The sequence below is a fragment of the Peromyscus eremicus genome, chromosome 1 (genome assembly GCF_949786415.1).
Source record: "Peromyscus eremicus chromosome 1, PerEre_H2_v1, whole genome shotgun sequence".
Lineage (NCBI taxonomy): Eukaryota > Metazoa > Chordata > Mammalia > Rodentia > Cricetidae > Peromyscus > Peromyscus eremicus.
This window is the reverse complement of record NC_081416.1, coordinates 187,503,760-187,575,848: the sequence shown is the minus strand read 5'-3', so window position 1 is coordinate 187,575,848 and position 72,089 is coordinate 187,503,760. Positions and strand designations below refer to the sequence as shown.

The following is a 72,089-nucleotide window of genomic DNA, read 5'->3' as shown; positions in this document are numbered from 1 at the left end:
AGAAACACATAGACAACTAGGAAACGTAGAAAGGATCCTTCAGGATATTGGGATAGGCAAGGCCTATTGATTAGAAAGAACACCAACAACACAGGAAGTGAAACAATGGGAGTACATGAATAGAAAAAATTTCTGTTTGGAAACCATCAGCCCAGCACACAGACACCCAAGTGATGGAAGAGAATCTGTGCCAGTGACATTGTTGATAGGTGCTCATACCTTGAATTTACCAAGATTTATAGAAATTAAATACCAAGGAAATTATACTGCCATCTATAGATGCACAAAGGAGTTAAAGACATTTTTTAAAGACAAATACACAAATGGCCAATAAATATTGCAAAAGAGTTCAGGATCCCTGAAAAAATGCCATCATGGAATCCCAAATTAAAAGTGCTTTGAAATATTACCTCTCCCCAGGCTGAGAATGGCTGTCATCAACTAACCAGAAAACAAATGTTAGGCAAGATGAGAAGAGAAAGGAAGCCTTATTCACTGTGGTTGGGGGTGTGTGAAAATTATACACTCAGTGTGGTAATGAGTTTCAAGATTATTAAAAAAATTGAAGATAGAACTAATGTATGACCCAGCAATGTCACTCCTGGAAACATAATTTGAAAACTCTACACCTCACTACAGAGATGTTTACACTCCACATTCACTGCTAGTGCCTTCAACATAGCAAAATATTAGAATTACCCTAATTATATGAAGACTGTACACATACCTAATGGAATACCATTCAGCTGAAGAGAAAATTGTAGTAAAATGGTTAGACATAGAATGTGTAATACATAGAACTAAACAGAGAATTCTCAACAGAGGAAACTCAAATGGCTGAAAGACATTTAAGGAATTGCTCAACATCCCTAATCATCAGGGAAATGCAAATCAAAACAACTCTGAGATACCACCTTACGCCTGTCAGAATGGCTAAGATCAAAAACACTGAAGACACCTTATGCTGGAGAGGATGTGGAGCTAGGGGATCTCTCCTCCACTGCTGGTGGGAATGCAAGCTTGTACAACCACTTTGGAAATCAATATGGCGCTTTCTTAGAAAATTGGGAATCCATCTCCCCCAAGATCCAGCTATACCACTCTTGGGCATATACCCAAGGAATGCTCAACCACACCACAAGAGCACTTGTTCAGCTATGTTCATATCAGCATTGTTTGTAATAGCCAGAACATGGAAACAACCTAGATGCCCTTCAACTGAAGAATGGATAAACAAAATGTGGTACATATACACAATGGAATACTACTCAGCAGAGAAAAACAATGACATCATGAGGTTTGCAGACAAATGGATAGACCAAAAAAAAATCATCCTGAGTGAGGTAACCCAGACTCAGAAAGACAAACATGGTATGTACTCACTCATAACAGGATACTAGATGTGGAACAAGGATGACTGGACTGCTACTCACATCACCAGGTAGGCTACCTGGAAAACAGGACCCCAAGAAAGACACAGGGATCGCCCAATGACAGAGAAATGGAATGAGATCTACATGAACAGCCTGGACATGAGTGGGGGTAGTGAAGGGCGAGGGTGGAGGGAAAGAGAGCTTGGGTGAGTGGGAGATCCCAGCTGGATCAACAACAGAGAGGGAGAACAAGGAATAGGAGACCATGGTAAATGAAGACCACATGAGAATAGGAAGAAGCAAAGTGCTAGAGAGGCCCACAGAAATCCACAAAGATACCCCCACAACAGACTGCTGGCAATGGTCGAGAGACAGTCCGAATTGACCTACTCTGGTGATGGGATGGCCAAACACCCTAATTGTCGTGCTAGAAACCTCATCCCACTACTGAGGGATCTGGATGCAGAGATCCATGACTAGGCCCCAGGTGGATCTCTGGGAGTCCAATTAGCGAGAATGAGGAGGGTTTATATGAGAGAGAATTGTTGAAACCAAGGTCGGATAAAGCACAGAGACAAATAGCCAAACAAACGGAAACACATGAAATATGAACCAATGGCTGAGGGGTCACCAACTGGATCAGGCCCTCTGAGTGGGTGAGACAGTTGATTGGCCTGATCTGTTTGGGAGGCATCCAGGCAGTGGCACTGGGTCCTGTGCTCATTGCATGAGTCGGCTGTTTGAAACCTGGGGCCTATGCAGGGTCGCTTGGCTAGGCCTGGGAGGAGGGGACTGGACCTACCTGGACTGAGTCCACAAGGTTGATCTCAGTCTGTGGGGAAGGCTTTGCCCTGGAGGAGATTGGAATGGGGGGCGGGCTGGGGGGAAGGTGAGGGGGGCAGGAGGGGGGAGAACAAGGGAATCTGTGCCTGTATGTAGAACTTAATTGTATTGCAAAATAAAAATTAAAAAAAAAGAATGTGTAATACTAAGTTAGGTCACACAGTGCCAGAAAGAAGAAATCACGTTTTTTCTCATATGCAGAAACTGGCCAATAATATGTATCTATGAGAAACAAAATGCATGGGGGCTTAGCAGAACAGGAAAAAAGAGATCAAGAAAGGTTAAATAACAAGGTTGAGGTAGGACTGAATACAGGTAATGAACAACAGTTGTGAAAAAGGATATAACCTAAGTAATTTTCTAGCTGTGATGCTTCCACAGTAATTATTCTTTTTTTCTGATGGATAAGTTGATAAAAAATATATTCAATAACAAAAATATAAACCCCACTTGAAAGACTCCAGAGCTTAAGTTCCCAATGACTACTCAAATATAATTGCAATATTTGTACAGTACTTGTACAGTAATTGAGTCCAGTTATATTACAGTGTGTGTGTGTGTTGTTTATTTGCAACAATTGTCATAATAAAATTTAAAATATTGTCAGTAGCAGAAAATTAAAGGTTTGCAATATCTGAACATATAACATTTCATGAAAAGTAGGCATGACCACTGACCTGGAACATGCTTACTGGAGAAACAGCCATTTCTTTCTATTTCTTTTCTCTGAGTTTCTCTTTCAGGAACAAGGAATAGATGACTTGCTGACCTTTCATATAAGGGGTCAAAAAGAAAAGGAAAAAATTAATACTAAAAGCTGTAGCACAAATTCTAATTAATAAAAACCCGAAGTCTGATATCAGGGAGAAAGCTGAAAGATCAGAGAAGCAACACAGCCAGCTGCGTGTTCTTAAACCTGTGAGATTCTCCAACTGAAAGAGTGCTGAGCTCCTGTCTCCTTCCACCTTATATTCCTTGCTCTGCCCAGCCTTATGACAACATCCTATCCCAAACTCCTTAGCACAAGGTTTAAAGGTGTATGTGCCTCCACAACACTGGGAACAAAGACACAAGATCCCAAGTGCTGGGATTAAAGGAGTGTGCCACCACTGCCTGGCTCTGTTTCTCTTTTAAACTGGATCAGTCTTTTGTAGCCTAGGGTGACCTTGACTTTTCAGAGATCTGTTTGCCTCTGCCTCTGGAGCACTGGGATTAAAGGTGTGTGCCACCACTGCCTGGACTCTGACTAACTAGTGGCTGGCTTTGTTTGCCCTCTGATCTTCAGGCAAGCTTTATTTGTAAGAGCATACACAAACTACCACCACAGTAACCTGTTAGAAAACAATGTCAAACCACAGGAAAAAAACCCAAGAAACAATCTATGACCAGGTATCCAGACAATGATCCCAAATTCAGAAGAGAGTGAAATAATCTTTCAAGCTTGAAGAGAAAATCAATGTCAACCCTATTTTTGCATCAAGAAAAAATATTATCTTAAAATTGATAGAGACATAAGAGCATTTGAAGATAGCCTTGAGATAACATAATTGTTTTCACTAAAGCAGCTTTGCTGACAGTAACTAGAGGCAAAATTTATACAAGGCTATCAGAAGAATTATCCATGTAAATACAGGAAATAATAATTTTATATGGTGACTACATAAATACAGGAGAACTTGGAAGTAATCATTCATGGGCAAGACAGCAAATCACCAATTCTCACACAGAAGGAAGAAAAATATGTTGTAAGATTCTTAAAATGGTCTTGTAGCATGAATCTTAAAAGTTCTTATTAATAAAACAAACCCGGGCCACGTATTGGGGTGAAATGCTGGATGGTCAGAGAGACAGAACAAGCCACAGCTATCTCACCTCGCTGGATCCTCAGCTGGTCTTGCTTCCTCAGACTGGAAGCCTCTGAGTCCTCATCCAGAATGAATCTCAGCTGAACTGTGTTGCTCCGAAGCCTGAAAGCTTAACCAGCCAAATGCTTCTAGTTTCTGGTCCTCATGCCTTATATACCTTTCTGCTTTCTACCACCACTCCCTGGGGTTAAAGGATGGCTTTCTGGGATCAAAGGCATGAGTCACCATGCTTGGCTGTTTCCAATGTGGCCTTGAACTCACAGAGATGCAGAGGGATTTCTATCTCTGGAATGCTAGGATTAAAGGTGCGAGTGCCACCATTTTCTAGTCTCTGTATCTAGTGGTTGTCTGTTCTCTGACCCCAGATAAATTTATTAGGGTACACAATATTTTGGGGAACACAATACCACCACATGGTCTTATAAAAAAAACCTGAAACAAAATATTGGGGTAAAGGCTGAAAGATCAGAGAAGCAGAGCAAGCCACAGCCATGACCTCTTACCTCACCAACTCCTCAGCCTGAAAGAACTCAGCCAAGAGACCTCAAGCTGAATGAACTTCCTCAGCTGAAAAGGTCTCAGCCCAAATGCCTTTAGTTCCTGTCTCCTCAAGCCTTATATACCTTTCTCTGCCCAGCCTTTACTTCCTGGGATTAAAGGCTTGTATGCTTCCCAGTACTGGGATTAAAGGTGTGTGCCACCACTGCCTGGCTTAGTTTTCTCTCCTACGCTGAGTCAATCTAATGTAGTCCAGGGTGGCTTTGAACTCACAGAGATCCAGATGGGTCTCTGCCCCCCGACTCCTAGGAGTAAGGTGTATGCCACCACTATGTGACCTCTATGTCTAACCTAGTAGCTTGTTCTGTCCTCTGATCTTCACGCAAATTTTGTTAGGGTACACAACACATCACCACATAAATGCTACAAATAATTTAACCCACCAACAATATAAAAGAAATCTAAGTGAATGATAATGCCATGATCAAAAATCTAGCCATTCTGGAAGTCGATATGGAGACTACTCAAATAAATCCAGAAGTTAAATAAATCTAGCACCGTACTGCTCTCACCACTAGATGATGGTCTTGTCATTTTACTAACTCAGGAACAAGTTTGTCTTCTGTGACTCATAAAAAGCTGATTAGACTCAGACTCACCCCAACACACAGACACAGACACAGACACACACACACACACACACACACACACACACACACACACACACACACACAAACACTAACCCCACCCATCCCTAGTGGTTGCAGAGACTCTTGCTGTGCCAGAAGTAGAAAGTAAGTAAGGTATGTGGTTCCTGAGACAATGAGGAAGTGGAGGAGGAAAGGGAGTAAGGAATGAGGAGCAAGGGCTAAGACATGCCATTCTCTAGACTCCACACAGCTATTGTAATCAGTAACCAACAGCAGCTGTACTGACCTGCATTGACCTCACACTACACCACAATCAGACTAGGAAAGGGAAAGGCTCACAGAGCCCACCCTTTACATTTCAAATGTTGGCTATAGATAGAGTGTAGGAGAAGAATCTCTGCCTTTAGTGTAGTTCTCTCCTGAGCCAACCAGACTCCGACACATAGCTCCAAACCCACAGTCTCACAGACGGCCCTGGATAATCTCAGGGGATCCCAAGCAAAATTAATAGAGATGAACACTCTAGAGAAATTGGTTGGAATTGTGGGCCAGGATAGCAGACAGATTGGTGTAGCAGGAATCTTAAAAGAGTCTTACTAATAAAATCAAACCCGAGGCCAGTTATTGGGGTCCATGCTGGTAGATCAGAGAGACAGAACAAGCCACAGCTATCTGACCTTTCCAATTCCTCAGCTGGTCCTGTTTCCTCAGACTGGAAGGCTCTGAGTCCTCATCCAGAATGAATCTCAGCTGAACTGTGTTGCTCCAAAGCCTGAAAGCTTAACCAACCAAATGCTTAACCAGCCAAATGCCTCTAGTTTCTGGTCCTCAGGCCTTATATACCTTTCTGCTTTCTACCACCACTCCCTGGGATTAAAGGTTTGCTTTCTGGAATTAAAGGCATGATGAGTCACCATGCCTGTCTGTATCCTTGAACACATGGATTTCTGCCTCTGGAATGCTAGGTTTAAAGGTGTGTGCTACCACTGCCTGTCCTCTATGTTTAATAATGTGGCTGTTCTGTCTCTGACCCCAGATAAGTTTATTAGCGAGCACAATATTTGGGGGAACACAACACCACAGGTAGGAGTTGAGAGTGGACAGTGTTTGATGTGTGCATGCTCAGACACACACAGAGAGTGTATATGTACACATATGTATGTCAGTATGAAACAGTTATTATTAAAAAATATTCCTGGTTTTTGAATCAGGGTCTCGCTATGTAACACTGGAAGTTCTGGAATTTGCTTTGTATCAGGCCGGAATAAATTCCCAGAGATCTGCCTACTTCTGTCTTGGATGTTTTGGGATTAATGGTGTGCATCACCCTACCCTTCTCAGAAATTTATTTTAAATGACCATATCAATCTATACATTCTTTTTCATTGTATAATTATCTGGTTTTTTGTTTTGTTTTGGTTTTGGTTTTTTGAGACTGAGTTTGCCTGAGTAACAACCCTGGCTGTTCTGGAACTCTTTTATAGAAAAGAATGATTTGGAAGTCACTGAGATTGACCTACCTCTGCTCTGGCATGCTGGCATTAGAGGAGTGTGCCACCACACCCTGCACATTATCTGGTTTAATATCAGGTAAAACTAAGAGTCAAGGGGAATCTCCTTTTTTGTGTGTCAAGAAGATTTTGTTTGTTTGTTTTTTGTTGATATATTTTGTTTTGTTAAAAAAAGGGTTTTATGTTATAGTCCTGACTGTCATAGAATTATGAACACCAGGCTATCTTTGAACTCGTAGAGATATGCCTGCCTCTGCTTCCAGTGTGCTGGTATTAAAGGTGTGTACCACTGTTAAGAAGTATTTCAAGTAACTTTGATGTTAGTTTTTCTCTGGAGTTCTGATGGAATCCTGTCAGTCTTTTCAAGGGGTAGTTTAGGGGCAGCATTTTATACCTGCCTCAGTCACATTGCTACTGATGTTCTGTTTACATAGTTATTTACATATTATTTCATGTTGTTTAAATTAGATGTGTTTTATTCATCTATTTCAATTAGAGTTTCCAATTTAGTGTAACAAAAGTCTTTAATGTCAGGTAACAAGAGATCCAGTTGATCTCTCATTTCTATCATGGAGGCTGTACAGTTACCTTGTATAATTGTCAAGACATGATAACAGAACAGGTGGTAGTGGCAAACAGCTTTAATCTCAGCACTCAGGAGGCAGAGACAGACACACCTCTGTGATTTCAAGACCAGCCTGGTCTACAGTGTGAGTTCCAGGTCAGCAAAGACTACAGAGCAAGTAACAACATATAATGATAACAAAAAGTTATGTCTAGTTCAGAAGGTCATGCAAGCCTTTTAACCCAGCACTCAGGAAGCTTGGGCTAGTGAATTGAGTTCAAGGTCAGTGACATTTACACAGTGAGATTAGGAAAGTGGAAAGACACAGAGACATTGTCTCAAAATAATGTAAATTGCTCCATGAGGAATAACTTTCATGGTTTCAGAAGGACCATGCAAGCTTCCAAAGCAGTGAGCCAAACAAAAGTCCTATAATGCCTATGAACCACATCAACTGTCATCCTGGAACAATAGCCCTAAGAATGTCACAGTGGCCAAAATACCTTGGTGGTAACCTGAATTTACATCCTAATTAGCATTATTTAAAAAACCTATATTAAGATATTGAGGGAGAAAACTGAAATATCAGAAAAGGAGAGCAGCCAGCCACCAGAGAATTCTTACCTCTATGAAATCTCGAACGTAATGGTGGAGGGAACCTGTCTCTATATAGTCTAAGACTGAATGGGCAAAAATCCTTTCTCCACCTGCTTTATATTCCTGTGTCTACCTCCCTAATGCTGGGATTAAAGATGTGAACCACCACCACCCAGCTCTATTTCTATTTTAGACTGATTCAATCTCTTGTAGCCGAAGGTGTCCTTGAACTCCAGATCTTCCTGCTTCTTCCTCTCAAACCAAGATTAAAAGTGTATGCCACCACTGCCAGGCCTCTGTAGTTAACTTCAGGCTAGCTCTACACTTTGATCTGCAGGAAAGATATATTTGTCTGAACACAAACAAAATATCATACAACAACCCAGACCTCCTCTCATTGAACTTAAGACGGCTTCACAAAAGAGAACAATGATAGGTAATGAAAATCTGGATACACTACTGGTGCAGGAGAAGACAAGAATCTTGGAGGACAACAAACAATTACCATTTTAGTAAACCATCATAATCCTTAACAAATAACTAAACATTTTTGTTTGTAACCACAGGCAATCTTAGCTTTCACCCCTCATAAGGCAAACTTCTCTTTTCAACAGATATCATTTCAAAAATCGACAATGGATTAATATGCATAATTGTGGAGCCCAAGACCACTGGATGCATCTGTAAAACACTCCTGAAAAGGAGCTATAATGAATAAAAGAGGCTGAGTACCTGGAAGTTTGTTGTGAGATTGTGTCTACTAGTGTATTAGTCAGGGTTCTCTAGTGTAACTGAAGTTATGGATGAATATTTCTTTATTTATTTATTTATATTTATTTATTTATTTATATATAATGATAATTTATTGTCTTGACTTACAAGCTGCTATCCAGCTAATCCACCAAAGGCTGGTTATAACAGAAGTCCAAAAATCTATCAGTTGCTTTGTCCACATGGCTGGATGTCTTGGCTCTTTTTCAGTATATGATGGAATCCCAAACAAGTAAGCTCCAATGCCAGTGAAACAATGGATGTGCTAGCACAAAAAAATGAGCCAAAAAATGGGCAGTGAGCAAAATGATGCCTCTTTCCATGCCTACCAGTAGAAGTCGTGGCCTTCCATTTCTGTCCTATTCAACGGTGTTGGTCCTTCAGCCTCAAGATGTGGATTAATGGCATTTGTCTTTCTGTCTGACATTCCAGACTAAAAGTGGATTCATTCATGTTCAAATAAGCAAAAATAATGTCTCTCAGGTATGCCTTCCATTTATGGATTCTAGTTCATTTCAGATGTAGTAAATTTGATAACCAAGAATTACCATCACGAGCTCCCATCTTGCCCAGGACTTCCCTTCTGAAGCACAGGTGAGTGCCCTAGCTTGCCCCCGACCCCATCCCTGGCCACCAGCCACTCCGGGGAAGACCTGCCCAACTTGGGCCCAGGTTCTGGACCCCGGGCAGGTGCCCTTCTACCCCAACCGGGAAGGATCCCCTTCTCCAAGACCCCTGGCAGACCCTGCAGTCTCCACGCCCTGCCCCCACGCCCATCTGCCTGAGCCCCAAGCCTCTTCCTGAGACTTAGAGGCCGGCCCCCAGCTCCCATCTTGCCCAGGACTTCCCTTCTGAAGCACAGGTGAGTGCCCTAGCTTGCCCCCGACCCCATCCCTGGGCACCAGCCACTCCGGGGAAGACCTGCCCAACTTGGGCCCAGGTTCTGGACCCCGGGCAGGTGCCCTTCTACCCCAACCGGGAAGGATCCCCTTCTCCAAGACCCCTGGCAGACCCTGCAGTCTCCACGCCCTGCCCCCACGCCCATCTGCCTGAGCCCCAAGCCTCTTCCTGAGACTTAGAGGCCGGCCCCCAGCTCCCATCTTGCCCAGGACTTCCCTTCTGAAGCACAGGTGAGTGCCCTAGCTTGCCCCCGACCCCATCCCTGGGCACCAGCCACTCCGGGGAAGACCTGCCCAACTTGGGCCCAGGTTCTGGACCCCGGGCAGGTGCCCTTCTACCCCAACCGGGAAGGATCCCCTTCTCCAAGACCCCTGGCAGACCCTGCAGTCTCCACGCCCTGCCCCCACGCCCATCTGCCTGAGCCCCAAGCCTCTTCCTGAGACTTAGAGGCCGGCCCCCAGCTCCCATCTTGCCCAGGACTTCCCTTCTGAAGCACAGGTGAGTGCCCTAGATTGCCCCCGACCCCATCCCTGGGCACCAGCCACTCCGGGGAAGACCTGCCCAACTTGGGCCCAGGTTCTGGACCCCGGGCAGGTGCCCTTCTACCCCAACCGGGAAGGATCCCCTTCTCCAAGACCCCTGGCAGACCCTGCAGTCTCCACGCCCTGCCCCCACGCCCATCTGCCTGAGCCCCAAGCCTCTTCCTGAGACTTAGAGGCCGGCCCCCAGCTCCCATCTTGCCCAGGACTTCCCTTCTGAAGCACAGGTGAGTGCCCTAGCTTGCCCCCGACCCCATCCCTGGGCACCAGCCACTCCGGGGAAGACCTGCCCAACTTGGGCCCAGGTTCTGCTCCCCGGGCAGGTGCCCTTCTAGCCCCACTGGGAAGGATCCCCCTCTCCAAGACCCCTGGCAGACCCTGCAGTCTCCACGCCCTGCCCCCACGCCCATCCGCCTGAGCCCCAAGCCTCTGCCTGAGACTTAGAGGCCAGGCCCCCCAGCTCCCATCTTGCCCAGGACTTCCCTTCTGAAGCACAGGTGAGTGCCCTAGCTTGCCCCCGACCCCATCCCTGGGCACCAGCCACTCCGGGGAAGACCTGCCCAACTTGGGCCCAGGTTCTGGTCCCCGGACAGGTGCCCTTCTAGCCCCACCGGGAAGGATCTCCTTCTCCAAGACCCCTGGCAGACCCTGCAGCCTCCACGCCCTGCCCCCACGCCCATCTGCCTGAGCCCCAAGCCTCTTCTTGAGACTTAGAGGCCGGCCCCCAGCTCCCATCTTGCCGTGGATTTCCCATCTGGAGGAGAGAGAGAGAGAGAGAGAGAGAGAGAGAGAGAGAGAGAGAGAGAGAGGAGAGCACCCATCCTCCCCCGGACTTCCCTTCTGAACAAGAGCTTCCATCCTGCCCCGGACTTCCAATTTGGACAAGAGAGCTCCCATCTGGACAAGAGAGAGAGACTTCCTGAATCTGTCAGCTCTGAACCAAGTGTGCGGATAAGGCCAGGAACGAACCACAAGGAGATGGGCAGACGTCAAGGCAGAAACACATACAACAAAATGAATAGTAATACACCATCACCAGGCCCTAGCCCTCCTCCAACACCTAGACCTGAACATCAGAAATTGGAAGAAGCAGAAGAAAATAGCCTTATGAATGTCATCATGAAGAAGCTAGAGGCTCGTGTAGAGGAAAAGACAAAAAAATGTGAAGAACGCTGTAAACAACTAGAGGAAAGGGCAAACAAATTAGAAGAAATCAATAAAGTCCTGGAAGAGAACAATAAAATACTGAAAGAAAATCAAGAAAAATCAATGAAACAAATGAAGGAAACAGTCCAAGACCTGAAAAAGGAAATAGAAAAAATGAAGAAGACACAAACAGAGGGAATGCTGGAAATAGAAAACCTGAGAAAACGATTGGGAACTTCAGATGCAAGTATAATCAACAGAATGCAAGAGATGGAAGAGAGGATCTCTAGCGTTGAAGATACAATAGAAGAAATAGATTCATCAGTCAAAGAAAACACTAAAGTCAACAAAGTCATGAACCAAAATGTCCAAGAAATTTGGGACACCATGAAAAGACCAAACCTACGAATAATAGGGGTAGAAGAAGGAGAAGAATACCAACTCAAGGGCACAGAAAATATATTCAACAAGATCATAGAAGAAAACTTTCCCAACTTAAAGAAGGAAATGCCTATGAAGATACAGGAAGCCTATAGAACACCAAACAGACTAGACCCCCAAAAAAAGTCCCCTCGCCACATAATAATTAAACAATTAAACGTACAGAATAAAGAAAGAATATTAAGAGCAGCAAAGGAAAAAGGCCAAGTGACATATAAAGGCAAACCTATCAGAATAACACCCGATTTCTCAATGGAGACTTTGAAAGCCAGAAGGTCCTGGACAGATGTAATGCAGACATTAAGAGACCATGGATGTCAGCCTAGACTAATATACCCAGCAAAACTTTCAATCGTCATAGATGGAGTGAACAAGACATTCCATGACAAAGCCAGATTTAAACAATATTTATCCACAAACCCAGCCCTACAGAAAGCACTAGAAGGAAAATTCCAACCTAAGGAAGTCAGATACAACCTCGAAAACACAGGCAATAGATAAAGCCACAGCAGTAGACCCCAACGAAGAAAAGTACACACACATCACCACCAAAAAATAACAGGAATGAACAATCACTGGACATTAATATCCCTCAATATCAATGGACTTAATTCACCTATAAAAAGACATAGGCTTACAGAATGGATACGAAAGCAGGACCCATCTTTCTGCTGCATACAAGAAACACATCTCAAATTCAAAGATAGACACTACCTAAAAATAAAAGGCTGGGAAAAGACTTTCCAATCAAACGGTCTTAAGAAACAAGCGGGTGTAGCCATCCTGATATCCAGCAAAATAGACTTCAAACTAAAATCAATCAAAAGAGATCAAGAAGGGCATTACATACTCATCACAGGAAAGATCCACCAAGATGAAGTCTCAATTCTGAACATTTATGCCCCAAACACAAGGGCACCCACATATGTAAAAGAAACATTATTAAAGCTTAAATCACTTATAAAACCCCACACATTAATAGTGGGAGACCTCAACACCCCACTTTCACCACTGGACAGATCCCCCAAATCGAAACTTAACAGAGAAATAAAGGACTTAATTGATGTCATGACTCAAATGGACTTAATCGACATCTACAGAACATTCCATCCTAACAAAAAAGAATATACCTTCTTCTCAGCACCCCATGGAACCTTCTCTAAAATTGACCACATACTTGGTCACAAAGCAAATCTAAACAGATACAAAACAATTAGAATAACCTCCTGTGTTCTATCAGACCACCATGGTCTAAAGTTGGATTTCAACAACAACAAAAACTACAGAAAACCTACAATCTCATGGAAACTGAACAATACCCACCTGAATCACCAATGGGTTAAGGAAGAAATAAAGAAAGAAATTAAAGACTTCCTAGAGATCAACGAAAATGAAGACACCACATATCCAAACCTATGGGACACTATGAAAGCAGTACTAAGAGGGAAATTCATAGCACTAAACGCCCACATAAATAAGCTGGAGAAATCTCACACTAGTGACTTAACAGCACACCTGAAAGTTCTAGAACAGGAAGAAGCAAAGTCTCCCAGGAAAAATAGATGCCAGGAAATTATCAAAGTGAGAGCTGAAATCAATAAAATAGAAACAAAGAGAACAATACAAAAAATTAATGAAACAAAGAGTTGGTTCTTTGAGAAAATCAACAAGATAGACAAGCCCTTATCCAAACTAACCAAAAGACAGAGAGAGAGCATCCAAATCAACAAAATCAGAAATGAAAAGGGGGACATAACAACAGACATTGAGGAAATCCAGAGAATCATCAGGTCATACTTCAAAAACCTCTATTCCACAAAACTGGAAAACCTAAAAGAAATGGATAATTTTCTGGATAGGTACCACATACCTAAATTAAATCAAGACCAGATAAACTATTTAAATAGTCCAATAACCCCTAACGAAATAGAAACAGTCATTAAAAGTCTCCCAACCAAAAAAAGCCCAGGACCAGATGGTTTCAGTGCAGAATTCTACCAGATCTTCAAAGAAGAGTTAATACCAATACTCTCTAAATTGTTCCATACAATAGAAACAGAAGGAACATTACCAAACTCCTTCTATGAGGCTACAATTACCCTGATTCCCAAACCAAACAAGGATACAACAAAGAAAGAGAACTACAGACCGATCTCCCTCATGAACATTGATGCAAAAATACTCAATAAAATACTGGCAAACAGACTCCAAGACCACATCAAAACAATTATCCACCATGATCAAGTAGGATTCATTCCAGGGATGCAAGGATGGTTCAACATACGAAAGTCTGTCAATGTGATACACCATATAAACAAACTCAAAGAAAAAAACCACATGATCATCTCACTAGATGCTGAAAAGGCATTTGACAAAATCCAATACCCCTTCATGATAAAGGCCTTGGAGCGATCAGGAATACAGGGAACATACCTAAACATAATAAAGGCAATTTACAGCAAGCCAACAGCCAACATCAAATTAAATGGAGAGAAACTCAAAGCAATTCCACTAAAATCAGGAACGAGGCAAGGCTGTCCGCTCTCCCCATACTTATTCAATATAGTACTTGAAGTTCTAGCCAGAGCAATAAGACAACATAAGGAGATTAAGGGGATACAAATTGGAAAGGAAGAAGTCAAGCTTTCCCTATTTGCAGATGACATGATAGTATACTTGAGCAACCCCAAAGATTCCACCAAGGAACTGATACAGCTTATAAACACCTTCAGCAACATAGCAGGATACAAGATCAACTCCAAAAAATCAGTAGCCCTCCTATATACAATGGACAAAAAAGCGGAGAAGGAAATCAGAGATACATCACCCTTTACTATAGCCACAAATGACATAAAATACCTTGGGGTAATACTAACCAAGCAAGTGAAGGACCTATATGACAAGAACTTTAAGTCCCTGAAAAAAGAAATTGAAGAAGATGTCAGAAAATGGAAAGATCTCCCATGCTCATGGATAGGCAGAACTAACATAGTAAAAATGGCAATCTTACCAAAAGCAATCTACAGATTCAATGCAATCCCCATCAAAATACCAACACAATTCTTCACAGACCTGGAAAGAATAATACTCAACTTCATATGGAAAAACAAAAAACCCAGGATAGCCAAAAGAATCCTGTACAATAAAACAACCTCTGGAGGCATCACGATCCCTGACTTCAAGCTGTACTATAGAGCTACAGTAATAAAAACAGCTTGGTACTGGCATAAAAACCGACATGTGGACCAATGGAATCGAATTGAAGACCCTGATATTAATCCGCACACCTATGAACAAATAATTTTTGACAAAGAAGCCAAAAGTGCACAATGGAAAAAAGAAAGCATCTTCAACAAATGGTGCTGGCAAAACTGGATATCAACATGTATAAGGCTGCAAATAGATCCATATCTATCACCGTGCACAAAACTTAAGTCCAAGTGGATCAAGGACCTCAACATAAATCCAGCTACTCTGAACCTGCTAGAAGAGAAAGTAGGAAGTAGTCTTGAACACATTGGCATAGGAGACCACTTTCTAAATAGAACACCAGTAGCACAGACACTGAGAGAAACAATCAATCAATGGGACCTCTTGAAACTGAGAAGCTTTTGTAGGGCAAAGGATACGGTCAACAAAGCAAAGCGACAGCCTACAGAATGGGAAAAGATCTTCACCAATCCCACATCTGACAGAGGACTGATATCCAGAATATATAAGGAACTCAAGAAATTAGATATCAAAATGCCCAACAGTCCAATTAAGAAATGGGCTATAGAACTAAACAGAGAATTCTCAACAGAGGAAACTCAAATGGCTGAAAGACATATAAGGAATTGCTCAACATCCCTAATCATCAGGGAAATGCAAATCAAAACAACTCTGAGATACCACCTTACGCCTGTCAGAATGGCTAAGATCAAAAACACTGAAGACACCTTATGCTGGAGAGGATGTGGAGCTAGGGGAACTCTCCTCCACTGCTGGTGGGAATGCAAGCTTGTACAACCACTTTGGAAATCAATATGGCGATTTCTTAGAAAATTGGGAATCCATCTCCCCCAAGATCCAGCTATACCACTCTTGGGCATATACCCAAGGAATGCTCAACCACACCACAAGAGCACTTGTTCAGCTATGTTCATATCAGCGTTGTTTGTAATAGCCAGAACATGGAAACAACCTAGATGCCCTTCAACTGAAGAATGGATAAACAAAATGTGGTACATATACACAATGGAATACTACTCAGCAGAGAAAAACAATGACATCATGAGGTTTGCAGACAAATGGATGGATCTAGAAAAAATCATCCTGAGTGAGGTATCCCAGACTCAGAAAGACAAACATGGTATGTACTCACTCATAACAGGATACTAGATGTGGAACAAGGATGACTGGACTGCTACTCACATCACCAGGCAGGCTACCTGGAAAACAGGACCCCAAGAAAGACACAGGGATCGCCCAACGACAGAGAAATGGAATGAGATCTACATGAACAGCCTGGACAGGAGTGGGGGTAGTGAAGGGCGAGGGTCGAGGGAAAGAGAGCTTGGGTGAGTGGGAGATCCCAGCTGGATCAAAAACAGAGAGGGAGAACAAGGAATAGGAGACCATGGTAAATGAAGACCACATGAGAATAGGAAGAAACAAAGTGCTAGAGAGGCCCACAGAAATCCACAAAGATACCCCCACAACAGACTGCTGGCAATGATCGAGCGACAATCCGAACTGACCTACTCTGGTGATGGGATGGCCAAACACCCTAATTGTCGTGCTAGAAACCTCATCCAACTACTGATGGACCTGGAGGCAGAGATCCATGACTAGGCCCCAGGTGGATCTCTGGGAGTCCAATTAGCGAGAATGAGGAGGGTTTATATGAGAGAGAATTGTTGAGACCAAGGTCGGATAAAGCACAGAGACAAATAGCCAAACAAACGGAAACACATGAAATATGAACCAATGGCTGAGGGGTCACCAACTGGATCAGGCCCTCTGAGTGGGTGAGACAGTTGATTGGCCTGATCTGTTTGGGAGGCATCCAGGCAGTGACACAGGGCCCTGTGCTCACTGCATGAGTCGGCTGTTTGAAACCTGGGGCCTATGCAAGGTCCCTTGGCTCGGCCTGGGAGGAGGGGACTGGACCTACCTGGACTGAGTCCACCAGGTTGATCTCAGTCTGTGGGGAAGGCTTTGCCCTGAAGGAGATTGGAATGGGGGGCGGGCTGGGGGGAAGGTGAGGGGGGCGGGAGGGGGGAGAACAAGGGAATCTGTGGCTGATATGTAGAACTGAATTGTATTGCAAAATAAAAATTAAAAAAAAAAAAAAAAAAAAGAATTACCATCACACCTACCAATATCAGAAGCTATATTTATGAAATCTCACCAACATGACTGCCCAAATGTGGGCTGGACAAAACCAAGAACAATGGACATGCCAAAGTAGTTAGGGCAATAACCACAGGATGAATCTGGGGACCGACTGGACCTACTGTGAGTGAGACATCAGCCAAAACTCCATTAATCACCTGGCCTCCATAAGCCCCTACTTTAACAGGAGGGCCACCATGTTTCCTGATTCCCCTGGTGTAGCACGAATTGTTAGAAGGTTTTATTAATAAAAACAATCCTGGAGCCTGGTACTGGGGTCAATGCTGAAAGATCAGAGAAGCAGAACAAACCACAGCCACTTCACCTTGCCAATTCCTCAGCTGATCCTGTTTCCTCAGACTGGAAGCCTTCGAGTCCTCATCCATAAGGATTTCAGCTGAACTGTTGCTAAAAGCCTAAAAGCTTAACCACCTAATTTTTCATGCCTTATATACCTTCTGTTCTCTGCCATCCCTTCCTGGGATTAAAGGCGTGAGTCCCCATGCCTGGCTATTTCCAGTGTGGCTTTGAACTCACAGAGAGAGACCCATGTCTCCAGAAGGCTAGGATTAAAGGTGGGGTGCCACCATTTTCTGGCCTCTATGTCTGTCTAGTGGCTGATATTCTGTTCTCTGACCCCAGATAAATTTATTTGGGTGCATGATATATTGGGGAACACATTATCACCATACCCTGGAATAAGCTTTAATTCAGAACCAGCTGATATAGAAATGTAGAATATAGATATGATAGGATGAAAGAGTAGATTATTGAATCTGCTTTTAAAGAGCAATAACTTGTTTAAAATATTTTACATTGTTATAGATTTTAGTTTATTAATACAAATTTAAAGTTAATATTGTTGTACTTTATGCATATTTCTAGTCTTGTCTAAGGTTTGTTTTGTGCTGCTCATTTGAAATTGTAATGGATAATTAAGAAATACAGATTCATAAATAGACTTTTATGAAAGTCAAACTTTAGTCATGTTAGTTAAGTTTTTTAGGTATACATAGATATAATTCAATTAGGCATGTAAACTTCAAACACTTCAAAGACCTACAGAATATGGCTTTTAAAATGCTTTAAAAACTTAACCTTTCTGGACAGTGAGACATGTCTTCTCCTGGCAGCACCAATTTACTTCAAAAAGAAAGATGGGCATCAAAGACTCTCTATATTGAGTTTATCTTCTTCTTGGCAAAAATTGCCATTGGTGTAAAAGGCTGGTCTTGCCTGGACTGATGACCATATGTTGTGTAAATTGAACATACAGGACCCATATGAAAATGACTACTGAATTTGCTAAAATTGAGCGAAATGGTTCTTTAGGTTCCTGCTTTGCAGAGAAGACTCCCAAATATTCTACAGGACACATGAAAAAGCAACTACAAACTCTAGGCCTGTTGACTGAAGATGGACACCTCAACATTACAGAGGACGTTTAGATCACTGTCCAGGCAGGCAACTGTCTCTGTCATTTCCTGAATTTCGGAAGTTGCTTGCAATGCATTTCCTGTTTACTGAGGTAATACTATATCCTTCTGTGGTCTTTGATGGAGTTGAAGACTAGATAGTTTTTCTCTGGAGTTCTGATAGAATCCAGTCAATCTGGACAGGTGGTTGTTTTCAAGGTGGCATTTTATACCTCCTTCAGTCACTTTGGTTCTGATGTTCTGTGTACATATTTATTTCATGTTGTTGAAATTTGGTATGTTATCTTCAGCTAGAAATTCACCTATTCTTTTTTTAGTATTTTTTGAGACAGGGTTTCTCTGTGTAGTTTTGGTGTCTGTCCTGGATCTTCCTCTATAGAAGAGGCTGGCCTTGAACTCACAAGATCTGCCTGGCTCTGCCTCCTGAATGTTGGGATTAAAGGTGTACACCACCACCAGGCCAGAAATTCATCTATGTCAATAAGTGTTTCAAATTTAATATCATAAACATCTTTAAAGGCAGTATACAAGGAATCCAGTTGATAACTCATTTCAATCAAGTAGGCTGTGCAGTTACCTTGGATAATTTTCCAGACATTATAATAGGACTGGTGCTGATGCAGACATTAATTTTTTTTTGAGACAGGGTTTCTCTGTGAAGTTTGGGGCCTATCCTGGATCTCGATCTGTTACCAGGCTGGCCTCGAACTCAGAGAGATCTGCCTGCCTCTGTATCCTGAGTGCTGAGAGTAAAGGCGTGTGCCAATGCCTGGCCAAAGACATGAATCTTGGTGGAAAAGAAACTACTACAACTTTATCAAACCATCACAATCTCTAAGAAATAACTAAACATGTTCTTTGTACCCACAGGTAAGTTAGTTTTCAGCCTTCATCAAGGAACATTCTCTTTTCAACACAGAACACTACAAAAATCCACAAGTAATCAAAATGCAGAGTTGTGGAGCCAGGCAAACTGGATACTTCTTTAAAACACTCCTGCATCTAAAACTCAAGCTTCATTCATGAAGTGGAGGACATAAAAATTGTAAGACTTAGAAGACCAGGGAGTTTGTTGTGAGATTGTTTCTCTTGGTGTATGAGACAAAATTCTGTAATGCAATAGAATTTATAGAATCAATGCGTGTGTGTGTGTGTGTGTGTGTGTGTGTGTGTGTGTGTGTGTGTGTTGTGGATTTAATGGAATAACTTACAGGTTGCTTTCCAGTTAATCCAAGATTGGCTAGCTGTAAGAGAAAGTTCAGAAATCAAATAATTGCTTAGTCCCAAAGGATCGCTGTCTCAGCTGGTGTTGAGTATATGTTGCAAGCCCAAAGAAGTAGGTTCCAATGAAGGAATGGATACACTGGCTAGATAATTAGCGAACAAACAGGCAGACAGCAAAATGATTCCTATTTCCACGTCCTTTTATATGATTTCAGCAGAGGACGTAGCCCAGATTAAATGTACATATTCTACTCTCTCTATCCTGATCAAATGAGTGTGTCCTTCAGCCTCAAGGTGTGGCTTAATGGCATTTATCTACCTATGTGAAAGTTCCAGCTAGAAGTGGACAGTCACTTAAAAATAAGCAAAAATAATGTCTCTCAGGTATGCCCTCCATTTCTGGATTCTAGTTCATTCTAGACGTAGTCAAGTTGATAACCAAGAATAACCATCCCACCTAGCAATGCCAGAAGCTTTGTGTATAAAATCTCACCAACATCGCATCTCAAATGTGAGCTGGATAAAGACAAGAACAATGGACATGACAAAGTGAATGGGGAAAAGCCCCAAATGCCTCAACCCTACAAAGAGAATTACAGGCAGGTGGGGGGCTCTGGGTGCAGGAGTACAGTCTCTCCCTAGGAGGAGCACACAAACTGGTTATTCAATACCAAATGGTCAATGTTGAAAACACATATACAAGTAACATAATATAGACTCAGTAAATTAGTTATGATAATGGATGTACATAAATAGACATATATGCATACAATAAAAATTAATAAAAAGATGCCATGAATTTAAGTGCAAGCATAGAGGTGTATGGGAGAATTTGTAGAGAAGAAAGTGAGAGGAGAAAAGTTATAATTATGTAATAAATTCAAAATTATATGTAAAAAATATAAAAGTAAAATAAAACAAATTAACAAACAATTACAAACCCAGACTAAAACCAAAACAAACAAATGAAATGCATATCTATCAGGTAAAGCAGACTATGATTCCTTTAAGCCTCCATGATGCCCTAGCAACAATGACAGTCATGAGGAATAGAAATGATAACTAATGTTGACATAATGTGAGGAAAAGAGATCAAACACTGCTGTGGGAGTGAGAATTAGAGAAAGAACTTTTGAAATCAGTGTAGTGTTCTCAAAACAATGAGTAAATGAAAGAAAGAAAACTACTCTGCTACCTAATTACAGCACTGATGTGTCACACTATTCCTGTGGAAACACTAAGAAACATCTACTAATGGCAAATAAGAAACCAAAGAAAACCAAAGATGGGAACCAACAATGTTTATCTTGGTGAACCAATGAGGTTCTGTTTGTTTTCTCTTTGGGGGATGCTTTTTCCTGCATGTATATCTGATTATCGTGTGTGATCCTAGTGCTAGCAGAGGTGAGAAGAGGGCATTAGACATCCAGGAAGTAGGTTACAGGTTGAGTGCACATGTAAGGGTGCTGGAACTACAAAGTGAGTCTTCTGAAAGAGCACACAGTACTCTAAAGCACTGAGTCATCTTTTTTTTTTTTTTGGTTTTTCGAGACAGGGTTTCTCTGTGTAGCTTTGCGCCTTACCTGGAACTCACTTAGTAGCCCAGGCTGGCCTCGAACTCACAGAGATCTGCCTGGCTCTGCCTCCCGAGTGCTGGGATTAAAGGCGTGCGCCACCACCGCCTGGCCTGCACTGAGTCATCTTCTAATGCTAAGTGGACCGAAGAGATTTATTGGGGTGACCTTCCAACTAGTGGTGAGAAGTTAGTTATAAAATCACTAAGGACTCAGAGACAGCTGTATCACCCTGTCAAGGAGAAGCCTAATGAAGAGAGAAACCTGGGAATTCACTGCACAGCTTGGAGGCAGCTTAAGGAAGATTGGAAGTGTCTCTCAAGTCACTCACTGCCTCTTCCAGGCAGCTTGTCTTCTCTTGTCTGGTCCAGGCAACTTGCATAGTGTCTGCTCCTTGCCTTGTCTGAGCATCTTCTGTGCATCTCAATTTGTCTGACAGATTCAGAAGTCATTACTGATTATATATGCTTGAGGCAGGAGGTCACTGATGAATCTTTCCAGTTTCTGTGACTTCCTGGAGCTATTAAGTTGTCTGTGAGTTTCTGGATATTCTCTGCATATTGCAGTATTTCACCTTCCCTGAAAAAATGGCAGTCAACTCTTGTGTCAGGACCCCTTTGGGATCACATGTCAGATACCCTGCATGTCAGATATTTACATTATGATTTGTATCAGTAGCAAAATTACAGTTAAATAATATAACAAGATTAATTTTACAGTTGAGGGAAACTACAACTAGAGGAACATTTTCAAATTGGCACAAAATAGGAAGATTGAGAACTACTGCCTTGGGCTATCCTATTCCTTTATGAAGCTTTAGATACCCTGTGTTTAAGGATCATCCTACAAGATGAAAGTGTTTAATCTCAGAGAAAACTGATACACAGTAATTACTCCTAGGCTAATAAACTTCATGGAATTGCCATCTTTACAATGATAATATTATCATCTGCAGTGGGATGTTCTGTATGTTAACTGTGTTGCTCTCATTGGTTAATAAATAAAACACTGATTGGCCAGTAGCCAGGCAGGAAGTATAGGCAGGACAAAGAAAGAAGAGAATTCTGGGAAGTGGAAGGCTGAGTCAGAAAGATGCTGCCACCCGCTGTGATTAGAAGCAACATGTTAAGATACCGGTAAGCTACAAGCTATGTGGCAACTTAAAGATTAATAGAAATTGGTTAATTTAAGATATAAGAACTAGATAACAAGAAGCCTGCCATGGTCATACAGTTTGTAAGTAATATAAGTCTCTGTGTGTTTACTTGGTTGGGTCTGAGCGGCTGGGGTGTTGGCAGTGAGAGAGATTTGTCCTGACCATGGGCCAGGCAGGAAAAATCTAGGTACATTCATCGTTTGTTCATGTTTTTCTCTGACTTTCATATTCCTGAGTAATTACAGGGGCAGATGTTTCAAGAATATCTCAGAGCCTCAACATGAGATCTCTGCCTTCTTTATGTGCATCACAACCCCCAAGACATTAGGAAGACCTTCAAGTAGATGATGACATCTCCCTAAAAGTAACAGTGGTATTGTGCTCAAGCCTTTCCTGGGGAATCTTAGAAGCAGTACTTCTGGAGGAAGTCATAAATGATTCCTAAGAAATTTCCCATCAGAGTAATATCCCAAATTTGCTCAAATAATAATGCCCTCCCCAAAGCATGCCACACATGAAGATCAAAGCCTAATATGGCATGGTGGCCATTCTGTGGCTCAGCTTTGCTGAATCTGGGTCAAGCAGCTCGGCAGACTTTATGACTTTCAACATTTCCATCAGAAAAGGCTGCAACAACATTGACAGCTTCTCTCTTTACAGGTTATCACCTTTTTTCTATGTTAAGGTTTAGCTCTAGTATGAAGATTTTGAAAGTGAACAAATGATGAGTCTTTATTGGAGCATTTTTGTGTTTTTTTTTGGGGGGGGGTTGTGTTTGCTTTGATGTCATTAATCTGAACACTAATTAAAGGATTTGTCAAATTGAATGCATTTGGTGAATGTCTTTTTTTAAATCTTTTATTTTTTATTCCCTTGTTCTCCCCCCTACGGCCCCCCTCACATTCCCCCCAGTCCACTCCCCATTCCCACTTCCTCCAGGGCAAAGCCTCCCCTGCGGACTGAGATAAACCTGGTAGACTCAGTCCAGGCAGGTCCAGTCCCCTACTCCCAGGCCGAGCCAAGCAACCCTGCATAGGCCCCAGGTTTCAAACAGCCAACTCATGCAATGAGCACAGGACCCGGTCCCACTGCCTGGATGCCTCCCAAACAGATCAAGCCAATCAACTGTCTCACCCATTCAGAGGGCCTGATCCAGTTGGTGACCCCTCAGCCATTGGTTCATAGTTCATGTGATTCCAATTGTCTGGCTATTTGTCCCTATGCTTTATCCAACCTTGGTCTCAACAATTCTCACTTATATAAACCCTCCTCATTCTCACTAATTGGACTCCCAGAGACCCACCCGAGGCCTAGCCATGGATCTCTGCATCTAGATCCCTCAGTAGTTAGATGGTGTTTCTAGCACGGCAATTAGGATGTTTGGCCATCCCATCACCAGAGAAGGTCAGTTCGGGCTGTCTCTTGACCATTGCCAGCAGTCTGTTGTGGGGGTATCTTTGTGGATTTCTGTGGGCCTCTCTAGCACTTTGCTTCTTCCTGTTCTCATGTGGTCTTCATTTACCATGGTCTCCTATTCCTTGTTCTCCCTCTCTGTTGTTGATCAAGGTGGATCTCCCGCTCCCCAAGCTGTCTTTCCCTCGACCCGAGCCATTCATTACCCCCACTCATGCCCAGGCTGTTCATGTAGCTTTCTTTCATTTCTCCATCATTGGGCGATCCCCGATTCTTTTTTGGGGTCCTGTTTTCGAGGTAGCCTCCCTGGTGATGTGAGTAGCAGTCCAGTCATCCTTGTTCCACATCTAGTATCCTCCTATGAGTGAGTACATACCATGTTTGTCTTTCTGAGTCTGGGTTACCTCACTCAGGATGATTTTTTCTAGATCCATCCATTTGTCTGCAAACCTCATGATGTCATTGTTTTTCTCTGCTGAGTAGTATTCTATTGTGTATATGTACCACATTTTGTTTATCCATTCTTCAGTTGAAGGGCATCTAGGTTGTTTCCATGTTCTGGCTATTACAAACATTGCTGATATGAACATAGCTGAACAAGTGCTCTTGTGGTATGATTGAGCATTCCTTGAGTATATGCCCAAGAGTGGTATAGCTGGATCTTGGGGGAGATGAATTCCCAATTTTCTAAGAAAGCACCATATTGATTTCCATAGTGGTTGTACAAGCTTGCATTCCCACCAGCAGTGGAGGAGATTTCCCCTAGCTCCACATCCTATCCAGCATAAGGTGTCTTCAGTGTTTTTGATCTTAGCCATTCTGACAGGCATAAGGTGGTATCTCAGATTTGTTTTGATTTGCATTTCCCTGATGATTAGGGATGTTGAGCAATTCCTGAAATGTCTTTCAGCCATTTGAGTTTCCTCTGTTGAGAATTCTCTGTTTAGTTCTATAGCCCATTTCTTAATTGGACTGTTGGGCATTTTGATGTCTAATTGCTTGACTTACTTATATATTCTGGATATCAGTCCTCTGTCAGATGTGGGGTTGGTGAAGATCTTTTCCCATTCTGTAGGCTGTTGCTTTGCCTGTTAACCATATCCTTTGCTCTACAAAAGCTTCTCAGTTTCAAGAGGTCCCACTGATTGATTGTTTCTCTCAGTGTCTGTGCTACTGGTGTTCTATTTAGGAAGTGATCTCCTATGCCAATGCGTTCAAGAATACTTCCTACTTTCTCTTCTAGCAGGTTCAGAGTAGCTGGATTTATGTTGAGGTCCTTGATCCACTTGGACTTAAGTTTTGTGCACGGTGATAGATATGGATCTATTTGCAGCCTTCTACATGTTGATATCCAGTTATGCCAGCACCATTTGTTGAAGATGCTTTCTTTTTTCCATTGTGCACTTTTGACTTCTTTGTCAAAAATTATATGTTCATAGGTGTGCGGATTAATAAAAGGGTCTTCAATTCGATTCCATTGGTCCACATGTCGGTTTTTATGCTATTACCAAGCTGTTTTTATTACTGTAGCTCTGTAGTAGAGCTTGAAGTCAGGGATCATGATGCCTCCAGAGGTTGTGTTATTGTACAGGATTCTTTTGGCTATACCGGGTTTTTTGTTTTTCCATATGAAGTTGAGTATTATTCTTTCCAGGTCTGTGAAGAATTGTGTTGGTATTTTGATGGGGATTGCATTGAATTTGTAGATTGCTTTTGGTAAGATTGCCATTTTTACTATGTTAATCCTGCCTATCCATGAGCATGGGAGATCTTTCCATTTTCTGACATCTTCTTCAATCTCTTTTTACAGGGAATTAAAGATCTTGTCATATAGGTCCTTCACTTGCTTGGTTAGTGTTACCCCAAGGTATTTTATGGCATTTGTGGCTATTGTAAAGGGTGATGTATCTCTGATTTCCTTCTCCGCTTATTTGTCTATTGTATATAGGAGGGCTACTGATGTTTTTGAGTTGATCTTGTATCCTGCTATGTTGCTGAAGGTGTTTATAAGCTGTATCAGTTCCTTGGTGGAATGTTTGGGGTCGCTCAAGTATACTATCATGTCATCTGCAAATAGGCAAAGCTTGACTTCTTCCTTTCCAATTTGTATCCCCTTAATCTCCTTACGTTGTCTTATTGCTCTGGCTAGAACTTCAAGTACTATATTGAATAAGTATGGGGAGAGCAGACAGCCTTGCCTCGTTCCTGATTTTAGTGGAATTGCTTTGAGTTTCTCTCCATTTAATTTGATGTTGGATGTTGGCTTGCTGTAAATTGCCTTTATTATGTTTAGGTATGTTCCCTGTATTCCTGATCGCTCCAAGACCTTTATCATGAAGGGGTGTTGGATTTTGTCAAATGCCTTTTCTGCATCTAGTGAGATGATCATGTGGTTTTTTTCTTTGAGTTGGTTTATATGGTGTATTACATATATGACGGACTTTAGTATGTGGAACCACCCTTGCATCCCTGGAATGAAGCCTACTTGATCATGGTGGATAATTGTTTTGATGTGTTCTTGGTGTCTGTTTGACAGTATTTTATTGAGTATATTTGCATCGATGTTCATGAGGGAGATCGGTCTGTAGTTCTCTTTCTTTGTTGTATCCTTGTTTGGTTTAGGAATCAGGGTAATTGTAGCCTCATAGAAGGAATTTGGTAATGTTCATTCTGTTTCTACTGTGTGGAACAATTTAGAGAGTATTGGTATTAACTCTTCTTTGAAGATCTTGTAGAATTCTGCACTGAAACCATCTGGTCCTGGGCTTTTTTGGTTGGGAGACTTGTAATGACTGATTCTATTTCCTTAGTGGTTATTGGACTATTTCAATAGTTTATCTGGTCTTGATTTAACTTAGGTATGTGGTACCTATCCAGAAAGTTATCCATTTCTTTTAAGTTTTCCAGTTTTGTGGAGTAGAGGTTTTTGAAGTATATCCTGATGATTCTCTAGATTTCCTCAATGTCTATTGTATGTCCTCCTTTTCATTTCTGATTTTGTTGATTTGGATTCTCTCTCTCTGTCTTTTGGTTAGTTCGGATAAGGGCTTGTCTATCTTGTTGATTTTCTCAAAGAACCAACTCTTTGTTTCATTAATTTTTCATATTGTTCTCTTTGTTTCTAGTTTATTGATTTCAGCTCTCACTTTGATAATTTCCTGGTGTCTATTTTTCCTGGGAGACTTTGCTTCTTGTTCTAGAGCTTTCAGGTGTGCTGTTAAGTCACTAGTGTGAGATTTCTCCAACTTATTTATGTGGGCATTTAGTGCTATGAATTTCCCTCTTAGCATTGCTTTCATAGTGTCCCATAGGTTTGGGTATGTGGTGTCTTCATTTTCATTGATCTCTAGGAAGTCTTTAATTTCTTTATTTCTTCCTTAACCCATTATTCAGTTTCCATGAGATTGTAGGTTTTCTGTAGTTTTTGTTGTTGTTCAAGTCTAACTTTAGACCATGGTGGTCTGATAGAACACAGGAGGTTATTCCAATTGTTTTGTATCTGTTGAGATTTGTTTTGTGGCCAAGTATGTGGTCAATTTTAGACCATGGGGTGCTGAGAAGAAGGTATATTCTTTTTTGTTAGGATGGAATGTTCTGTAGATATCGATTAAGTCCTTTTGAGTCATGATATCAGTTAAGTCCTTTATTTCTCTGTTAAGTTTCAATTTGGGAGATCAGTCCTGTGGTGAAAGTGGGGTGTGGAAGTCTCCCACTATTAATGTGTGGGGTTTTATATGTGATTTAAGCTTTAGTAATGTTTCTTTTACATATGTGGGTGCCCTTGTATTTGAGGCATAAATGTTCAGAATTGAAACATCTTGGTGGATCTTTCCTGTGATGAGTATGTAATGCCCTTCTTGATCTCTTTTGATTGATTTTAGTTTGAAGTCTATTTTTCTGGATATCAGAATGGCTACACCCACTTGTTTCTTAAGACCATTTGATTGGAAAGTCTTTTCCCAGCCTTTTATTTTCAGGTAGTGTCTATCTTTGAATTTGAGGTGTGTTTCTTGTATGCAGCAGAAAGATGGGTCCTGCTTTCATATCCATTCTGTAAGCCTGTCTTTTTATAGGTGAATTAAGTCCATTGATATTGAGGGATATTAATGACCAGTGATTGTTCATTCCTGTTATTTTTTGGTGTTAATGTGTTTGTACTTCTCTTCATTGGGGTTTACTGCTGTGGCTTTATCTATTGCCTGTGTTTTCGAGGGTGTATCTGACTTCTTTAGGGTGGAATTTTCCTTTTAGTGCTTTCTGTAGGGCTGGGTTTGTGGATAAGTATTGTTTAAATCTGGCTTTGTCTTGGAATGTCTTGTTCTCTCCATCTATGATGATTGAAAGTATTAGTCTAGGCTGGCATCCATGGTCTCTTATTGTCTACATTACATCTGTCCAGGTCCTTCTGGCTTTCAAAGTCTCCATTGAGAAATCGGGTGTTATTCTGATGGATTTGCCTTTCTAAGTCACTTGGCCTTTTTCCTTTGCTGCTCTTAATATTCTTTCTTTATTCTGTATGTTTAAGTGTTTAATTATTATGTGGCAAGGGGATTTTTTGGGGGGGTCTAGTCTGTTTGGTGTTCTATAGGCTTCTTTTATCTTCATAGGCATTTCCTTCTTTAAGTTGTGAAAGTTTTCTTCTTTGATCTTGTTGAATATATTTGCTGTGCCCTTGAGTTGGTATGCTTCTCCTTCTTCTACCCCTATTATTCGTAGGTTTGGTCTTTTCATGATGTCCCAAATTTCTTGGACATTTTGGTTCATGACTTTGTTGGCTTTAGTGTTTTCTTTGACTGATGAATCTATTTCTTCTACTGTATCTTCCACGCCAGAGATCCTCTCTTTCATCTCTTGCATTCTGTTGGTTATACTTGCATCTGAAGTTCCCGATCATTTACTCAAATTTTCTATTTCCAGCATTCCCTCTGTTTGTGTCTTCTTCATTTTTTCTATTTCCCTTTTCAGGTCTTGGACTGTTTCCTTCATTTGTTTCATTGCTTTTTCTTGATTTTATTTCAGTACTTTATTGTTTTCTTCCAGGACTTTATTGTTTTTTTTTCTAATCTGTTTGCCCTTTCCTCTAGTTGTTTACAGCGTTCTTCCCATTTTTTTGTCTTTTCCTCTACACAAGCCTCTACCTTCTTCATGATGTCATTCATAAGGCTGTTTTCTTCGGCTTCTTCCAATTTTAGATGTTCAGGTCTAGATTTGGAGGAGGGCTAGGTTCTGGTGATGCTGTATTGCTCTTCAATTTGATGTATGTGTTTCTGCCTTGATGTCTGCCCATCTCCTTCTGGTTCGTTCTTGGTCTTATCAGCACACTTGGTTCAGACAGAGCTGACAGATTCAGGAAGTCTCTCTCTTTTGTCCAGATGGGAGCTCTCTTGTCCAAATGGGAAGTCCCGGGCAGGATGGGAGCTCTTGTCCAGACAGGAAGTCCGGGGCAGTATGGGAGCTCTTGTCCAGACAGGAAGTCCGAGGCAGAATAGGCACTCTTGTCCAGAAGGGAAGTCTGGGGCAGGATGGGAACTCCTCTCTTTCTCTCTCTCTCTCTCTCTCTCTCTCTCTCTCTCTCTCTCTCTCGTCCAGAAGGGAAGTCCAGGGGGCCAGTCTCTAAGTCTCAGGAAGTGGCTGGGGGCTCGGGCAGATGGGTGTGGGGGCAGGGCATGGAGATTGCAGGGTCTGCCTGGGGTCTTGGAGAAGAGGATTCTTCCCGGTGGGGCTAGAATGGAACCTGCCCGGTGGCCAGAACATGGGGCCAAGTTGGGCAAGTCTTCCCCGGAGTGGCTGGTGCCAGGGATGGGGTCCGGCCCAAGCCAGGGCACTCACCTGTGGTCCAGAATGGAAGTCTGGGGCAGGATCGGTGAATGTCATTTTTAATGGACAACAAAAAATATGGATTATATACTGTATAATGTGGAATACGTTTATGTCGTTTCTCAGAAGTATGACTTTTGTGATGTACAGCCATTGTCATATTTCTCATATTCTATGTAACATATTTTATTATTATTATTATTATTATTATTATTATTATTATTACTAAGACAGGGTCTTTGTATTCCTGGCAGTCCTGGAACTGACTATTTTGACCAGGATGACCTCATGACCTTAGACTCACAGAAATCTTCTTGCTGCTGCTTCCTGAGTGCTAGGATTGAAAGCTGGGCATTATTTTCAATTTTTAGATGTAGGGCAAGATAAATATTTTTATTACAGCAATTCCTTGGCAATGGAGATATGGTTTAGTGGGTAAGAGCACTGTTTGCTCATCCAGAGGACCAGGAATCAATTTTCAACACACACAATAGCTCACAACTGTTTTTATCTACAGCTTCAGGGAATCTGATGCCCTCTACAGGCCTGCACAGGCATCAGACAAACATGGAGTGCACAGAAAATTTTGTAGGCAAAAGTTTCCATACACATAAAGAACAATTCACACAGTTACTGTTGTAGACTTTTATTTCAGTATAAACTCTGATATTTTATAATATTTAAAAGTTCAATAAGCCCTTTCATAAGTTTCTTATCTTTTTGTTTCTATTATGTATACTTGTGCCTTTTAAGTAGAGAACACCATATAAATACATGTCACATGGTTCACAATGGTATTTTTCAGTCCTGTATGAACTGTTCGATGTCTTCTAGTACTGAAAAGTGGATATAGGATATGCCATAGTCTTTGCATTCGTGAAGTTTCTCTCCAGTATAAATTTCCTCATGTGCTCTAAGATATTAGCAGCTAGTGAAAGACTTGTTACATTCCTTACACATGTAAAATCTCTCTCTAGTGTGTGCTCTCTGATGTGTTCTAAGATTTGACATGTAGGTAAAGAGTTTGTCACATTCAATGCATTTTTATGGTTTCACTCCAGTATGAAGTTTTTGATGTTGTCTAAAAAATGAGCATGTAGTAAAAGATTTGTCACATTTCCTACATTTGTAAAAGTTTCTCTCTAGTATGTAGTTTATGACGTCCTCTAAGATTTGAATGAGCAGATAAACATTTGCCACATTTCTTACATCTGTAAGGTTTCTCTCCAGTATGAACCCTCTGGTGTTTTTTAAGATGTGAGTACTGGATAAAGGATATGTCACATTACATGTCTCATCCCAGTGTGGACCCTCTGATGTCTTCTAAGATTTTCAGAACTTCTAAAGTATTTATCACATTTCTCACAACTGTAAGGTCTCTCTCCTGTATGTATTCTCTGATGTCTCTTCAAATGTGAACCCTGAGTAAAGGACATGTCACATTCTCCACATTTGTAAGGTTTCTCTCCGGTATGAATTATTTGATGTTGTTTAAGATTTGAGCGCCTAGTAAAATATTTGTTACATTCCCTACATTTGTAAAGTTTCTCTCCAGTATGTAGTTTCTGATGCCTTTCAAGAGTTGAACATGTAGAGAAAGATATGCCACATTCCTTACATCTGTAAGATCTCTCTGTGGTATGAACCCTTTGATGTGTTTTATGTTGTGAGTTCTGGGTAAAGGACATTTCGCATTCCGTACATTTGTAAGATTTCTCCCCAGTGTGAATTCTCTGATGTCTTCTAAGATTTGAGCAACGGGAAAAGGATTTGTCACATTCCTTACATCTGTAAGGCCTTTCTCTGGTATGAACCCTCTGGTGTCTTTTAAGATGTGAGTACTGGATAAAGGACATATCACATTCCATACATTTGTAAGGTCTCTCCCCAGTGTGGACCCTGTGATGACTTCTAAGATTTTCAGAACTTGTAAAGTATTTATCACATTTCTCACAACTATAAGGTCTCTCTCCTGTATGTATTCTCTGATGTCTTTTCAATTGTGAACCCTGAGTAAAGGACATGTCACATTCTCCACATTTGTAAGGTTTCTCTCCAGTATGAATTCTTTGATGTCTTTTCAAATGTGAACCCTGAGTAAAGGACATGTCACATTCTCCACATTTGTAAGGTTTCTCTCCAGTATGAATTCTTTGATGTCTTTTCAAATGTGAAGCCTGAGTAAAGGACATGTCACATTCTCCACATTTGTAAGGTTTCTCTCCAGTATGAATTTTCTGGTGTTTTTTAAGATATGAGCACCTAGTAAAAGATTTGTTACATTCCCTACATTTGTAAAGTTTCTCTCCAGTATGTAGTTGCTGATGCCTTACCAGAGTTGAATGTGTAGAGAAAGATATGCCACATTCCTTACATCTGTAAGATCTCTCTCTAGTATGAACCCCTTGATGTGTTTTAAGTTGTGAGTTTTGGGTAAAGGACTTGTCACATTCCATACATTTGTAAGGTTTCTCCCCTGTGTGAGTTCTCTGATGTATTCTAAGGTTTGAGCAACAGGAAAAGGATTTGTCACATTCCTTACATCTGTAAGGTCTCTCTCCAGTATGAATTTTCTGACCTACAGTGAGGCTTGAGGCATTACTGAAGCATTTCCCACACATCCCACTCTGCTGTGGTTTCTCACCAATGTAGATTGGTTGTTGAAAAAGACTGTGTGTAGAGCTGAAATAATCATCATAATCTTTCTGGCTGTGCTCTTTCTTTTCAGTGTAGAGACTCTGATGTTGAGTAAGATTGGAATTCAAATTTAAGAATTTCTCACAGTCTTTAGATTTGCAAGGTTCTTCTCCAGTGTGCATGCTTTCATGTCTATGTGGGTTGGAAGACTCAATGAATTTATCCCTGTGATCACTGCACTTGTGGTTATTGGAGTTTTCAGGAGTTTCACTTGTTTTATAAGATGCACATGTGGAGGGGTCATGAACCATTTTACCAAGCTCATTACACTGACAAGACTCCTTTTCAGTCTTCACATGTTGATGGACAGGATCATATTTGCAATAGTTCCCTGAAAATGAGTACATCTCAGATTAGCAGGGCTGCTATTAAACTTTTGATAAATGATGGTCGACATTAGATTTCTCTTATGATAAGTCAACCAGCAACCACTTAGACACTTTACTTTCACTGTATTTCGATGTATTCTCACAAAACAGCCAAACAGCCTTCAAGGGTCTATGATTACTAATAAATGACTGGTCTTTATCAAAAATGTCTAATGGCACAAGATGGATCAGGAAACCTTGGAATCAGTAATTAGCTTTGTGACAGCTTATGACTGTGGGACTGTGGGACAAGGAAAACCTCAGTTACATCTAATAGTTCCTACAGGCAGGTTGCATCCTGGGGCCATAAAACTACAGTAAGTTAATGATCAGCAATCCTTTCAAGTGGAATTGAATATCACAAAACCATTTTCACCTCTTGTTTTCTCTTTCACTTGAAGCGTTCAAGGTTGTCCTGCTGATACTCTAACCCACAATAGTTGTGTATACTCTCTGTTCTCCACATTCCTGGGCATTCTCATTTGCTCTGGACAGGTGTCCATATCTATCCTTCATCAACCACGTTTTCTGTGAGGTAGCTTAAAACCCATTCTAGATTTTTTAGAAAGAATACAGAATTCTAACATAGTACTGTGCTTAGTACATGAAGAATACACAAAGTAGAGAAATCTGGGAATGATTTCCAATGGCTCTTTCCCATCAGAATCTTTAGCATATAAATATGCTAAAGTACTTCTCAATTTGCACATCTTGAGCTTTTCCCACAATTAAAACTATGTGAGGTACAGTGATGTAATTAGAGCTTAAAAAATGGGTATAAATATTATATGATACTAAATTTCTGAATGCATTGTGGAATCAAATTATAGGTGCATGACTCTTCTAATATGCAAAATAGAAAGAAATAGTAAATACAGCAGAAAAGTTGTTCTCTACTACCAAAATTTTCCTAGTCTTCTGTTCTTTCTAAGAAAGCTTAAAGGAGAGTTTACAACCTATAAAGCCAGTGTATAAAAAGGATTACTTAGAAGCAAAATGTTCTCACCAACAGAGACCAGGTTGCTGTAATTCTCCAACATCACATCAATGTACAAAGCCCTCTGAGCAGTGTCCAGGCATTCCCACTCCTCTTGGGAGAAGACCACTCTCACATCCTGGAATGTCAATGGATCCTGAAACAAAAAAAGTGTTAGACCACATGCTTGCAGACAGAGTGTTTACCTGGATATAAGTAGACTTGAAAAAAAAGGAGGGATGTAGACGATGAAGACAATTACACAATCAGATGATTTCAATATAGACACATCATATGATGGATTTTCTAACTCTGTGGAAACAGGATGACACAATAGGCTCACATACAATATATACAAAACAACACACATTTAAGGTCTGGATATGGATGTCTATCTGTTATGGATGCTGTGTTTATGTCCCACAGGATCACAGTGTACATGTCTCAGAATGAAAATTCATGATGAGGAAATGTGCTTTAATTGCTGTACCTGTAGATCATAGTAAGAACCTGCCACTCAATATTAAACCACATATATATGAACACCTAATTCTTGACAAAGAGGCCAAAACTGTACAATGGAAAAAAAAGCATCTTCAACAAATGGTGCTGGCATAACTGGATGTCAAAAAGTAGAAGATTGCAAATAAATCCATATCAATCACTGTGCACCAAGTTTAAGTCCAAGTGGATCCAAGATCCCAACATAAATCCAATTACTCTGACCCTGATAGAAGAGAAAGTAGGAAGTAGTCTTGAAGGCATTGGCACTGGATATCACTTCCTAAATATAACACCAGTAGCACAGACCCTGAGAGCGACAATTAATGAATGGGACCACCTGAAACTGAGAAGCAAACGACACAGTCCATAAGACAAAACAAGAGCCTACAGAATGGGAAAAGGTCTTCACCAACCCCACATCTGACAGAGGCCTGATATCCAGAATATATAAAGAACTCAAGAAACTACACATCAAAATACCTAACGGTCCAATTAAAAAAATGGGCTATAGAGCTAAACAGAATTCTCAACAGAAGAAGCTCAAATGGATAAACGATATTTAAAGAATTGCTCAACATCCTTAGTCATCAGGGAAATGCAAATCAAAACAAATCTGAGATACCATCTTATGCCTGTTCAGAATGGCTAAGATCAAAAACACTGAAGACAGCTTATGTTGGAGAGGATGTAGAGCAAGGGGAATACTCCCACACTGTTGTTGGGAATGCAAACTTGTACAGACACTTTGGAAATCAGTATGGTGGTTCCTCAGAAAATTGGAAATCATTCTTCCTCAAGACCCAGCTATACCATTCCTGGGTATATACCCAAAGAATGCTCAATCATACCACTAGGACACATGCTCAACTATGTTCATAGCAGCATTATTTGTAATAGCCAGAACCTGGAAACAACCTACATGCCCTTCAACTGAAGAATGGATAAAGAAAATATGGTACAATAAACAATGGAGTACTACTCAGCAAAGAAAAACAATAACATCATGAGGTTTGCAGGCAAATGAATGGAACAAGAAAAAAGTCATCCTTAGTGAGGTATCCCAGGCTCAGAATGACAAACATGGTATGTACTCACTCATAAGTAGATACTAGATGTAAAGCAAAGGCTAACCAGACTGAATCTCATAGCTCCAGGGAGGCTAGCTAGTAAAGAGGACCCTAGGGAAGACACTGGGATCACCCAGCAATGGAGAAATGGATGATATCTACATGAGCAAACTGGGGGTGAGGGAGTGTAATAGAGGGCAAGGGTCAGGGGAAAGAGAGCTTAGGGCAGTGGGAGGTCCTAGTTGGATCAGGAACAGAATGGGAGAACAAGGAAAGAGATACCACGATGAAGGAAGACACCATGGGAATAGAAAGAATCAGAGTGCTGGAGAGTTCCCCAGGAATCCACAAAGATGACTTCACTATAGTCTACTGGCAATGGTCGAGAGGGTGCCTTAGCTGACCTACTCTGGTGATTGGATGGCTGAACACCCTAACTGCCGTGATAGAACTCTTATCTAGTTTCTGATGGAAGCAGATGCAGAAATCCATGGCCAAGCCCCAGGAAGAGATCCATGAGCCCAGTCAATGAGAGAGAGGAGGGATCATAAGAGCAAGAGACAATGAGACCATGACTGGAAAAATACAGAGGCAACCAGTCAAACTAGTGGAAACACATGAACTGTGATCTAATAGCTGAGGAACCCCCATGGAACTGGACTAGGTTCTGGATAAGTGAGACAGTTGTTTAGCTTAAACTGCTTAGGGGGCTCCCAGGCAGTTACCCAGGAACCTGTCCTCAGTGCATGAGCTGGCTTTTTGGAACCTAGAGCCTATGCTGAGACACTTTGCTCAGCCTTGGTGCAGGGAGGAGGGGATTGGACCTGCCTCAACTGAATGTATCAGGCTCTGCTGACTGCCCAGGGAGGACCTTGCCTTGGAGGAAATGGGAATGGGGGGCGGGTTGGAGAAGGAAGGCTGTGGAGTGAAAGGAAGGAGGAAAGGAAAATCTATGATTGATATGTAAATCGAATAGAAAATCTCTTAATAAAAAGTAAAATAAAATAAATTTTAGGAAATAAAAAAAGAGAAAAAGAAACTGCCACTCAATCAATTCTATGAATTCCCTGGCCTTTCATGGTTATATACTAACATGGTCAGTTTGTATGTTTATATTCTAGGTCCAATGCCATTCCATTAATGTGCATAGTGGTAGATATAGAAGGTAGAATTTATGGTTGATTAGATAAGCAAAGAATTTTCATTTTTCCACAATAACAACAAGTGTAATAATATTGCATACTGTCATTTTTAACATTGACATGCAAAAACAGGTAATATATAAGATTGTTTTATAAGCATTTTGATCCACTACCAAGCAGGTAGAAAAATCTGCATCAACCTCATTTGATATAATCTAAAATTTCCATAATACATTATGAATATTCTAACATAGGCAAATCAACAATTTCAGAAGTTTTGAAGGCTACAAAAATTGAGGAAAGTCTTGTTACAGGATAGTTGTTTACACTGCGTGAGAAATACCTTCACTTTTCAGTGCTTTTCAAATGTAATAATGCTCAGATCAGTTCAGGAGAAAATATGAGAATTTTTGTGCCTGAAATTTGTAGTTTTTAATGTGTTCCTTTTTAGTAGTTATCCTGTACTGTCTAACAGATTTTAGGTTAGCAGTGTTTATGATTCTTCCTTCATTACAAACTGTCAAATTACATAGTGGTGATATATTCTGTCCGAGTCATGAGTCAAGAATAAATGCAAACCTGGCAGTCAGAGCTCATTCCCCAAATCTCTGCTTTAAATCTTTGCAGGTTCAGGGTTGGGGAGTAGAGTCATGACTCTCACAGGAACTGACTGGAGGAAAGCAATCCTGAGGAATGTTCTTTCAGCATCAAATGTGATGGATTGTGCACATCAATCAGTCAGTGTCCTCAAGACATTATTTCTGATGTATTAGATGTAATACTACCTAATGAGTTCCAGGGAGTAATGGCTACACAGTGGGATCTTGTTTAGAAATAAAAAAAAAATAAAAATGCTGATCTCAAGCCAGGTGTGGTGGTACATACCTTTAATCTCAGCACTTGGAGAAGGAGATATGTGTAACTCTGAGTTTGAGGCCAGTACGGACTACAGTGCCACTTGTAGAAGAGACAGGGCTATACAGAGACATCTTGTGTCAAAATACAAAACATAGTAAAAAAACCAAAACACTAACCTCTCTAGCTTAGGATGTTCCAACTGAGCATTCTAACCAAGTGTGTGATGTGAGTAGCAATTCTCCTGAGACAAACAGATAGCAGGTGTCAACAAACATGTGCAGACATCATCATTACCATGATATTAAACACCGAAGAGAAATAAAAGTAGACCACTGTGGTAGTTTGAAAGTAATTAGGCACCATTGGGAATGGCCCTATTAGGAAGTGAGGCTTTTTGGAGTAGGTATGTCCTTGTTGGAGGAAGTGTGTCACTGTGGGGGTGACATTGGAGATCTCCTTTGTTTAAGCTTCACTCAATGTGACACTCAGTTGACCTCCTGTTGCCTGGAGATGTAGGACGCTCAGCTAGTACTCCATCTTGTCTGATTCTCTGCTGCCATGATGATAATAGACTGAAATCTGAAACTGTAAGCTGCCACCTCAATTAAATGCTTTCCTTTATAAGGGGTGCCATGGTCTTAGTGTGTCTTCACAGCAATTGCAGTCTTAACAAAGTAAACTACAATCTGAATCTACACTCAAGAACATGATTTTCATGGTAGGATCAAGCCACTTGTACAAGCCTGTTCTGCACTGTCTAGTTTCCTTAAATTTTTAGTATTAGGAACTAAGTATTACTTAGCATTAAAAACCAAGCTTTGTCTCTTAAGTGCACATAGTGCTAAGATATGAAAACTCTCATGTGCTTCAGTATGAGCTCTTTATAACCATGATTCAAGGAAGTGGTACAGTTCCCACAAATGAAGCCTGCATAACACAGGAGTCCTCACTCACTAATATATAAAGATATAGCCCTTATTCTATAACAATTACACAACTAGCAATGTATTTTTCTTCATGTGTTAAAATGGAATTTTTTTCAAAATTATTAGTCATAATTTCATGTGAGATTCTTATTCTTGGGGAAAAATAATCTGGGAAGGGCAGAATGGATAAAAATGATGTAAGTGTGCATTTATAAAATTACATTCATTGTATACCTGTAGTCATAAATACAGCATGTTACAGTCATTTAAAAAGAGAATGATAAGAGATTATGATAGAGGACCCAGAAAGAAAGAAAAATAAAAAAGCTAAGGTACTTATTTGACAAAGGAGGCAAAAAGATGCAGCACAAAAATGTAGACATTTAACAAATGGTGTTGGTAAAACTGAACACAGCAGTAGAGTGGAATTGGATACTTATGTTTCATTTATACAAAGACCATTCAAAGTGGATCAAAAAAATCTTATTTCAAATCAGAAACACATAGACAACTAGAAAACGTCGAGAAGATCCATCAGGATATTGGGATAGGCAAGGCCTATTGATTAGGAAGAACACCAACAACAGTGGAAGTGAAACAATGGGACTACATGAATAGAAAAAGTTTCTCTTTGGAAACCATCAGCACAGCACACAGACACCCAAGTGATGGAAGAGAATCTGTGCCAGTGACATTGTTGACAGGGGCTCATACCTAGAATTTACCAAGAATTACAGAAATTAAATACCAAGGAAATTATGCTGCCATTTATAGATGCACAAAAGAGCTGAATAGACATTTTTTAAAGACAAATACACAAACGGCCAATAAATATTGCAGAAGAGTTCAGAATCCCTAAGAAAACGCCATCAGGGAATCCCAAATTAAAAGTGCTTTGAAATATCACCTCACCCCAGGCTGAGAACGGCTGTCATCAACTAACCAGAACACAAATGTTAGGCAAGGTGAGAAGAGAAAGGAAGCCTTATTCACTGTGCTTGGGGTGTGTGAAAATTATACACTCAGTGTGGTAATGAATTTCAAGATTATTAAAAAAAAATTGAAGATCGAACTAATGTATGACCCAACAATGTCATTCCTGGAAACATAATTTGAAAACTCCACACCTCACTACAGAGATGTTTACACTCCACATTCACTGCTACTGTCTTAAGCATGGCAAAGTATTAGAATTACCTTAATTATATGAAGACTGTACACATACATAGTGGAATACCATTCAGCTGAAGAGAAAATTGCAGGAAATTTTAGACACAGAATGTGTAATATTAAGTTAGGTCACACAGTGCCAGAAAGAAGAAATCACATTTTCCTCACATGAAGAAACTGGCCAACAATATGTGTCTATGAGTAACAAAATGCACTGGGGCTTAGCAGAGCAGGAAAAAAAGAGATCAAGAAAGGTTAAATAACAGGGTTGAGGTAGGACTGAATGCAGATAATGTTCAACAGTTGTGAAAAAGTATATAAATTAAGTAATTTTCAAGCTGTGGTTTTCCCGAAGTAATTTTTCTTTTTTTCTGAGGGATAAGTTGATAAAAAATATATTCAAAAACAAAAATATAAGACTCCAGAGCTTATGTTCCCAACAAATATTCTAGCTAAATAAAATTGCAATATTTGTACAGTACTTATACAGTAATTGAGTCCAGTTAATTTCAGTGTGTGTGTGTGTGTGTGTGTTGTTTATTTGCAACAATTGTCATAATAAAATTTAAAATATTGTCAGTAGCAGAAAATTAAAGGTTTGCAATATCTGAACATATAACATTTCTAGAAAACGAGGCATGACCACTGACATGGAAAATACATACTGGAGAATCAGCCATTTCTTTCTGTTTCTTTTCTCTGATGTTCTCTTTCAGGAACAAGGAATAGATGACTTGCTGACCTTTCATATAAGGAGTCAAAAAGAAAAGGAAAAAATTAATACTGAAAGCTGTAGCACAAATTATAGTTGGTCTTATTAATAAAACCGAAAGTCTGATATCAGGGGGAAAGCTGAAAGATCAGAGAAGCAACACAGCCAGCTGCGAGTTCTTAAATCTGTGAGATTCTCCAACTGAAGTAGTGCTGAGCTCCTGTCTCCTTCCACCTTACATTCCTTTCCCTGGCCAGCCTTATGACATCTTATCCCAAAAAGGTATGTGTACCTCCCCAGCACTGGGAACAAAGACTTGAGATGCCAATTGCTGGGATTAAAGGAGTGTGCCACCACTGCCTGGCTCTGTTTCTCTTTTAAACTGGATCAGTCATGTGTAGCCCAGGGTGACCTTGACTTTTCAGAGATCTGTCTGCCTCTGCCTCCGGAGTTCTGGGATTAAAGGTGTGTGCCACCACTGCCTGGACTCTGACTAACTAGTGGCTGGCTTTGTTTGCCCTCTGATCTTCAGGCAAGCTTTATTTGTAAGAGCATACACAAACTACCACCACAGTAGCCTGTTAGAAAACAATGTCAAACCACAGGAAAAAACCCAAGAAACAATCTATGACCAGGTATCCAGACAATTATCACAAATCCAGAAGAGAGTGGAATGATATTCAAGCTTGAAGAGAAAATCGCTGTGAACCATATTTTTGCATCAAGAAAAAAAATTATCTTAAAATTGATAGAGACATAAGTGCATTTGAAGATAGCCTTGAGATAACACAATTGATTTCACTAAAGCACCTTTGCTGACAATAACTAGAGGTAAAATTTATACAGGGGTATCAGAAGAATTATCCATGTAAATACAGAAAATAATAATTCTATGTGGTGACTACATAAATACAGGAGAACTTGGAAGTAATCATCCATGGGCAAGACAGCAAATCACCAATTTTCACACAGAAGGAAGAAAAATATGTTGTAAGATTCTTAAAATGGTCTTATAATAAAAAACCTGAAACAAAATATTGGGGTAAAGGCTGAAAGATCAGAGAAGCAGAGCAAGCCACAGCCATGACCTCTTACCTCACCAACTCCTCAGCCTGAAAGAACTCAGCCAAGAGACCTCAAGCTGAATGAGCTTCCTCAGCTGCAAAGGTCTCAGCCCAAATGCCTTTAGTTCCTGTCTCCTCAAGCCTTATATACCTTTCTCTGCCCAGCCATCACTTCCTGGGATTAAAGGGTGTGTGCTTCCCAGTACTGGGATTAAAGGTGTGTGCCACCATTGCCTGGCTCTGTTTTCTCTCCTAAGATGAGTCAATCTAATGTAGTCCAGGGTGGCTTTGAACTCACAGAGATCCAGATAGATCTCTGCCTCCTGACGCCTAGGACTACTGTGTGTGCCACCACTATGTGACCTCTATGTCTAATCTAGTAGCTTGTTCTGTCCTCTTATCTTCAGGCAAATTTTATTAGGGTACAAAACACATCACCACATAAACACTACCAATAATCTAACCCACCAATAATATAAAAGAAATCTGAGTGAACGATAATGCCATGATCAAAAATCTAGCCATTCTGGAAGTTGATATGGAGACTACTCAATTAAACAAATCCAGAAGTTAAATAAACCTAGCACTGTACTGCTCTCACCACTAGATGGTGGTATTGTCATTATACTAACTCAAGAACAAGTTTGTCTTCTGTGACTCATAATAAGCTGATTTGACTCAGACTCACCCCAACACACACACACACACACAGACACACACAGACACAGACACACACAGACACACACACACACACACACACACACACACACACACACACACACACACACACACACTAACCCCACCCATCCCTGGTGGGTGCAGAGACTCTTGTTGTGCCAAAGTAGAAAGTAAGTAAGGTATGTGGTTCCTGGCCAAAAAATGTCAGTTACACCTTCCATCTATGGTTCCAGAAACAATGAGGAAGCAGAAAAGGAAGAAAGGGAGTAAGAAGGGAATGAGGAGGAAGGGCTAAGGACATGCCATTCTCTAGACTCCACACAGCTGTTGTAATCATTAACCAACAGCAGCTGTACTGACCTGCATGGACCTCACACTAGACCACAGACTAGGAAAGGGAAAGGCTCACAGGACCCACTCTTTACCTTTCAAATGTTGGCTATAGATAGAGTGTAGGAGAAGAATCTCTGCCTTTAGCTGTAGTCCTCTGCTGAGCTAAACAGACTCTGACACATAGCTCCAAACCCACAGTCTCACAGATGGCCCTGGATAATCTTGGGGGAAGCCCAAGCAAAATTAATAGAGATGAACACTCTAGAGAAATTGGTTGGAATTATGGACCAGGAAAGCAGACAGGTAGGAGGTGAGAGTGGGCAGTGTTTGATGTGTGCATGATCAGACACACACAGAGTGTGTGTATATGTACACATTTGTATGTGAGCATAAAACAGGTATTATTTAAAAAAATCCTGGTTTTTGAATCAGGGTTTCTCTGTGTAACACTGGCAGTCATGAAACTTCAGGCTGAAGTAAATTCCCAGAGATCTGCTTTCCTCTGTCTTGGGTGTGTTGCGATGAATGGTGTGCACCACCCTGCCCTTCTCAGAAATTTATCATAAATGACCAAAACAGTCTGTACATTCCTTTTCATTGTATAATTATCTGGTATTTTTGTTTTGTTTTGGTTTTGGTTTTTTGAGACTGGGTTTGTCTGAGTAATAGTCCTGGCTGTACTAGAATTCCCTTTATAAAAAAGGATGATCTGGAACTCACTGAGATTGACCTACCTCTGCTCTGGCATGCTGGAATAAAGGAGTGTGCCACCACACCCTGCACATTATCTGGTTTAATATCAGGTAAAACTAAGAGTCAAGGGGAATCTCCTCTTTTGTGAGTCAAGAAGATTTTGTTTGTTTGTGTGTTTTGGGTTGCTTATTTTGTTTTGTTTTAAAGAAGGGTTTTATGTTATAGTCTTGTCTGTCATGGAATATGAACACTAGGCTATCTTTGAACTCATAGAGATATGTCTGCCTCCGGTGTGCTGGTATTAAAGGTGTGTGCCACTGTTAAGAAGTATTTCAAGCTGGGTGGTGGTGATGCATGCCATTAAACCCAGCACTCAGGAGGCTGAGGCAGGCAGATCTCTGTGAGTTCAAGGCCAGCCTGGTCTACAAAGTGAGCTCCAGGAAAGGTGCAAAGCTACACAGAGAAACTCTGTCTCGAAAAACCAAAAAAAAAAAAAGAAGAAGAAGAAGAAGTATTTCAAGTAACTTTGATGTTAGTTTTTCTCTGGAGTTCTGATGGAATCCTGTCAGTCTGCTCAAGGGGTAGTTTTAGAGGTGGCATTTTATACCTGCTTCAGTCACATTGCTACTGATGTTCTGATTACATATCTATTTACTTATTATTTCATGTTGTTTAAATTTGGTGTGTTATATTCATCTATTTCAATTAGAGTTTCCAATTTGTGTAATGAAAGTCTTTAATGTCAGGTAACAAGAGATCCAATTGATCACTCATTCCTATCATTTTGGCTGTGCAGTTACCTTGTATAATTGTCAAGACATGATAACAGGACAGGTGGTGGTAGCAAACAGCTTTAATCTCAGCACTCAGGAGGCAAAGACAGACACATCTCTGTGATTTCAAGACCAGCCTGGTCTACAGAGTAAATTCCCGGTCAACAAAAGCTACAGAGCAAGTAACAAAAACAATAATAACAAAAAGTTATGCTTAGTTCAGCAAGGTCATGCAAGCCTTTTAACCCAGCACTCAGGAGGCTTGGGCTAGGGAACTCTGAGTTCATGGCCAGTGACATTTACACAGTGAGATTAGGAAAGTGGAAAGACACAGAGACATTGTCTCAAAATCATGTAATTTGCTCCATGAACAATAGCTTTCATGGTTTCAGAAGGACCATACAAGCTTCCAAATCGGTGAGCCAAACAAAAGTCCTGTGATGCCTATGAACCACATCAACTGTGATCCTCAAACAGTAGCCCTAAGAAAGAAGTAGTGACAAGCATACATTGGTGGTAACCTGAATTGGGATCCTAATTAGCATTATTTTAAAAACCCCTAGACAGATATTGAGGGAGAAAACTGAAATATTAGAAAAAGGAGAGCAGCCAGCCACCAGAAAACTCTTACCTCTATGAAATCTCAAACCAAGTGCTGGAGGGAACCTGTCTCCATATATTGTAAGACTGAATAGGCCAAGATCCTGAGTCCACTTGCCTTATATTCCTGTCTCTAACTCCCTAGTGCTGGGATTAAAGATGTGAGTCAATACCATCCAGCTCTGTTTCTCTTTTAGACTAATTCAATCTCATGTAGCCCAAGGTGGCCTTGAACTCTAGATCTTCCTGCTTCTTCCTCTCAAATCAAGATTAAAAGTGTATGCCACCACTGCCAGGCCTCTATGTTTAACTACTGACTAGCTCTGCACTCTGATCTGCAGGCAAGATTTATTTGTCTGAACACAAACAAAGTATCATACAACAATAACCCACACCTCTCTCATTAAACTTAAGACCACTTCACAAAAGAGAACAATGACAGGTAAAGAAAAACTGTCTACATATTGGTGTGAGTGAAGACATGAATCATGGAGGACAACAAACAATTACCATTTTAGTAAACCATCATAATCCTTAACAAATAACTAAATAGTTTCCTTTGTACCCACAGGCAATCTTAGCTTTCACCCCTCATCAGGGAAACTTCTTTTTTGAACAGATATCACTACAAAAATCCACAATGAATACAAATGCAGAGTTGTGGAGACTGGGCCAATGGATGCATCTGTAAAACACTCCTGAAGAGGAGATATAATGATTAAAAGAGGCTGAGGACCTGGGAGTTTGTTGTGAGATTGTGTCTACTAGTGTATTAGTCACGGTTCTCTAGTGAAACTGAACTTACGGAATGAATATATATATATATATATATATGAACATATATACATATATGGTGAGAATTTATTGTAATGACTTACAAGCTGCTGTCCAGCTGATCCACCAATGGCTGGTTATAAAGGAAAGTCCAAAAATCCAGCAGTTGCTTAGTCCACATGGCTGGATGTCTTGGCTCTTTTTCAGTATATAATGGAATCCCAAAGAAGTAGGCTCCAATGCCAGTGAAGGAATGGATGTACTAGCAAAAAAATGAGCCAACAAATGGGCAGTGAGCAAAATGATGCCTCTTTCCAGGTCTTCATATAGTCTTCCAGCAGAAGGTGTGGCCTACCTTCTCTATTCTATTCAAAGGTGTTGGTCCTTCAGACTCAAGATGTGGATTAATGAATGGCATTTGTCTTCCTGTCTGAAATTACAGACTAAATGTAGATTCATTCATTTCCAAACAAGCAAAAATAATGTCTCTCAGATATGCCCTCCGTTTCTGGATTCTAGTTCATTTCAGATGTAGTAAACTTGATAACCAAGAATAAACATCACACCTAGCAATATCAGAAGGTATGTTTATATAATCTCACCAATATGACATCCCAAATGTGGGCTGGACAAAACCAAGAACAATGGACATTCCAAAGTAGTTAGGGAATTAACCACAGGATGAGACTAGGGACCTACTGGACCTACTGTGAGTGAGACATCAGCCAGAACTCCATTAATCACCTGGCCTCCATAAGTCCCTACTTTAACTGGAGTGCCACCATGTTTCTTGGGATACCCTGGAATCAGCTTCAATTCAGAACCAGCTGACATAGAAACGTAGGATGTAGATATGATAGAATGAAAGGGTAGGTTATTGAATCTACTTTTAAAGAGCAACAACTTGTTTAAAATATTTTACATTGCTATAGATTATAGTTTATTGATACAAAATTAAAGTTAATTTTGTTATATTTTAATGTGTATTTCTACTCTTATCTAAGGTATGTTTGTGCAGCTCATTTAAAATTGTAACGGATAATTAAGAAATAGGTATTAATAATTCGTCTTCTATGATAGTCAAATTTTAGTCATGTTAGTTAAGTTTTCTAGGTATACATAGATATAATTCAATTAGATAGGTAATTTTCAAACACTTTGAAGACCTACAGAATATAGCATTTAAAATATTTTAAAAACTTTGACTTTCTGGCAGTGAGACACGTCTGCTCCTGGCAGTAACAATTTAATTCAAAGACAAAGATGGCACTCTATAATGAGTTTCTCTTTTTCTTGGCAAAAATTGCCATTGGGGCTAGAGGCTGCCCTTGTCTGGACTGCTTACAGTGTGTTGTAAAGACTGGACATACATTTTTGTTTGTGAGCCTAGTCTTTTAACGGCTGAGCTATCCCTCCATCAGAGGCAGGCGGATCTCTATGTGTTCGAGGCCAGCCTGGTCTCCAAAGCCAGTTCCAGGAAAGGCGCAAAGCTACACAGAAAAACACTGTCTCAAAAAAACAAAACAAACAAACAAACAAACAAACAAAAACCTGGACATACAGGGCCCATAGGAACATTATCACTGAATTTGCCAAAATCTTTGCTTGGAAGACTCCCAAATATTCTACAGGACAAAAGAAGCAACTATAAACTCTAGACCTACTGACTGAAGATGGACACCTCAACATTAGATGGGATCTTTGGATCACTGTCCAGGCAGGCAACTGTCTCTGCCATTTCCTGAATTTTGGAATTTGCTTGCAATGCACTTCCTGTTTACTTAGGTAATATTATATCTTTCTGGAGACTTTGATGGAGTTGAAGACTAGATAGTTTTCCTCTGGAGTTCTGATAGAATCCAGTCAATCTGGTCAGATGGTTGTATTCAAGGTGGCATTTTATACCTCCTTCAGTCACATTGGTTCTGATGCTCTGTGTACATATTTATTTCATGTTGTTGAAATTTGGTATGTTATCTTCAGCTAGAAATTCACCTATTTCTTCTTTTTTTGGTATTTTTGTTTTGAGACAGGGTTTCTCTGTGTAGTTTTGGGGCCTATCCTGGATCTTCCTCTGTAGATAGGCTGGCCTCAAACTCATAAAGAATCACCTGGCTCTGCCTCCTGAGTGCTGGAATTAAAGGTGTGTGCCACTCATAGAACATATACTTGGAAAATATAAAGACAAATTTAAGATGCCAAAGAGGAAATAAACAATAAGGGAGGGTTGAAGGACATCAAAAAGAAACAAAGAATCCAGCTAAACAAGGTCCCAGTGGTCAAAGCTGTAATTTTATTATAAACTAGTTATTATATTTAACTATGAACCAAAATGTAAAATAAATATTCTTGGGACAATACTAACAAAAGTAATAACTTGATAAATAAACTAATGATGAAATTTAAAAAAAAGGTGTGTGCCACCACCACCCAGCCAGAAGTTCATCTATGTCAATAAGAGTTTCAAATTGAGTATCATAGACATCTTTAATGGCAGTAAACAAGGGATCCAGTTGATCACTCATTTCAATCAAGTAGGCTGGGTAATTTTCCAGACATGATAACAGGACTGGTGCTGATGCAGACATCAATCTTGGTGGAAAAGAAACAACCACCACTTTACTAAACCATCATAATCCCCAGCAAATAACTGAACATTTACTTGGTACCCAAGGTAAGTTAGTATTCACCCCTCATCAAGGAACATGCTCTTTTCAACAGAGAACACTACAAAAATCCAATAGTAATTAAAATACAGAGTCTGGAGCCAGGCCCAAAGGATACATCTTTAAAACACTCCTGCACCTAAAGCTCAAGCTTCATTCATGAAGTGGGGGATATAAACACTGTAAGACTTAGAGGACCAGGGAGTTTGTTGTGAGATTGTTTCTCCTGGTGTATGAGACAAAGTTCTCCAGTGTAACAGAATTTATAAAAGAAATGTGTGTGTGTGTGTTTGTGTGTGTGTGTGTGTGTATGTGTGTGTTTGTGTGTGTTAGGGATTTACTGTAATGACTTACAGGCTGCTTTCCAGTTAATCCACCTCTGACTGGATGTAACAGAATGTCCAAAAATCCAATAATTTCTTAGTCCCAAAGGATCGCTGTCTCAGCTGCTGTTCAATATATGTTGAAAGCCCAAAGAACAAGATTCTAATGCTAGTGAAGGAATGGATATGCTAGCTAAAAACTTAGCCAACAAACAGGCAGAGAGAAAATGACTCCTATTCCCACGTCTTTGTATGATTTCAACAGAAGGTGTGGCCAGATAAAAAGTATATCTTCTAATCTCTCTATCCTGATCAAAAGAGTGTGTCCTTCCCTATATGACAAGAACTTTAAGTCCCTGAAAAAAGAAATTGAAGATGTCAGAAAATGGAAAGATCTCCCATGCTCATGAATAGGCAGGACTAACATAGTAAAAATGGCAATCTTACCAAAAGCAATCTACAGATTCAATGCAATCCCCATCAAAATACCAACACAATACTTCCCAGACCTGGAAAGAATAATACTCAACTTCATATGGAAAAACAAAAAAACCAGGATAATCAAAAGAATCCTGTACAATAACACAACCTCTGGAGGCATCATGATCCCTGACTTCAAGCTCTACTATAGAGCTACAGTAATAAAAACAGCTTGGTACTGGCATAAAAACCGACATGTGGACCAATGGAATCGAATTGAAGACTCTGACATTAATCCGCACACCTATGAACATATAATTTTTGACAAAGAAGCCAAAAGTGCACAATGGAAAAAAGAAAGATTCTTCAACAAATGGTGCTGGCAAAACTGGATATCAACATGTAGAAGGCTGCAAATAGATCCATATCTATCACCGTGCACAAAACTTAAGTCCAAGTGGATCAAGGACCTCAACATAAATCCAGCTACTCTGAACCTGCTAGAAGAGAAATTAGGAAGTAGTCTTGAACACATTGGCATAGGAGACCACTTCCTAAATAGAACACCAGTAGCACAGACACTGAGAGAAACAATCAATCAATGGGACCTCTTGAAACTGAGAAGCTTTTGTAGAGCAAAGGATATGGTCAACAAGGCAAAGCGACAACCTACATAATGGGAAAAGATCTTCACCAACCCCACATCTGACAGAGACTAATATCCAGAATATATAAGAAACTCAAGCAATTAGACATCAAAATGCCCAACAGTCCAATTAAGAAATGGGCTAAACAGAGAATTCTCAACAGAGGAAACTCAAATGGCTGAAAAACATTTCAGGAATTGCTCAACATCCCTAATCACCAGGGAAATGCAAATCAAAACAACTCTGAGATACCACCTTACGCCTGTCAGAATGGCTAAGATCAAAAACACTGAAGACACCTTATGCTGGAGAGGACGTGGAGTAAGGGGAACTCTCCTCCACTGCTGGTGGGAATGCAAGCTTGTACAACCACTTTGGAATACAATATGGTGCTTTCTTAGAAAATTGGGAATCCATCTCCCCCAAGATCCAGCTATACCACTCTTGGGCATATACCCAAGGAATGCTCAACCACACCACAAGAGTACTTGTTCAGCTATGTTCATATCAGCATTGTTTGTAATAGCCAGAACATGGAAACAACCTAGATGCCCTTCAACTGAAGAATGGATAAATAAAATGTGGTACATATACACAACGGAATACTACTCAGCAGAGAAAAACAATGACATCATGAGGTTTGCAGACAAATGGATGGATCTAGAAAAAATCATCCTGAGTGAGGTAACCCAGACTCAGAAAGACAAACATGGTATGTACTCACTCATAGCAGGATACTAGATGTGGAACAAGGATGACTGGACTGCTACTCACATCACCAGGGAGGCTACCTGGAAAACAGGACCCCAAGAAAGAACCGGGGATCACCCAATAACAGAGATATGGAATGAGATCTACATGAACAGCCTGGACATGAGTGGGGGTAGTGAAGTGCGAGGGTCGAGGGAAAGACAGCTTGGGGGAGCGGGAGATCCCAGCTGGATCAACAACAGAGAGGGAGAACAAGGAATAGGAGACCATGGTAAATGAAGACCACATGAGAATAGGAAGAAGCAAAGTGCTAGAGAGGCCCACAGAAATCCACAAAGATACCCCCACAACAGACTGCTGGCAATGGTTGAGAGACAGCCCGAACTGACCTACTCTGGTGATGGGATGGCCAAACACCCTAATTGTCATGCTAGAAACTTCACCCAACTACTGAGGGATCTGGTTGCAGAGATCCATGACTAGGCCCCAGGTGGATCTCTTGGAGTCCAATTAGCGAGAATGAGGAGGGTATATATGAGCGAGAATTGTTGAGACCAAGGTTGGATAAAGCACAGGGACAAATAGCCAAACGAACGGAAACACATGAACTATGAACCAATGGCTGAGGGGACACCAACTGGATCAGGCCCTCTGAGTGGGTGAGACAGCTGATTGGCCTAATCTGTTTGGGAGGCATCCAGGCAGTGGCACTGGGTCCTGTGCTCATTGCATGAGTCGGCTTGAAACCTGGGGCCTATGCAGGGTCCCTTGGCTCGGCCTGGGAGGAGGGGAATGGACCTACCTGGACTGAGTCTACCAGGCGGATCTCAGTCTGTGGGGAAGGCTTTGCCCTGGAGGAGATGGGAATGGGGGGCGGGGTGGGAGGGAAGTGAGGGGGGCGGGAGGGGGGAGAACAAGGGAATCTGTGGCTGATATGTAGAAATGAATTGTATTGCAAAATAAAAATTAAAAAAAAAAGAGTGTGTCCTTCAGCCTGAAGAGGTGAACTAATGGCATTTGTCTACCTATCTCAAAGTTCCAGAGTAGAAGTGGATTCAGTTACTTAAAAATAAGCAAAAATATGTCTCTCAGGTATGCCCTACCATTTCTGGATTCTATTTCATTCCAGATGTAGTCAAGTGGACAACCAAGAATAACCATCACACCTAGCAATGCCAGAAGCTTTGTCTACCATGATAAATGATGACCCCATGGGAATAGGAAGAAGCAGAGTGCTAGAGAGGTCCCCAGAAATCCACAAGATACCTCAACTATAGACTACTGGCAATGTCAAGAGAGTACCTGAGCTGACCTATTCTGAGATTGGGTGGCCGAACACACTAACTGTCATGATAGGACTCTCATCCAGTGACTGATGGAAGCAGATGCAGAGATCCATGGCCAAGCCCCAGGTGGAGCCAGGAGTCCATGTGTGTGAGTAAGGAGGGATTATATGAGCAAGAGATATTGAGACTATGATTGGAAAAAGCACAGCGACAAATAGCCAAACTAGTAGAAACACATGAACTGTGAACCAACAGCTGACGAGCAACATGGAACTGGACCAGGCCCTCTGGATAAGTGAGACAGTTGATTAGCTTGAACTGTTTAGGAGGCCCCCAGACAGTGGAACCTGGACCTGTCCTTGGTGCATGAACTGGCTTTTTGGAACCTAGGGTCTAGGCTGAGACACTTTGCTCAGCCTTGGTGTAGGGAGGAAAGGACTGGACCTGCCTCAACTGAATCTACCAGGCTGGGCTGACACCCCAGGGTAGATCTTGCTGTGGAAGAGGTGGGAATAGGGGGTGAATTTGGGGGAGAAGGCTGGGTGTGGGAGGAGGGAGGACAGGGGAATCTATGGCTGATATGTAAAATTAAATTAATTATAAAATAAAAATATTTTAAAACATCTCACCAACAGGGCATCCCAAGTGTGAGCTTTAAATGTCAAGAACAATGGACATACTCTAGTGGATGGAATTATTTTCTCTGAATTTGTCAAATACAAATGAACTAGACATTGTTTAGGTATTTATTACTTGTGTATATTGCATATAGTTATTGTACTTTTGTATATAGTTTTTCTTATGTTAGTTAAAAGCTTTTTCCTTTTTTCTTTTTATTAAAATAAAAAAGGGGAAGTATGGTGATATTTTATTTGTATTAAAATGTTATTTGTATGTTAATAAATAAAGTTGCCCGGGGGTCAGAGCTATTAGCAAGCCATAGGAAAGCAGGGCAGTGGTGGCATATGCTTGTAATCCCAGCACTTGGTAGGCAGAGCTAGGTAAGTCTCTGTGTGTTCAGGGATACAGCCAGTATTGGATACACATGCCTTTAATCTCAATACCAATCATGGAAAACCTGGAGGTCTATACAGACAGGCCGTGACTAGGAAGTGATGTGGTTGGGTTTACAACCAATGAGAAGGCAGAACAGAAATTCTATATAAGGACTTTAACACAGAAAGTAGCTCTGGTTCGGAGAGGTAGGACCACCGCAGGAGGAAGGGTAAGGTTTTAGCTCTTAGCTCTGACCTCTTGGCTTTCTTCTTTGCCTTGGTTCTGTGTTTCTTATTTTAAAAGACGGTAGGGTACATCTACCAACTTAAGTAAAAAATACATTGACAGAGGATAGTAGAACACAAGTATTATTAAATATGGGTTCTTGAATACTACATGCTAGATTTTCAATGGGGGATGGGCAGGAAGAAAGGAGGAGTAGTGGGAGGGTTAACCAACAGGATGACTTTGTGAAGAAGCCTCATGAAATCCCACTGTCTTACTACTTAATAAGAAGTATAATTTTAAAACTTTGATTAGAGGTGTTGCACATGGCGCAATAATGTTACTCCCAGTCACAGGGATATTAAATGGAAATCTCTGTGCCAAGCACTGGTTACCTGCCTAGGACTTACTGGTCAGGGAGGCCTCAGAGCCACCCTAAACAAAACAGGACATTTCCAATGCTCTTGCTTGAGTTCCCTAAGTTGATGGTGTTCTAAAGACACCAAAAACATGGTGTGTGTTGGTTGTGTGTGTGTGTGTGTGTGAGAGAGAGAGAGAGAGAGACAGAGACAGAGACAGAGACAGAGACAGAGAGAGACAGAGACAGAAAGAGAGAGAGTTACAGAGTAACAGAGAGAGAGAGAGAAAGAAACAGAGAGAGAGAAAAAACTGGACAATATCGAATATATCTGGAAACTCTCCTTCATGAGTACATTTTGTAGGCTGCTGTCAGAGAAAAGATGTTAATTGTCTTAGGTACACCTAAACCCTGTATCATACAATAACATCCTTCTAGGCAAGCTGTTTATACTGGTATAATGGTAGCATGACTATTTATGCATGTAATCAGTGTCTCTCTTGATTGGATTTCAAAGCTGATCCATAAAGACAAATTCATGCCATGGTCAAAATCCAAAGCTTGAAATTATAAATCCAAGGAGAGAACCTATTGATGCTTTTTTAAAGATCCTTTTGTTAATATGACCTCTTAATATTTTTGTTTAGAATTATCAATTTTTACTGCTCTCAATCTTGGTGAAAGTAGTCTCCTCTTGAAGTTAGTGCTGGGTAATTCAGAGACTCAAAACCGTTTAGAAAGTACTAAGAAAAAGCAACTGTGTAAGATTGGGGCAATTACCATTCATCATGGAAATGAGAGGGTCCCAACACTCTCCCTTTACCTCCTCGACTGTCTAACGGCATTTAATGAAAACTATGTCATTTTGTTTTAAAGTGTGGAATAAATACTTCCCTGTTTTCTTTATCAGTACTTTGAAATGAAATTGTGCATTCCCTCAAGTTTTTGTTTTTTTAATTGTTTTGTTTTTTCATATGGGGTTTCTCTGTGTAGACCTGGTTGTCTGGGGATATGGACCTTGGACCAGGCTGAACCCACAGAGATCCATCTGCTTCTGCCTCCAGAGTGCTGAGATTATGCACCACTGAAACCAGATCCCTTGGAGATTTCTCAGTTATTTGTGAGCATGCCTGTGAGGTTACATGCTGCAAGGGCATGTTGGCACCCCTTTTGGTTTACAAGTTCCAGAGAGGTAGAAAGGAGTAAGTAAAGAAGGGTTGAGTCAGACCTTGTTGGTTGGGAGAACCTTTCAGAGTGACTGATTAATTTAGTAAACAAGGATAGATCCATGCTGTTCCAAAACATTGATCATGTCATTTTTTGTTTATGGATATGTGTTTAACTTTATGTTGCATCTTTTGGTGATCTTTGATAAACTGTGAAAAAGCAGAGATATCTTTTACAAACACTTTTACTCACCAACCCCATAACCAAACTTCTAAGAATACAGAGGCATATGACAGCCCATTCTCAAGCTGGCAGCTCTTGTGGCTTTAAGAACATTAGACAGGAGCCGGGCGGTGGTGGCGCACGCCTTTAATCCCAGCACTCGGGAGGCAGAGCCAGGCGGATCTCTGTGAGTTCGAGGCCAGCCTGGGCTACCAAGTGAGTTCCAGGAAAGGCGCAAAGCTACACAGAGAAACCCTGTCTCGAAAAACCAAAAAAAAAAAAAAAAAAAAAAAAAACATTAGACAGAAAAAAAATCCCAATCCAGCCCAAGCAGACTGCCTTGTTCTGAGTAGTGTATTATTAACATTTAGTGGTCAGAGTGCCCAAGAAAAATCCTCAGGCCAAAGCTGTTGCAGTTATTATTCAATTTAAGGCATAATAAAATATTCATATTTTATATCACTGTAAAATTAATTTACATGTCAAATCCTGATATTCTTTTAGTCTTGCTCACACAGTGGCCCTGCACAAGATAACTTTTCTAAGAAAGTAAGGTCCTGCCACCTCATTTTTTTAATCAATTTTTTACAACAGTCTTTGCCCATCAACATATCCCTGTGTAGGGCAGATGTACTCCAACCAATCTAATTTTGTTGCTGGATATGGAACATCATCATCTAAGTGTACAGTAGGAAGAGCCTTGTACTTTGTTCTGATTTTCATATTCCTGAGTAATTACAGGGGCAGGTGTTTCAAGAATATGTCAGAGCCTCAACATGAGATCTCTGCCTTCTTTATGTGCATCACAACTACCAAGACATAGGAAGAGCTTCAAGTAGATGATATCTTCCTAAAAGTAGTAGAGGAATTCTGTTCAGGACTTTGCTGGGGAATCTTAGAAGCAGTACTTATGAGGGAATTCAAAAATGATTAATAAAAATTTCCCATTAAACTAACATCCCAAAGTTGCTCGAATATGAATGCCCTCCAAAGCATACCACACATGAAGATCAAAGCCTAGTAAGGTACAGCGGCCATCCTGTGGCACAGCTTTGCTAGATCTAGGTCAAGCAGCTCTGCAAACTTTATGACTTTCACCATTTCCATCAGAAAGGGCTGCACCAACATTAACAGCTTCTTTCTCTACAGGTTATCACCTTCTTTCTATGTTAAGGTTTAGCTCTAGTACGAAGATTATGAAAGTGAACAAATGATGAGACTTTATTGGAATATTTTTGTATGTTCATTTGGGTTGAGTTTGCTTTGAGGTCAACAATTTGAGCACTAGGTAAAGGATTTGTCAAATTGAACGAATTTGGTGACTTTCATTTTCAATGGACAACAAGATATAGGGATTATATATGGTATAATATGGAATACATTTATGGCATCTGTCAGAAGTATGAGTTTTGTGATGTACTTATGTTCTGTATTTTGTCATATTATTATAATTATTACTGAGACAGGGTCTATGTAGTGCTGGCAATCCTGGAACTCACTATGTTGGCCAGGAAGGCCTCAGACTTACAGAAATCTTCTTGCTTCTGCTTCCTGAGTGCTGGGATTGAAAGCATGCATCACCTTGCTTGGCATTATTTTCAATGTTTAGATGTAGGACAAGTTAAATGTTTTATTATAACAATTCCTTAGTGGTGGAGAGATGGCTTAGTGGGTAAAAGCACTGTTTGCTCTTCCAGAGGACTAGGGTTCAATTTTCAACACACACAATAGCTCACAACTGTATTTATCTACAGCTTCAGGGAATCTCATACCCTCTTCAGGACTACATAGGCATCAGACAAACATGGAGTGCACAGAAAATTTTGTAGACAAAAGTACTCATACACATAAAGAACAATGCACACAGTTACTGTTGTATAATTTTATTTGAATACAAACTCTGATATTTTACACCATTTAAAACATCAATAAACTCTTTCATAAGTTTCTTATCTTTATGTTTCTATTATGTATACTTGTGCCTTTTAAACAGAGAACACCATAGAAATACCATGTCACATGGTTCACAATGGTATTTTTCAGTCCTGTATGAACTGTCTGATGTCTTCTAAGAATTGAAAGGTCAATACAGGATATGTCACAGTCTTTGCATTTGTGAAGTTTCTCTCCAGTATGAATTTTCTGATGTGCTCTAAGATATTAGCAGCTAATGAAAGACTTGTCACATTCCTTACACCTGTAAAATCTCTCTCTAGTGTATACTCTCTGATGTCTTCTAAGACTTGACATGTAGGTAAAGAATTTGTCATATTCCAGGAATTTATAGGGTTTCTCTCCATTATGAAGTTTCTGATGTCTCCTAAGCTGAAATCTGATTGAAGGATGTGTTACAGTCTTTGTGTTTGTAAGGTTTCTCTCTAGTATGAATTTTCTGATGTTGTCTAAGATATGAGCACATACTAAAAGATTTGTCACATTCCCTACATTTGTAAGGTTTCTCTCCAGTATGAAGTTTCTGATGTTCTCTAAGAGCTGAATGAGTAGATAAAGATTTGCCACATTCCTTACATCTGTAAGGCCTCTCACGGGTATGAATCCTCTGATGTTTTCTAAGTTGTGAGTCCTGTTTGAAGGACATGTGACATTCCATACATTTGTAAGGTCTCTCCCCAGTGTGGACCCGCTGATGTCTTCTAAGATGTGAGGAATTGGTAAAGTATTTATCACATTCCTTACAACTGTAAGGTCTCTCTCCTGTATGGATTCTTTGATGTCTTCTAAAATTTGAACTCTGGATAAAGGACATGTCACATTCTCCACATTTGTAAGGTTTCTCTCCAGTATGAATTTTCTGATGTACACTAAGATGTGAGCCTGTAGTAAAGGATTTGTCACAATTTCTGCATTTGTAAAGATTCTCTCCGGTATGTAGTTTCTGATGATTTATAAGAGTTGAAAGTGTAGACAAAGATTTGCCACACTCCTGACAACTGTAAGGTCTCTCTCCAGTATGAACCCTCTGATGTTTTCTAAGATGTGAGTTTTGGTTAAAGGACTTGTCACATTCCATACATTTGTAAGGTTTCTCCCCTGTGTGAATTCTCTGATGTCTTCTAAGATTTCCACAAGTGGTAAAGGATTTGTCACATTCCTTACATCTGTAAGGTCTCTCTTCTGTATGAACCCTACTTTGTCTTCTAAGATATGAGTCCCAGGTAAAGGATTTGTCACGTTGTATACATTTGTAAGAGTTCTCTCCAGTATGAATTTTCTGACCTACATTGAGGCTTGAGGCATTACTGAAGCATTTCTCACATTTCCCACACTGCTGGGCTTTCTCTTGAATGTAGAATGGTTGTTTAAAATGATTGTGTGCAGAGCTGAAATAGTCATCATATTCTCCCTGCCTGTGCTCTTTCTTTGCAATGTAGAGTCTCTGATCTCGAGTACTGTTGGAACTCAAATTTAAAGACTTCTCACAGTCTTTAGATTTGCAAGGTTCTTCTCCAGTGTGCATGCTTTCATGTCTATGTGAGTTTGAAGACTCAATAAAAGCCTCCCTATAATTACTGCACCTGTAGTTATTAGAGTTTTCTGGAATTTTACCTGTTTTATCACGAGCACATGTGGAGGGGTCATGAAGCACTTTGCCAAGCTCATTACACTGACAAGACTCGTCTTCAGTCTTCACATGTTGATGGACAGAATCATGTTTGTAATAGTTCCCTGAAAATGAGTACAGTTCAGATTAGTAGGGCTGATGATTAACCTTTGGATAAATGACTGTCCACCTCAGTTTTCTCTTAAGGTTAGTCAACCAGCAACCACTTAGATATTTTTCTTTCACTGTATTTCAATGTATTCTCACAAAACAGCAAAAAAGCCTTCAAGGGCCTGTGATTCATAATAAATAACTTGTCCCTATAGAAAAATGGATAATGGCACAAGATGGATCAGGAAATTGTGAAATTAGTAGTTAGCTTTGTGACAGAGCTCATGGACTAATTATATTTAGAATACATGTCTCTATTTAAATATTTCTTCTCAGAAACTGATGAAGAAGAGTTTAATCCAATTCCAGGTCACTGTATTTATACTGACTAAGTGATAAGCAACGAGGAGTATTGTTCATTAGACCTGAATCCTTAAAAGGTTAAAGTCTTAAAAAAAAACCATCACAGGGTTTATTTATTTTCTAGAAAAACACATTAGATTTTCTTATGTAATGGAGGCAGAGCAAGTATTCTGGCAGGTGCCAGAAATCAGATCAATTGAGGCAGGGCTGTCATGGGCAGCTATTGCTGATTTCTATCCTCTACTGTGTGAGCTCCACACAGGACTGTGTTTCTTTACTTATATGGTTATTCTCAAGTCTAGTCTGTATACCAAATCCTGAGAACATTTTCCAGATGGATGTCCGAGTATCAGCCACTGGGAAGAAAATGAAGAATGTAATAAAAAAGATAGACAGTAAGGAGGCTATTAAAGAACAATCCTACTTCATCAACCCACATTAGGCTTATAATTTGTAAGATTATTCTAACCTGATGTCAACAAAGTCAAATAAAATTGCATTTTGTATTCGTACTGTCACCAGAGTTCAAGTGCAATAGGCCCAATGTCTTCTAATAGTTACATCTGGCAGGATGCATCCTGGGGCCAGAACACTACAGTAAGTTAATGATTAGGAATCTTTTCAAGTGGAATTGAATATCACAAAACCATTTTCAACTCTTGCTTTCTCTTTCACTTGAAGCCTTCAAGGTTGTCCTGCTAATTCCCTAACCCACCATAATTGTGTATACTCTCTGTTCTCCACATTCCTGGGCATTCTCATTTGCTCTGGACAGGTGTCCAGGTCTATCTTTCATTAACCACATGTTCTGTGATGTAGCCCATGACCCATGCTAGAATTTTTAGAAAGAATACAGAAATCTAACATAGTACTGTGTTAGTACATGAAGAAAACACAAAGTAGAGGAATCTGGGAATGATTTCCAATGGCTCTTTCCCATCAGAATCTTTAGCATATAAATATGCTAAAGTACTTCTCAATTTGCACATCTTGAGCTTTTCTCACAATTAAAACTATGTGAGGTACAGTGATGTAATTGGAGCTTAAAAAATGGGTATAAATATTATATGATACTAAATTTCTGAATGCATTGTGGAACCAAATTAGGGATGCATGACACTTCTAACATGCAAAATGGAAAGAAACGTATTAAATACTGTGAAAAAGTAGTGTTCTACTACCAAACTTTCCCTAGTGTTCTGTTGTTTCTTACAGCTGGAGAGAGTTTATAACCTATAAAGCCAGTATATAAAAATGATTACTTAGAAGCAAAATGTTCTCACCAACAGAGACCAGGTTGCTGTAATTCTCCAACATCACATCAATGTACAAAGCCCTCTGAGCAGTGTCCAGGCATTCCCACTCCTCTTGGGAGAAGATCACAGTCACATCCTGGAATTTCAATGGACCCTGAAACAAAAAAGTTGTTAGACCACATGCTACCAAACAGAGTGTTTTCCTGGATGTAAGTAGACTTGAGGAAATGAGGGATGTAGACGATGAAGACAATTACATAATCAGATGATTTTGATATAGTCACATCATATGATAGATTTTCTACTCTGTGGAAACAGGATGACACAATAGGCTTACATACAATATACACAAAAAAAAACCCACTCATTTATGGTCTGGACATGGATGACTATCTATTAGGGATGGTGTTTGTGTCCCTCAGGATCACAGTGTACATGTCTCAGAATGAAAATTCATGATGAGGAAATGTGCTTTAATTGCTGTACCTGTAGATCATAGTAAAACACTGCAACTCAATCAATTCTTGCATTCTTTGGCCTTACATAGTTATATTCTAACAAGCTCAGGTTGTATGTTTAAACACTAGGTCGAATACCATTCCATTGCAGGGCAAAGATATGGAAAGTAGAATTTATATTTGACAAGGTAAGCAAAGAATTCGCCTATTTTCCACAGAAACAATGAGTGTAATAATATTGCATTTTGTCAGTTTTAAAATTAACATTCAAGAACAGGTAATATATGAGATTATTTTATCAGTATTTTGATCCACTACCAAGCAGGTTGAAAAATCTGTATCAACCACATTTGATATAATCTAAAATTTTCCTAATAAATTATGAAAATGCCAACTTAGGCAAAAACAATAATTTCAGAAGTTTTGAAGAACATTTCATTTCTGAATAGTAACAAAAACTGAGGGAAGTCCTGTTGCAGGGTATTTTTTACACTGTATAAAAAATACCATCACTTTTCAGTGCTTTTCAAATGTCATGGTGCTCAGAAGGTCAATTCAGGAGAGAATATGAGAATTTTTGTGCCTGAAATTTGTAGTTTTTAATGTGTTCCTTTTTAGTAGTTATCCTGTATTGTCTAACAGATTTTAGGTTAGCAGTGTTTATGATTCTTCTTTTATTACAAACTGTCAAACTGCATAGTGGTGGCATATTCTGTCTGAGTTGTGAGTCAAGAATAAATGCAAACCTGGCAGTCAGAGCTCATTCTCCAAATCTCTGCTTTAAAATTTTGCAGGTTCAGGGTTGGGGAGTAGAGTCATGACTCTCACAGGAACTGACTGGGGAAATCAATCCTGAGGAATGTTCTTTCTGCATCAAATGTGATGGATTGTGCACATCAATCAGTCAGTGTCCTCAAGAAATTATTTCTGATGCATTCTATGTAATGCTACCTAATGAGTCCCAGACAGTAATGGCTGCACAGTGGGATCCTGTTTAGGCAAAAAAAAAAAAAGAAATAAAAATGCTGATCTCAAGCCAGGTGTGGTGGTGCATGCCTTTAATCCCAGCACTTGGAGAAGAAGATATGTGGACCTCTGTGAGTTTGAGGCCAGTTTGGCCTACAGTACCACATCTAGAAGAGACAGGGCTATACAGAGTCAACTTGTTTCAAAAAACAAAACATAACAAAAAACCCAAAACACTAATCTCTCTAGCTTAGGATGTTCCAAATGAGCATTCTAACCAAGTGTGTGATGTGAGTAGCAATTCTCCTGAGACAAACAGATAGCAGGTGTCAACAAACATGTGCAGACATCATCATTACCATGATATTGAACACCGAAGAGAAATAAGTAGACTACTGTGGTAGTTGAATGTAATTAGCCACCATTGGGAGTGGCACTATTAGGAGGTGTGGCTTTGTTGGAGTAGGAATGGCCTTGTTGGAGGAAGTGAGTCACTGTGGGGTGAGATTGGAGATCTTCTTTGTTTAAGCTTCACTCAAGGTGACACTCAGTTGACCTCCTGTTTCCTGGAGACATAGGACTCTCACCTACTACTCCATTATGTCTGCCTCTATGCCGCCATGATGATAATGGACTGAACCTCTGAATCTGTAAGCTGCCTCCTCAATTAAATGCTTTCCTTTATAAGAGGTGCCATGGTCTTAGTGTCTCTTCACAGCAATTGCAGTCTTAACAAAGTAAACTAAAATCTGAATCTACACTCAAGAACATGATTTTCATGGTAGGATCAAGCCACTTGTACAAGCCTGTTCTGCACTGTCTAGTTTCCTTAAATTTTTAGTATTAGGAACCAAGTATTACTTAGCATTAAAAACCAAGCTTTGTCTCTTAAGTGCACATAGTGCTAAGATGTTGTAAAAACTCTCATGTGCTTCAATATGAACTCTTTATAACCATGATTCAAGGAAGTGGTACAGTTCCCACAAATGAAGCTTGCATAACACAGGAGTCCTCACTCACTAATATATAAAGATATAGCCCTTATTCTACAACAATTATACATCACATCAATGTATTTTTTTTCATGTATTAAAATGGAAATTTTTTCAAAATTACTAGTCATAATTTCATATGAGATACTTATTTTTGAGGGAAAATAGTTGAGAAGGTTGTATGGACAAAAATCATGTAAGTGTGGATTTATGAAATTATATTGTATACCTGTAGTCATAAATACAACATGGTACAGTCATTAAAAAAGACAATGATAAGAGATTATGATAGAGGACGCAGAAAGAGAGAAATATTGAAAAGCTAAGGTACTTAATATTTGACAAGGAGGAAAAAGATACAGCACAAAAATGTACTCTTTTTAACACATGACGTTGGTAAAACTCAACACAGAAGAAGAATGCAATTAGATGCTTATATTTCATTTGTACAAAAGTCCATTCAAGGTGGATCAAAAATCTTATTTTAAATCAGAAACACATAGACAACTAGAAAATGTAGAGAAGATCTATCAGGATATTGGGATAGGCAAGGCCTTATTCTTTAGAAAGAATACCAAAAACAGAGGAAGTGAAACAATTGGACTAAATGAATAGAAAAAACACCCAAGTGATGGAAGAGAATCTGTACCAGTCACATTGTTGACAGGGACTCATACCTAGAATTTACCAAGAATTACAGAAATTAAATACCAAGGAAATTATGCTGCCATTTATAGATGCACAAAGGAGCCTAATAGATATTTTTTAAAGACAAACTCACAAATGTCAAATAAATATTGCAAAAGTGTTCAGGATACCTAAAAAAATGCCATCATGGAATCCCAAATTAAAACTGCTTTGAAATATCACCTCACCCTAGGCTGAGAATGGCTGTCATCAACTAACCAGAAAACAAATATTAGGCAAGGTGAGGAGAGAAAGGAAGCCTTATTCACTGAGGTTGGGGGTGTGTGAAAATTATACACTCAGTGAGGTAATGAGATTGAAGATTATTAAAAAAAATTGAAGATAGAACTAATGTATGACCCAACAATGTCACTCCTGGGAACACAATTTGAAAACTCCACACCCCACTGCAGAAATGTTTACACTCCACATTCACTGCTACTGCCTTCAGCATGGCAAAGTATTAGAATTAACCTAATTATATGAAGACTGTACACACATAATGGAATAACAACCAGCTGAAGAGAAAATTGTAGGAAAATGGATAGACATAGAATGTGTAATATTAAGTTTGGTCACACAGTGCCAGAAAGAAGAAATCAAATTTTTCCTCTTATGCAGAAACTGGCCAATAATAAGTGTCTATGAGAAACAAAATGCATGGGGGCTTAGCAGAACATGGAAAAAAGAGACCAAGAAAGGTTAAATAACAGGGTTGAGGTAGGACTGAATGCAGATCATGAGAAGCAGTTGTGAAAAAGTATATAAACTAAGTAATTTTCTAGTTGTGATTCTTCCAAAGTAATTTTTTATTTTTTTTTCTGATGGAAAAGTTGTTAAAAATATATTCGATAATAAAAACATAAAGCCCCGTTTGAAAGACTCCAGAGCTTATGTTCCCAATAAATAGTCTAGCTAAATAAAATTGCAATATTTGTACAGTACTTTTACAGTAATTGTGTCCAGTTAATTTCAGTGTGTGTGTGTGTGTGTGTGTGTGTGTGTGTTGTTTATTTGCAACAATTGTCATAATAAAATTTAAAATATTGTCAGTAGCAAAAAATTAAAGGTTTGCAATATCTGAACATATAACATTTCTAGAAAAGTAGGCATGACCACTGACATGGAAAATACATACTGGAGAATCAGCCATTTCTTTCTGTTTCTTTTCTCTGATGTTCTCTTTCAGGAACAAGGAATAGATGACTTGCTGACCTTTCATATAAGGAGTCAAAAAGAAAAGGAAAAAATTAGTACTGAAAGCTGTAGCACAAATTCTTGTTGGACTTATTAGTAAAAACCCAAAGTCTGATATCAGGGGGGAAAGCTGAAAGATCAGAGAAGCAACACAGCCAGCTACTAGTTCTTAAATCTGTAAGATTCTCCAAATGGAGCTCCTGTCTACTTCCACCTTATATTCCGTACTCTGCCCAGCCATACGACTGACATCCTATCCCAAACTCCGATTGACATCCTATCCCAAACTCTTTATCACAGGGTTTAAATGTGTGTGTGCCTCCTCAGCACTAGGAACAAAAACACAAGATCCCAAGTGCTGTGATTAAAGAAGTGTGCCACCACTACCTGGCTCTGTTTCTCTTTTAAACTGGATCAGTCTTGTGTAGCCTAGGGTGACTTGACTTTGCAGAGATCTCTCTGCCTCTGTCTCTGCCTCCGGAGTACTGGGATTAAAGCTGTGTGCCAGCACTGCCTGGACTCTATGACTAACTAGTGCCTGGCTTTGTTTGCCCTCTGATCTTCATGAAAGCTTTATTTGTAAGAGCATACACAAACTACGACCAAAGAACTCTGTTAGTAAACAATGTCAAACCACAGGAAAAAAATCCAAGCAACAAACTATGACCAGGTGTCCAGACAATGATCCCAAATCCAGAAGAGAGTGGAGTGATATTTCAAGCTTGAAGAGAAAATCACTGTCAACCGTATTTTTGCATCAAGAAAAAAATTATCTTAAAGGTGATAGAGACTCAAGTGCATTTGAAGATAGTCTTGAGATAACATAATTGATTCCACTAAAGCAGCTTTGCTGACAATAACTAGAGGCAAAATTTATACAGGGCTATCAGAAGAATTATCCATGTAAATACAGGAAATAATAATTCTATGTAGTGACTGCACAAATACAGGAGAACTTGGAAGTAATCAAACATGGGCAAGACAGCAAATCACCAATTCTCACACAGAAGAAAGAAAATTTGTTGTAAGATTCTTAAAATGGTCTTATAATAAAAAACCTGAAACAAAATATTGGGGTAAAGGTTGAAAGATCAGAGAAGCAGAGCAAGCCCCAGCCATGACCTCTTACCTCACCAACTCCTCAGCCTGAAAGAACTCAGCCAAGATGCCTCAAGCTGAATGAGCTTCCTCAGCTGAAAAGGTCTCAGCCCAAATGCCTTTAGTTCCTGTCTCCTCAAGCCTTATATACCTTTCTCTGCCCAGCCATCACTTCCTGGGATTAAAGGGTGTGTGCTTCCCAGTACTGGGATTAAAGGTGTGTACCACCACTGCCTGGCTCTGTTTTCTCTCCTACACTGAGTCAATCTAATGTAGTCCAGGGTGGCTTTGGCTTTGAACTCACAGAGATCCAGATGGATATCTGCCTCCCGCCACCACTATGTGACCTCTATGTCTAATCTAGTAGCTTGTTCTGTCCTCTAATCTTCACACAAATTTTATTAGGGTACACAACATATCACCACATTAATACTAACAATAATCCAAGCAGCAATAGTATAAAAAAGAGCATAGTGAGTAATAATGCCATGACCAAAAATCTAGCCATTCTGGAAGTGATATGGAGACTACTCAATTAAACAAATCCAAAAGTTAAATAAATATAGCACTGTACTGCTCTCACCACTAGATGGTGGGCCTGTCATTTTACTAACTCAGGGACAAGTTTGTTTCCTGTGACTCAGGATAAGGTGATTAGACTCACTCCCAACACACAGACACAGACACACACACAGACACACACACACACACAGACACACACAGACACACACACACACACACACACACACACACACACACACACACCCCACCCATCACTGGTGGGTGCAGAGTCTCTTGCTTTGCCAAAGTAGAAAGTAAGTAAGGCAAGTGCTTCCTGGCCTAAAAATATCAGTTACACCTTCCATCTATGGTTCCAGAAACATTGAGGAAGAGGAGAAGGAAAGGTAATAAGAAGGGAATGAGGAGGAAGGGCTAAGACATGCCATGCTCTAGACTCCACACAGCTGTTGTAATCAGTAACCAACAGCAGCTGTACTGACCTGCATGGACCGCACACTAGACCACAATCAGACTAGGAAAGGGAAAGGCTCACAGAGTCCACCCTTTACCTTTCAAATGTTGTCTATAGATAGAGTGTAGGAGAAGAATCTCTGCCTTTAGCTGTAGTCCTCTGCTAGCTAACCAGACTACAACATGGAGCTCCAAACCCACAGTCTCACAGGTGGTCTTGGATAATCTCGGGGGATCCCAAGCAAAATAAATTGAGATGAACACTCTAGAGAAATTGGTTGGAATTTTGGACCAGGATAGCAGACAGGTAGGAGGTGATAGTGGGCAGTGTTTGATGTGTGCATGCTCAGACACACACAGAGAGTGTATATGTACACATATGTTTGTCAGTGTGAAACAGTTATTATTAAAAAAATTCATCATTTTTGAATCAGGGTTTCTCTGTGTAACACTGGCAGTTCTGGAATTTGCTTTGTAGATCAGGCTGGACTAAATTCCCAGAGATCTGCCTACACTCTCTTGGGTATGTTGGGATTAATGGTGTGCACCACCCTACCCTTCTCAGAAATTTATTTTAAATGACCATATCAGTCTGCACTTTCCTTTTTATTGTATAATTATCTGGTTTTTTGTTTTGGTTTTATTTTGGTTTTTTGAGACTAGGTTTGTCTGTGTAACAGCCCTGGCTCTCCTGGAATTCCCTTTATAGAAAAGGGTGATCTGGAAATCACTGAGATTGACCTACCTCTACTCTGCATGCTGGGATTAGAGGAGTGTGCCACCACACCCTGCACATTATCTGGTTTAATATCATGTAAAAATAAGAGTCAAGGGGAATCTCCTTTTTTGTGTGTCAAGAAGATTTTGTTTGTTTGTTTGTTTGTTTTTGGTTGTTTTATTTTGTTATGTTTTGAAAAAGGGTTTTATAGTCATGACTCTCATGGAATTATGAACACCAGATTATCTTTGAACTCATAGAGATATGCCTTCCTCTGCTTCCAGTGTGCTGGTATTAAAGGTGCGTTCCACTGTTAAGAAGTATATCAAGTAATGTTGAGGTTAGTTTTTCTCTGGAGTTCTGATGGAATCCTGTCAATCTGTTCAAGGAGTAGTTTTAGGGGCGGCATTTTATACCTGCCTCAGTCACATTGCTACTGATGTTCTGTTTACATATTTATTTACGTATTATATCATGTTGTTTAAATTTGGTGTGTTATATTCATCTATTTCAATTAGAGTTTCCAATTTAGTGTAACAAAAATCTTTAATATCAAGTAACAAGAGATCGAGTTGTTCACTCATTTCTATCATGGAGGCTGTGCAGTTAGTTACCTTGTATAATTGTCAAGACATGATAACAGGACAGGCGGTCGTAGCAAACTGCTTTTATGCCACCACTCAGGAGGCAGAGACAGACCGATCTCTGTGATTTCAAGACCAACCTGATCTACAGAGTGAGTTCAAGTCAGCAAACACTACAGAGAAAATAACAAAATATAATGATAACAAAAAGTTATGTAGAGTTTAGCAAGATCATATAAGCCTTTTAACCCAGCACTCAGGAGGCTTGGGCTAGGGAACTGAGTTCAAGGTCAGTGATATCCACACAGTGAGATTAGGAAAGTGGAAAGACACAGAGACATTGTCTCAAAATAATGTAAATTGCTCCATGAGCAATAGCTTTCATGGTTTCAGAAGGACCATGCAAGCTTCCAAAGGAGTGAGCCAAACAATAGTCCTATGATACCTATGAATCACATCAACTGTCATCCCTGAATAATAGCCCTAAGAAAGCAGTAGAAACAGCAGTGGCAAGCATACCTTGGTGGTAATCTGAATTTTGATCCTAATTAGCATTATTTTTGGAACCCATATTCAGATACTGAGGGAGAAAACTGAAATATCAGAGAAGGAGAGCAGCCAGCCACCAGAGAATTCTTACCTCTATGAAATCTCGAACCAAATGGTGGAGGGAACCTATCTCTATATATTCTAAGACTGAATGGGCCAAAATCCTTTCTCCACCTGTCTTATACTCCAGTCTCTACCTCCCTTGTGCTGGGATTAAAGGTATGAGCCACCACCACCACGACCACCACCACCCAGCTCTGTTTCTTTTTTAGACTGATTCAATCTCGTGTAGCCTAAGGTGGCCTTGAACTCCTGATCTTCCGGCTTCCTACTCCCAGAGACCAAGATTAAGGTGTGCCTAGCCTCTGTGGTTAACTAGTGGCTAGCTCAACCCTCTGATCTCCAGGTAAACTTTATTTGTCTTAACACAAAATATCACAAAAAAAGTAACAACACACTCTCTCATTGAACTTAATACTCTTCACAAAAGTGAAACAATGACAGGTAATGAAAAACGGTCTACACTACTGGTAGTAGTACCTGTTGGCTTGTGTTCACAGCAGCTTTTAAAGACTGGTTATCATTCCCCCACAGCTCCACACGTATCCCAGCTACTAGAGAAACTACAGATTTTCCATTTCTGCCAGCTCTTTCTATATCATTAGCACATCACACTTTAACTGGGAGGATCTAGGTTTATTTCAGTCCAAACTAAAGTTCAAAGCAAATTCAATCTTGCTTAAGGGACATTGTAAAGTAACACTTCTTGATATTACATGCCTCCTAGGATCCATTTGGAACCAAAGAGAATTACATCGTTGTGTGTCACCGTTCCAAGAGACAAAACAAATTTGAACAGCTAAAACATCTTAAAAATGCACCAAGCTTATGAAGTCTTAAACAAACTTGAATTTCCTGTACATACTCCTGTCAAATGAAGTTCTTTCCTGTACATCACTTCTTTTGCAAACTGGTCTTCTACTTCCTTTCATTTGACCTAGATCGGCTATGATACCTGGAGAAGGATCGAGAGGGCTTGTGATTTCTCTCGCGAGACAGAGACCTTTCTCTTCTCCTATCTCTAGAAAGTGACCTACCTGTTCTGGCTTCGAGAGATGCTTCTCCTTCTTGGAGATCTTCACCGAGGTGGAGGATTCCTCCTACGGTAATCATCTCCAGGGCGACGACCCCAGGAGGGAGGTGGGCCACGATTCCGATTTCTTTTTTCACCATTGGAAAGTTCCACTCTTACAAGGTAGCCACATAGTGTTCTTCCATTGAGCTCTCAGACAGCATCAGTGGCATCTTGAGGATCCTCAAATTCAACAAACGCAAAGCCAGGAGGGTTTTCGAGCAACCCACACACTTTGGAGTGGTCCATAATAGCCAAAAGCCCTTTCTAATTCAGTCTTGTTCCCATTGTTTCCGAGATTACCTACATACACCTCACAATCTAATGGACAGGAATCATGGACAGGAATCACGATGCGATGCATTTCGAGATCCTGGGTTCAAACAGCCGAAGCTCAAATCCCAACACTCCCACAGGCCCACCCATGCCCTTCAGGATCTGCTTCTGCAGATGCTCTCTGTTCCCTGGCGTCCACGAAATGGCGGCTCAGCATTTTTTTCTATGGTCTAATGCCTTTTAGCAACTGTTATCTCTGCATCATTAGCATTTAAAAAATTTAAAGTTAGTAAAGCATTATGTAATCTATATCTGGGAGTCCTCAAATCTTCCTTTGGTTTTTATGAGCACCTCCTTTACAGTGCAACTGCTTGTTCTGTACGATTATATGTTATTCCTATAATGTTTAATGTTACCATGTGTAAAAAATTGTTTTATTTTACCTGAAAATTAAGGAAAAGCATTATCAGTTTCCATTTGTATTGATATACCCATTAGAGCCATTGTCTCTAATAAATGTCTAATTACAAAATCAGCCTTTTCAAAATTAAGGCAGAAGCCTATTGAAATCCACAGTATGTATCAATAGTATGATGAACATATTTTAATTTTCCAAATTACACTAAATGAAATACATCTATTTTCAAGGAAGGGCTGTCAGGTTTCCAGCAGTGTCATTTATTTTAAATTTGGACAGCCAATTTTTGTCCTATCTTGTTTTGTACAACCTGTTTAATCTATGATTTTTCCTTATAACTCTTCCTGATGCTCTTTCCACTTCAGATAAGTATAATTCAAACTTTTCTGGTCCTGGGACCTCCTCCCTAAACCTTGGATCCCTCAGCAACGCCCCCTGCCATGGTAAAATTTTTTCTAAACTTCATCTTCTACCTCGCCTGCACCTTGTCAGATCCAAACAATCACAGAGACTGGGCAGCAGAAGGCAATGGACAATTCCCAAAGCAGTAGAGGACACTCCACTACCTCAGGATGTCTGGCTACCCTAAAGCTTCATTCCTCACCCCAAAAGTTAACTGATGCCCAGCAAGTCAGCTGGAAGCAGTTTCAGGAGACAAGGCACCCATGTACCCATTTATCCAGCTTTTTTTTTTTACAATAAAAAAGCATTTGGAATATTAGAATTCCTAGCCACTCCCCAGCTACATGAACACACATGTGCTGTCCAGTAGCCAGGCAAGATGCTTAGTCATTCCAGGGTATTATCTTATATCCTATGTAACCCGTGTGCTGCATGATCATGTATTTGCAAGCAGCATAATCACATGATGTATGCCCATGTGTGGTGTAACTACGTAAGTCCATATGTGCATCTGCAGGGGGACTACCTATAGAAGTATGTTCCACCTATTCCTTGTCTCTCTTCCTGCATGATCATTCCATAGGCCTATGCACACCCCCTCTCTATTCCCTCAATAAACTCTTACAGTGGGTTTTGTTGTGCCTCATGGCTTTTCTTGCACGGTAAACAGCACCATTTAATAAATAACATTTTGCCACTTACTAAATAACAGGCTAACAGTAGCCAAGTAGGAGGCAGTGAGAGACCAATATTGTGATGTCAGCAGCAGCAAGAGGGAGTGCATAGCCCAAGAATCCTGGGATCTATTGCATCATTGGCAGAAGCTGCAAAGAGAAGGAGTATGGGACCAAGTCTGATTGTAAAGGTGGATGAGTTTTAAAAACTTCAAAAAGGGTATTAAGCATAGAGACTTGGTGATGGTAGGCTTATTTCCCATGAGTGAGGCAGAATGATTTGGGTGCAAGCTACTGTGGAATTCATCAAACACAGAGCAGGGGCCCTAAGGATGCTGGGATCTGAGAGACGAGACAGGCACAGGCTGCTTCAAAGTTTTGTCAAAGAGAAATCAGGAGCCAAAGGGCTGAGCCTGAGGGCCAGAAATTCTGAGAGACTAAATGAGGCCTTGTTCATGGGGTGTGGGCTGGGCTTGCCAATTGTGCCTGTGTTGGATAAAGTGAGCAATGAAGGTTCCAGGGATCTTAGCATGTTTCAGACAGCTAGCAGGAAGGAGAAAGCACCAGGAGGGCCTCTGCTGAACACAGAACCAATGTTATAAAATGGCAGGAGAGAGACCTTGTTGGGCTACAGCCAAGGGGCACTGTGGATAGTCACGCACACCATGCAATGGTGCCCATGTGAAAAGTTTTATTATTAAAGGGAGAACAGGGAAGGGCGAAGAGAAGAGAGGGGGAGATAAAGAGAAAGAGTGGAGGTGCATGTGCTCTGTTGGCGAGAAAGTGGAAGGAAGAGAGAGGGGGAGGAGTTTTCTCTTAAAGAGGACTTTACATAAGAAGATGATGTCAAAAGGCTGGGTGGGTCCCCAAGTGCAGGTCTGAATGCTAACAGGTATGTTGTGAATTTGTTTGTGGATAGGTATTGTTTAAATCTGGTTTTGTCAGAGATATCTTGTCTCCATCTATGGTGATTCAAATTTTTCTGGGTAGAGCAACCTGGGATGGCGTATGTGGTCTCTTAGTGTCTGCAAAATGTCTGTCCAGAGCCTTCTGGTTTTTAGGTCTCCATTAAGAAGTTGAGTGTATATTTTACTTGGCCTTTTCCCTTTTTTTTTTTTTTTTTTTTTTTTTTTTTGGTTTTTCAACATAAGATTTTTTTCTATGTAGCTTTGGAGCCTGTCCAGGAACTCACTCTGTAGCCCAAGCTGGTCTCGAACTTAGAGTGATCTGCTTCTCTCTGCCTCGAGTGCTGGGATTAAAGGTATACACCACGACTGATGAGCTGGCCTTTTTCCTTTGCAATTCTTAATAGTCAAAATACTAAAAATACAGATTAAAGAAAGAATGTGGGGAGAGGAGTTTTCTTTTGGTCCAGTCTATTTGGTATTCTGTAAACTTTTTGTATATATATTTTTAAAGATTTATTGTGTACAGTGTTCTGCCTGCACAGAAGAGGACACCAGATCTCATTACAGATGGTAGTGAGCCAGCATGTGGTTGCTGGGAATTGAACTCCAGACATTTGGAAGAGCAGCCAGTGCTCTTAACCTCTGAGCTATCTCTCCAGCCACAACTTTTTGTATCTTAATAGGCATGTTCTTCTTTAGGTTGGTAAAGTTTTCA

At 40.3% G+C, this 72,089-nt stretch overlaps 1 protein-coding gene and 3 pseudogenes across 1 annotated transcript; all 4 read right to left on the bottom strand.

Moving 5' to 3' along the window:
* LOC131903495 (zinc finger protein 54-like) overlaps positions 1 to 2,971 on the bottom strand; it is a 10,817-nt pseudogene extending 7,846 nt beyond the window's left edge.
* A 27,472-nt stretch (positions 2,972 to 30,443) lies between these two features.
* LOC131903486 (zinc finger protein 54-like) lies at positions 30,444 to 45,864 on the bottom strand. The gene is made up of 5 exons (XM_059254083.1): positions 45,739 to 45,864; positions 33,767 to 33,893; positions 31,214 to 32,723; positions 30,914 to 30,972; positions 30,444 to 30,493 (listed from the first exon to the last, which is right to left on the bottom strand). Exons 1-5 carry the CDS (start codon positions 45,862 to 45,864, stop codon positions 30,444 to 30,446), a joined length of 1,872 nt encoding a protein of 623 aa, XP_059110066.1.
* A 10,153-nt stretch (positions 45,865 to 56,017) lies between these two features.
* LOC131903477 (zinc finger protein 54-like) lies at positions 56,018 to 63,668 on the bottom strand (annotated as a pseudogene).
* A 4,719-nt stretch (positions 63,669 to 68,387) lies between these two features.
* LOC131903467 (serine/arginine-rich splicing factor 3-like) lies at positions 68,388 to 69,060 on the bottom strand (annotated as a pseudogene).
* Positions 69,061 to 72,089: the final 3,029 nt, after the last annotated feature.

Excerpts from the sequence above, each read along its gene's own strand:
- LOC131903486 (XM_059254083.1), bottom strand. The coding sequence starts at position 45,864 with ATGTCAGCTGGTTCTGAATTGAAGCTGATTCCAGGGTATCCCAAGAAA. Across the intron at positions 33,894-45,738 it reads TGGCTGATGTCTCACTCACA|GATCCATTGACATTCCAGGA; the intron begins GTAGGTCCAGTA and ends TTTTTGTTTCAG. Across the intron at positions 30,973-31,213 it reads AAATGTAGGGAATGTAACAA|ATCCTTTATCCAGTACTCAC; the intron begins ATATTTTACTAG and ends GTAATGTGACAT.